The 57774-nt window shown below is 41.7% G+C and overlaps 1 protein-coding gene and 1 long non-coding RNA gene across 2 annotated transcripts; both read left to right on the forward strand.

Moving 5' to 3' along the window:
• The first annotated feature begins 11020 nt into the window (after positions 1–11020).
• LOC310890925 lies at positions 11021–14048 on the forward strand. Its single transcript, XR_014577353.1, has 3 exons — positions 11021–11562; positions 11645–11770; positions 13952–14048. It is a non-coding gene; the product is annotated as an uncharacterized lncRNA (long non-coding RNA).
• A 17486-nt stretch (positions 14049–31534) lies between these two features.
• LOC310890924 (tRNA selenocysteine 1-associated protein 1-like) lies at positions 31535–35720 on the forward strand (the record flags this gene model as incomplete). Its single annotated transcript, XM_083853243.1, has 4 exons — positions 31535–31815; positions 33998–34193; positions 34720–34765; positions 35584–35720. Exons 1-4 carry the CDS (start codon positions 31655–31657, stop codon positions 35718–35720), a joined length of 540 nt encoding a protein of 179 aa, XP_083709369.1. The 5' UTR covers positions 31535–31654.
• Positions 35721–57774: the final 22054 nt, after the last annotated feature.

A 57774-nucleotide genomic window follows, 5' to 3' on the forward strand; every position in this document is an offset into this window, starting at 1 on the left:
GGTATGTTAAGCATATGGAAGTGTAGACTTCAACTGCCATAGCTACAAACATCCCGTGGAATGAGGATGATGTCTGCTGGCACTCTCTGCATCAGCATTCAGTTTTCCCTTGCCCTTCTTACTGTTAGACTTCTCAGCTGACGCTTTACAGCGAAGAAATTGCTACAACATAATCCGTGTTCTTAAACCTAAAAAAAAAAAATCTTGGAGAAAACAACTTGCTGGTTTTCCCTCCTTGCTGGCAAGGAGAAAAATAGTCCACCAGGAACAACAAAAAAATCCTAGTAACAGCTCCTTAAGTTATACCCTCTGCTACCCTCTCTGATTGCTCTGGTCTTCCTTCATTCGTGGTAATGAAGTTTTTAAAGCTCTGGTAGAAGGATGACAGTACTCAAGTCAAAGGAGATGAGAGCCATGAGGAAAGCTTTGCTTTAAGCTAGAGCAGTCTTGCGAGTTGCTGCCTTTATGCTGTTCTTATCTTGAAGGGTACAGAGTCTTTTCCAGTCATAGGGACTCCATAACCCTATGAGTATGGAGAAATAGTTGCTAATTAACAGTGTGTATAATAAGTAAGTGAGGCTGGAAACAAAAGAATATTCCTCCAAGAAAAAAAAGGAAGCAGAAATTACTGTACTTAATAGCTGGGGAAGCTGTTAAAGCTAGTTGACACAGTTCTGGTACTGCCGTGTGTGTTTTGGGGGCAACATAAACCATAATTGCTGTGATGGCAGGTAAGAATCCAATTCTTTTTTATGGCTTAGTGTAGTCAGTGAAAGCAGTGGTCCTAAGCTGCATGCTGTTCTTAAATGTAATGCAAATTCTCTTTTGTGACTCCTCAGTACTTCCAGGTTACTTGTAGCTGATCACCAGCAACTGCTTCTGTTAGCTATTAGCTGTTGGGTTTTTGCTAGGAATACTTTCAGTCCTGAATTGAAATGATGACATCCTGAAACAGAAGAGGCTCTTGGAGTATTGTAGGAAGCACATTCTTCCTGGTTCTAGTGCAGGTGTAGACGTAGGAGGAGGCAGAAGGCAAAGAACCTCACATAGGTGGAGGGGGTGAGGTGGCATCACAGTTAGAGCTGTTGCAGTTAACTCTTCCCAAAGCATGAAAGCAACGTGGCTGGGAACAGGGATTTGTTGGGTTGCTTCTTTGTGTGAGCCAGGGAGTCTTTTGAGGGGCAGATTAATAAGAATATGACACAAGGTAGAGGTGCAATAGATGAAGCAAAGAATCTGGGTGGGAAAAGGGTTGCTTGTACGTGTCTATGGAATTGTTTCAGGGGACTGAGCTGGGGCAAATTCAAGATAATAGATGCAGCCTCCTTGAATTTGGATGGCAGTGCTGAAGCTTCAAAACCTTACAAGCTTTGATGCCACTTCAATTGTAGTGCATAGCTGTGGTACTTGAGCTCAGAAGTGCAAACTGCACAGGATTTTTTTATCTATTTTCTTCAACGTGAGCAGCAAAACATCTTCCAGGAATGTGCCTGGGTGCTACGCTGCTTTGACACGGCTTGCTTTGCATCACCAAACACAGTAGTTAGGTTGCATCGAGTACTTTGTGGAAACATTCATTGTGTTGTCACCCAGAAATGGGATGCTACAGATGTGTGTTGGCCCGGCAGTATCAGTGCTGGTTTTTGGCCTTTGAGAGGTTGGTCCATAACATGTGACCTGTGTAATGAGGGGCCCACATAGATTGGTGACTTCATTAAGTCTGATGCTGTGGTGGTGTGTGACCCAAGGCCCTGAACGTCAGAAAATCAGGCTGTGGCCACCTATTTTATGCAGACTTTGCCTATTAACAAGGTCTCTACACTGTACGTTAGAGACGTGCGCCTCCTTTTCTGGACTAGATAGCGAAAATACCAGTTTTGTAGTTCAGTGAATGAGATTGGTTGGGCTGTTTGTTCTCCAGAGCTGAAAAATGTTGGGAGTGTATTCTCTTGGAGTCCACAGAAATGAAAATGATGAGAGGAAGAGAACGTTGGTTGCAGCCCGCGTGCTGCTGTTATAAAGTAGTTCTCTGATGTCTTTTTCCCTCTGCTGAGACTTATCAGCCTATCGTCCTTTCCTGTTAGGAGCGCATACCTGGCTTGGGATGGTGTGCGCAGGGCAGATTCTTTACCGTAAGAGCGCAGTGAATGCCAGACTTCTTCCTGTACTGCCGTGTTAACCGTGAGTCACAAATTCAGGAAGCAGTGATTGCATCGGAATTGCTACAATGCTTTGCGGAGTCTTTTTACTGGGTAAACTTCACAGCTGCAGTTACAACTTCCAGCCTGTGTTAGCTGAACACATCGTACTGGTGCCCGCCATCAGTTTGACAAAGATGGGATTGCAGTAGGGACTTGCTTTTTTCCTTCTTTTTAATTAAACAAGTCTTTGAAGCAACTTTTCCAACACCGCCATACTTCACTTCTTCCAGTTATTTTCTGTTTTACTTAGCTGAAATGTTTTTTTTTCTTCCAAGCTTGAGGAAGTTTTCTACAAGAATGTCCCGTAATGATTTCATAAACTCTTTTCGTTGTACCTAGCTGCAACAGAGAGTGCTTTTATTCAAAAACCTGCTGGTTTTCTTTTCCAAGAAGCAGTGGGGTTTTTCCTATCTCTTCACTGATGGGAAAGGCTGTAGGACAGTAGCTTGAGGGGCTGCTAATGCTGTCATCAGTGAGCCGGGAAAAGGCAGGAGTCCGAAACGGGTAAAAAGTACTTAAAAGGATACCAAAAGAGTAAACGGTACTTAAGCCGTGGATGTTTCTTTTTGCAGGGATGCTCTGAACCAACCGCTTCTTTCTAGCGCTACCTCAAAGTAACTTGCAGATAGACCTCACAGGGAAGGTTGATCAAATGGTGATGATCGCTGTCATTCTGCTGGACACGCAGATACTTGCCTTTCGTTTTGGCTCATTTTTAATACCAATTAACTTCAGTGCCTCGCGTTAATAGACACCGTTTGACTGCATCGGCAAATGTTTCTGAGTCGTGTCATTAAAGGCCTGTCACCCTATGGAAATCCTTCTAAATAAGAAAAATGGCATTTAAATAAATAAATAAAGCAGCGTTTGAACTTATGAGCAAACCTAGCGTAGCTGCCTTTGACGCTGATCTGGAGGAGAAAAATCACGTTATCACGCTACTATGGTTGCCTTAATAGGTTTGGTGTACATGAGGGAGGGAAGTATTATGTGATGTTTGCCTAGCTATTACATGGCCGATGCAGGAGGGGTTTTAGTCAGTTCCCTGAGCACGTATTGTTGCAGAAGTCGGTGATTTCACTGCCCAATGTCTGTTATTAAGGGCACGATTCATGTCCCGTTATCGTTTTTATTATTTATTTATGTGTTTATTTTCTGGGGCGGCGATCTGTCACGATGCCCATCGTTCCCCTGCCGTGGGGTAGAATTTAGCGTGACGACTGCCTCCCGGACCAACGGGGCCACGAATCCGGCCTAAAACACTGCTTGTGCGTTGGTTGTCGGCGTGGGGGCTGTTGGTTGTCGGTGCGGGGGTATCGGTTGTCGGTGCGGGGCTTTTCTGACGAGCACTGTGGGCTCGGGGCGCCGTCCCACGCCCGGCGCGGTGCTGCGGCACACCAGCGGTCGGCGCCACGGCGCGGGGAGGCTCTGGAGGTGACTCCTAGCCCCGTGCTTACGGTGGCCGGGCCGGGGTTCATTATGGCGGCCGGGTCCTGAGGGCGGGAGCGGGAGGGCGGCGGGACCGGGACGGGACCGGGGCGGGGCGAGGAACGGGAGCGGCAGCGGGAGGGGGGGGCGCGCGTTCCCGTGAGGGGAGGGGGCGCGCGAGGGAGGGAGGGGGAGGGTGTGAGAAACACTCCGTAGCCAATAACTTGGGCTCAGGCGAGGAGCTCGGCGAAGCAGGAATTTATTCGCGATCGCAGTGGCGGGCGTCCCGTCCGTGCGAGGACTACCGCACACCAAATTTCCCTGGTGTATTGCCAAGCACTTCCCCGTGCAAGGGCTTACCATACACCACATTTCCCGAGACTCTTCCTTTCTCTCCCTTATCTCACGCTTCGTCCGTCTCCGGCCGCGCCCCTCGCGGAGCTGCGGAACCGCGGATCAGGACTCCACACTCGCTCCGTACAAAAGTACGTCTCAATCACACGGCACACAGAGTCTCACCCGACCCCCAAGGCAATACTTCCTATTTCTTACCTTGGTCTGTGCACAGAGTTACCGGATCAATTCTCAAAGCCGGAGTGCCTGCCTTCTTCCCTTCCCCACTCCTTCACGGATCCTGCCTCTTTCATCAGTCTCGGGCCCTCTGTCAGCTCTCCGCAGAACCGCCGCCGTCGATGCACAGGACCGCTGAAATCAGCGGGGCATGCCTTCCTGCTGCTGCGGCGGTGGGGCTCCCCAGTAGGCGACTGGCTCCCGGACGAGCCCCCAAATTGTGAGAAACACTCCGTAGCCAATAACTTGGGCTCAGGCGAGGAGCTCAGCGAAGCAGGAATTTATTCGCGATCGCAGTGGCGGGCGTCCCACGAGCAGGAGCGCCCCTGCTGGTTCCAAAACCCAGTTTATATACTTTTTGATGACGGGACCCTCCCCTGTTTCCCCACTGAGGGGGTGATCCAGGCTCACAATCTGTCTGATGCTTCCCAGACAATGCATGGCCTTCAGTTGCCGGCCTGTTAAATTTCGAATTTCTTTCGACTTTTTTACTGGTTGAAGCGGTAATGGTTCTTCACTTACCTGACTTGACTCAACACCGTGATTTTCCCCGAATTGTTCTACGGAGTCTGGTTGTCTGCATTTTACAAGGTCGCCTGCTAAGCGTTCTTATCGCTGCAAGCACACCTCGATACCCCATTCCTTACCTTTAAACAACGTAACTCTGCAAAAACAACATTTTTATTCCCACGAGGGGCAGGGCAGGCCCCGCGGCGCGTGGCGGCGGGGGGCGGGGGGGCCCCGTGACGGCACCGAACGCGGGGGGGGGGCGGTATGGCCTCGGGCGGCGCGACCGGTAGCGGCGCGACCGGCAGCGGCATGGCCGGCGGTGGCAGGGCCGGTGGCGGCGGGGCGCCGGGCGGCAGCCCAGGAGCCCGATCAGGAGGAGGAGGAGCAGGAGGAGGAGGAGGAGGAGGAGGAGCGGCCGGCGGCAAGGTGAAGAGGCGGCGCCACCGTTTGGGCGCCGCGAAGCCCCCCTGTGCCAGGAGCAAGCGGGTGAGGAGCGGCCCCCCCACAGCGGGCCCTTCCCCCTCAGCCCACCAGTTACCCCCTTACTTACCCCCTTACCTTACCCGCCCCTTTATCCCCTTAGTTACCCCCTACCCACCTCCTTACCCCCTTAGTTACCCCCTCGACCGCTTAGTTACCCCCTTAGTTACCCCCTCAACGGCTTAGTTACCCCCTTAGTTACCCCCTCAGCCCCTTCCTAACCCCCTCAGTTACCCCCTCAGCCCCTTACTTACCCCCTTACCCCTCTACCCAGCCCATTACCCCCCTCCTCCCCCTCCCCTTCACCCCCAGCCCGCTGCCCTCAGGACCCCCAGTGCCACCCCCAGGGCTTTCCCCGCTCCCTGCACCCCTCCTCAGCCCATCATCAATTCTCTGAACGTTACCTGCCAGGCTTTGCTTCTCGTTTGTGCTGTAGGGTACAGCAGGTTGATGGTGAAAGCGGTCCGTCAATTCGGGGTGTGAAAATCCCCGTGCTGGAGGGGGGACGCGCCGAGATCCCTCCCAGCAGCTCTTTGCTAAGAAATGTCAGGACGCCCAGAGAGATGCTCTGGAGATGCCCTCTGCACATGTTTGTTCAGCCAAAACCTCTCCGCTATTAAATGAGCAACGTAGCTGAGGGGATTGATTATCATATGCAAAACCAAGGGAGCGCTACGCATGGATAGCTGCTCAATTAGGTTTTTATCACTTGCAGAAATGCCAAGTCCCTTATACCACATATTGACAATCAATCTTGTCCATCTAAAGCTGGCCTGGAAGGGCAATGCAAACATTCCCCACGCTTACAGAGCAACCGTTGAAACCTCTGGCTTGAACAGTGCATTAATGTTGAAAGTGCCATAGCTTGCGTGTGCCGACACTGTGTAGCTAACTGATAAACCTTACACGTGGATTAAAAATAATCAGTGGAGATGGTTTTCTAACTTTTCCATTGTCTGTTATCTCTGCGTGTTTTCCAGTAGGTTTATTTAAAGAGTGTGCCAGAGCAAACACGTGCGTGGGGATATCTGGGGGATTCTGCACAGAGAATGGCTGCTGCACATCCAGCGCAGATCAAATTAACAGTAACTTATCGGGGAAGAGTTTTAATGATTTGATAAATAGACAAACTGATAGGTGTTACATGTGTGCATTTATTATAGCAGTTAGCTTTGTAACCAGACGAATCGTGCAAATGTTCATAACGTAAAAGGACGAGCTTTGAGCAGATAGCTTGCTTAGAGCATTTGTCAATTAATTTCAGTTTATCTTCAATATCATGTCCACTCTGCAGAAGGTTCTGTGGCTTAATGTTAATTGTCTCTCAGTGATGCAGTTGGGGAGGCACGAAAGCGACCGATGCGATTTTGTGAGGTTATACCTCTGGTTCTGATCCCTACCCCGCTGTTTTTCTCATCCTTCCCCCTACAACTTTAGTCGATAAGTCGATTCTTAGAAATACTTAAATAGATGTGTTTTGTGTGCTTGTGATCGTAATTACAGCCCACCAAACCCTCTGTCTCTTACCATTAAGCTCTGAAGGTGCCTGGGCACTGTAGACAGTATAGTTAGCAGCTTCAAAGTTCCTGGGAACTAGTCCTGGATCTAATTTACCTTTTTTTTTTCCCCCTGCCTGCAGGAGGGATGATTAGCAGGATGCCTAGCTCATGATTGTCAGCTTTCTGGATATTAATTTTTATTATTAATTTTTATTATTAATTATATTCATTTATATTAATTTATCTTTTATTTAACCGTAGTTCCTGGGGCTTTCGGTCAGGTGGGAATTCTCCGATCATACCCGATGTATGCCGCAGAGTCAGTCTTCTACAAAATACAGCAACAGCTTTAGAAGGCTCTTGCAAGAGGAGGTGCTGGTGCTATAGCTATAGCTGTGTTTCTTCCAGGACATCTTCTGGGTTAGCCTGACTGTTGAGAGCAGAACTGGTTTTTGTGCGTATAGTCACTGCAATTCAGCATTACTAAAATTGAAAATATTTAGATTCACTGATTTTAATGGGTAGTATGGTCCTGACTGTCGCAGTAGATAATTGCTGAACTTCTGGTTTAGTTGGTTTTCACGGGAGGGTGCGAAGAGGAAGAGTCCTGGAACAAGTCTGTAGGTCAGGAGCTGTTCAGGCGTAGAGTTTCCTGATAGCCTTGCAGATTGACGACCTGCTGGTGAATTTTGGCAGAGGTTTCAAAACTTTGAACCTTGCCAAGGTCACTTGGAAGTGCAGAAAGTGATAGGTAGTTGTAAATCAATCTTAGGTGAATTTTAGGTTTACCAGAAGTGTAGCGATCCTATGCCAGGGATCAACCTCGTCGTCGTCTTCTGAATATTTGCTGTATAATATCTGTCTTCAAGGTCCGTGGAAGGTGGTATCGCAGCATATGCTGTTGACTGCGTTTCTGTAATTAAACAAGTGTTTTTTCTTTCAAGCAGGGAATAATTAGCAGAATGACAGAAACGGTGAAAAATATTGTACCGGCCTGGCTGCAGAAGTATTTCAATAAGCGTGAGGAGGAGTGTGTAGACAGAAATGAATCTGCAAACCAGGAGGAGACTCCGGTAAACTATCACCACGATTATTCAGATGAAGATACCATAATCGATGAGAGATTCACGCCTGAACCAGCAGGAATTAGTAGACGAGGTATGTGAAAAATCATTTGGAATTCTGGCCATCTGTATTTATTCACAGATTTCTAGTTTTGAATCTGAATTTCAAAAGGAAATTGGAATGAGGGTTTTGACAGAATGAAAAAAACCCAAAAAAAGTCAAAACAACTGTTTGTGAAACCGTCTTAGCTTTAAACTGTATACACAGTTACGAAGCATACATCTTATGCTCTTGGAAGGCATCAGTTAACTTTAGGTACTCTATTAGCCAGGTGCTAAATGCTGAAAATAAGTCATTTGCAAGTGTGCTGGGTTGCATTTTCCATCTTTTAAAAGATATGGAATGAAAATCTGTCTAATTGCCTAAGGCAATTAAAAAAATTAATTTGTTTTGCAGTCTTCGAAACAAAAGACTAGATGCTAGAATGGCAGAGGAAAATTCCGTCTCGTGTCCCGACTTTGTTTGTTTTGTTTTGTTTTTTTTTTGTTTTGGGCTTTGATCAATTTAGTAAAGTTCCTCGTTAACTTGATGGTGAACTGGGGAACTTGTGCACGGATGTGGTTTATGAGATTATTATCCTTAAAATATTCAATAACTTTAAGGTCTACGCGGGGGGAGGGGGTGTCTTTGAAAAGGTATTTGGACCGTTGGCAACAAGGTTTGCAACTCCTTTACCTCATGAAAGATTAATTTGTCTTATATCCAGTGCCTCTCACTGTTCCTGTAGTCCTGTTGTATAAATTTGCATCTATTCTTATTTGAGTTTCTCTTAAATTAGCTGTTTTGGGGAAGTCAGCTTTTAATAAGTAAAGAAGTTTTGTCTGAGCGTGCGTAGGTAACCATAGATAATGTGGAAAGTCAGTTGCTTCTGTTGTTGGCAGAATCAAAAAATAAGGAGGAAATATCTTTGCCTCCAATCTCATCTAATTGTAAACAAGGAGATTGATGGCTTTCTGTGTAGCTGTAGCTTGGGAATGAGTTTGGAGAAAAGAATAGAGAAGGTCTTCGTGACTGAGGAACACATGTTGGCTTTCCTATGTAACTGCGTGAAAGGAGCTTTCAGTAAGAACAGCTGCACTGCAAGCTTGCTAACTCCAGGAGATCAGGAGCAGGTGGACACCCTGGAACCTTTTGCAGCTTATGTTGCTGTCCGTGGGTGTTGCTTACTATGCTTAAGAATAAGATTTTTGTTTTTAATTATTACTACATTTTGAAACCAATGTGTTTCTTCAGTTCTGAGGTATCAGTGTGCTGGAGCCTATATTGGGTGGCCTTCCGCCTGAAGAACTTTCTGTATCTCAAATGGTGCTGTCCTAAAAATCTGCTCATGGTTTAGAGAGCTAATTAGTGGTACTGCAGTGGTTATGAAGATTGAACTAACTAGTTTAAGCTTCAGTTCAAGTATCAAGAGGATAGTGGCTCAAAGTCATTTGAATTGCCCAGATTCCTGGGAGAGACAGTAGGCTTTCATCAGGCAAAATACCCATGAATAGTTCCATTCATTTAGCAAGATAGACTTCAAGGCCACCTATTCCAGGCCACTGGCATTGTTTGCAGACCCTTTGCTTCAAGAGGGAAAAATGCTCATCTGGTTACTTGGGTCAACATCCTTGTCCCTTGGGTCAAAATCCCAATAGTTAATGGGTAGGAGATGATGTTTTGCCTCTAACGTGAGCTGATATGGAAGAACTTGGGAAAAAAGTACTGCAAACGTTCATTTTCATGTTGTGTATTCAGATTAATGTAACCTTTGTTCCAATATTATGGAAGCTGCAGTGTTATCTGTAATTTACCGTGTAATCTCAAATTTTGTAAAGCTTATTGCAAGCTGTACATGGGAGAAGGAGTATATATGTTTGATTTAGTGAATGGCCAAGTCAGCGTTAGAGCATTTGAGCACGGGGTCAGAATGTGGTGTTGTAAAACCTCATAGTTAACTACTTCTGGATGCAACATTAATACTGTGTATCGCAAGCAGTGTTGTTGTTGTAGCCAGACAGTTAGATGCAACCGTATCTGGGTGAGGAAGAAGTTAAATTTGGCTTCTCTCTTTTTGCGCTTAGAACTTGGCAATAGCATGGCTGTCGATAGGAAACAGGTTTTGGCTTCTGTGAGCTTGTCTATAGCAAAGCTAATTATCTCCCTGTTCTTGTCTAGAACCATCCACAAGTAGATCAGCACTGAACTTCCCAGTTGTGTTAACAAGGCCCTCTCTTCATCGGGGCCGTCTGAATTATACCATGCTGGATTCTCCTGTCCCACCTTGTCAGCCCTCGACATCTTCTGTATTTGGCATTGGCAGTCCTAGGCTGTCCTTCATAAAAGAAATAGAAGATTCTACCTCTCAACAAGACGATGATAACATCTCAACAACCAGTGATTCCTCCTCTAGAGCATCTGATGAAGGTGATTTTTGTGTTCTCTGTTTAATTGACTTTTTTTTTAATGTGAAGTACCTTGCGTTCTTTAATATTCCACATCACCTTAGTAAATAAAATAGGTGAATGTCAACTTTGGATGCGAGAATTAAATTGAATTTTTAGTGTTTTAGAAGTATATAATCCTATCACCTTTTTAATAGAAGCGTGCTTTGGAATACGTTTATGATACCCTGATGTTAGAAAGAGTCAATGCTGAAATATACACGTTCAGCTAGGTTATATGTAAATTTTGAACTGGGACGGTAGGAAATCAGGCTGACTTGCCGTAGCTTGACAACTAGGCTGATTGTCTAGAAGGAAGAGTGACTCAGAATATCTAACAGACAGCTGGTTAAATGTGAATAAGTGCAGGTGACAAATAGGAACACGAGATGTTTTCCTGTGTTTCAGCAAGAGAAGATAAAGAAACTACTCTGTCATAAGCTATAGGCTGTTTTTTGACCTTTCTTGGTAGAAGGCTTCAGCTGTCAATACTTTCATGTCTTTTGCCAAATTCATTGAGGAAAGCACACCATTTTAAAATAAAAAATAAGCATCGTGTCGATGTAGGTTGGTACGTAGGTCTTCTCGCTGAAAGGGCGAACAGCAGGTTTGCAGCTTTTTCTAGTCCCCCATATAGACAGGGACTGACGTGTGCTCAGCAGGTTTTGCAGAGAACTTTTGTACAGCTGAGAGTAGAGTTGCTGGGCTTTAGCAATATAACCTGAGTGCACTAGAACTTTCTGGTGTGTCTTCGTAAAACATACATGGGCAGAAGATCGTTAACTCTTAGAGCAGCCTTTGGGGAATCTTCCAGGTTTAAAACCTATGCGATTATGATCTGTGCTGGCCTCCAGCCTTTTACCAACACAGAAAAAAGCTTTGTCCGTACAAATGCACTGATGTTTATGCGGTCCTCTTTTATCTTAGCCTGAAGGAAAAAAATATCTGCATTGGAAGCACAGTATTAACTTGGTAAGATTGCTGAAAACTACTTGCAGCTCTGTGAACAGTTTTCAAGTTTGTAGGTGATACTTGGTTTTCAGTCTGTACGTGAAGTTGATCTATTTAAAGAAGCTGAAGTCATGCTTATTTTTCTGTAATGAAGAACTTGAATTAGTGTGATCTTTATTGTTAAAGTTCTGTACGTACGAGAGGCATTTACATCTAGCATACGTCATTTTGGCAGATGTTGCAGTTTTAAAAAATACTTCATCGTCACTGCTCTGGCCCACAGAAGCTGAAAGAACTCATTCCCTCTCGCAGCATTCTGCAGCTAGCTCTAAGAAACCTGCATTCAGTTTATTTGTTTTTGGAGGACTGTGTCCTGTAAGTACTGCACAGTATTTCTTTTAATCAGTTTGAATGTGTACCTGTTTTTCTATCCACTTCTCATACTGTGTTTCCGTAGGTACGTGGAAGCACGTCTGTTTTTAAGCAAAACCAGCTTGGGTTTTCTCCATTTTACCCCGGAAAGACGGCCTATGCCGGTGGTGCAGCTGTAAGATCAAGGCAGCCAAAGACGGAACCTTATCAGGTATGAGAAAAGTAGTGTAGTGGGAAATAGTGATGGAAATAAAAAAAGCAGCACTGCCAAAGGAGCTTTGAGCAGGGAGCTGAATATGTGGTAACAGTTGCTCTTCTGCCCTCTTGGTCTACAAAAATAGACGTCTGAGATTGATTTCTGTTTAAATTCTTTAATGACAGTTTTTACCACAGGTAACACTTGTCAGAAAGAACAAGAATGACAGTTTGGGCTAGTTGTTGGTAGTTGGGGTTTCCTCTGTTGTTAGGTCTTTCAAAAAATTCCATTCAAGTGCCATTGTCTGCCTCTGACTACATTACGTTAAAATAACTTGATGCAAAAAAACCAATGACAGCATAACTTTGAAAACTTGTGTTTATGGTAGCAAAAGCTACAGTAGTCAAACCTGGCTAATATTTATCTGTGGATCTTCTTTTCCAAGCATGCCTACATTCATGCTATGGATATGTTGTATAAACCTGCAGTCTTTGAAAATATCTAAAATCAACTTTGCTGATCCTTTGTTCTTCTGGTACACAGAGGCATGCAGGACTAAATGCAGTCCCAAGATAAGCAGTAACATGCTTTCTGTTTTGAACGATTCATATAGTTCTTGGAGAGAGTTATTTGCCCCCAAGAGTTCTTGGAAATAGCAAATAAAAACTGCTGACAACTCTGATTAGCTAGAGCTGAATCGAAAAGGAAAGTCAAATCAGGTTTGGTAGGAATGTATTTAAATGAAAGTGACTTTTATCGATAAATCAAAAGGAATTTGAAGAAAATGAAAACGCGGGTTTGCTGGCTCTGTTCTGACAGTCCATTTGTGCAACGGAAAAAGGGCAGTACAAGTACCTCACTTACGGGAAACCTTGAAACCTTGTGGTGCAAAGCTGGGAACCCTCTTTGGTCGGCTATTTTTGTTTTTTACAATATTACTGCATTATGGTAAAAAGAGGAACCAAAATACTAGGCTTTTAAAGGAGAGAGTAGCTTGCTTCTTGCTGCTTGCTGTGAATGACAGCAAGGTACTAGAGAGTCCAGCGAAGGGCCACCAAGATGATCAAGGGACTGGGAGCACCTCTCCTCTGAGGAGAGGCAGAGACTGCTGTGCCCGTTTAGCATGGAGGAGAGGAGGTTTGGGGGGATCTTATTGGTGTATATAAATACCTGAATGGATGGTGCAAAGAGCATAGAGAGCCATTGTGTTTTCAGCGGTGCCCAGTGCCAGGTCAAGAGGCAACAGGCACAAACTGAAACGTGAGGCTCTGTCTGAGCATCAGGAAATGCTTTTGCACTGTGCGGGTGATGGAGCCCTGGCACAGGTTGCCCGGAGAGGCTGTGGAGTCTCCCTCTTTGGAGGTCTTCAAGAGCTGACTTGACATGGTCCTGGGCAGCCTGCTCGGGGTGGCCCTGCTTGAGCGGGGGGGTAGACCAGGCGATCTCTAGAGGTCACTTCCAACCTTAACCATTCTGTGGTTCTGTGAGTCTCACTTGTGTTTTTACACGCTGCGTGGTCTGCTTCCTGTCTTCACATCGTGTGATAAGCACAGTGTGGTTATTTGAGGGGTTTAACCTGGGAAGAAAAAAAGTCACACCAAAGGAAGTTTTTGACTGATATTTGAAGTTGGGTGGTGCAAATAAACAGTTTACTTTTTCAGTGTAATGTTTAGATCTGTTACAGTTTAAATCAGATCTTTATCTTTTAAGACAAAGATTTGCAGCCAACTTTAATCTTGGGGGAAGGGAGGAAGCAAGAGAGAAGTAAAACTAGTTCCTGGTTATGATTGTATACACTGATTTTAAGATGGTACACTTAGACCATCGTGAAACTCTGAGGTCTGTGTTGTTACTGAAAATGCTTTCTGTACCACAAGCCTTTTCTTGAGTTCTGTTTCCCTGATTACTGCTTCGGAGGCCTTAGCAGTCCTAGCATCATCCGTCTTGACCTTTTACAAGTACGGAGTTCTTTTATTGCTCGTGCAACAAGCACGTGCAAGATGCACTGAGGCCCAAGGTAAACTTCATTAAACTCCGAACGTATTCTCTTCTTTATGGCTTGAACTCCCAGTGACTGCATGTTTCTCTGTCATCAGAATATATTGATTGTATCATCAGTGTAGCCTTGGGACGTAAAAAACATGCCTCCTTAGCTGAGAATTGACCATTGTAACACTTAAAATGCTAATTTTTCAGGCACAAAAGAGAGCGAAAGCTAGAGAAGAAACTGTGCGGTCCCACGCTACCTTGAGTACCTCAGCGTGGTGCATCTTGGAGGCAGTGGAGAAGCTGTCAAGCCCTTTGTTGGTAAATAGCACTTCTTTTAATCTGTTTTTGCTTCATGTGTTTATAAAACTTAGTAAATGTGCCATCAAAGGATAAAGATAAAACTATTCTTCCTTACGTTGTGGCCGGTTTAATTTATTGCGCTGTTTTTTCAACAGGATGCTAAAAGAATGACATCTCTTTTGCCGCTGTGTTGTGTAAGTTGACCATGAACCCCCACATTTTTGTTGCAGGGAACCCTCTCTCTCAGGAGAAAAAAATTGCCCTCTAATATTTATGCTTTGTTTTTTCCCTCAGCCTCCGGACATAGATAAACCGGATATTACTGACTTCCAGTCCAAACGAAGAAAGGTAAGAACCAATAATGTCTTAAGCTGAGGTAGATAACTTTTTCAATGCTTTATCACTATTAGAAAAATTTTCTCAAACCTCAGTGACAACATAGACATCAAATCAAGTTAATATTGGCATGTATCCACAATAGATGATGGGCTGTGAAGATTACTCAGGTTAAGAATTATGTTATCTTTGTAAGTTGAGAGCAACAGCTCTAGAACACACCAAGTCGTTTTATCTTGTCCCCCAACTTGGGGTGAAGCTGCATATTAAAATTCCTCTTGAGGCAAGTTTTCTCTTGAAGAAATGATCACAAATAGAAAAATACTGCTTGAGTGGTCATATAGACTTTGTACAGACTTCCGTGTTCATTCGGGCACAGAAAACTAATTTTTCTGCTTTTTATCACCATTCAAAGTAAAGAGGAGGAAAATTGTTAATTTCCGACGCTATAAATCTTACGCTCCTAAATTCCTATTTGGAGGTAGCACAGAACTGGTGAGAATGCTGTGGTAAAGCATGATTTCCTTTCATTTTGTTTAAAAAATGAAAACTAGTCATCTTTTTTTGATGACTTTAGTTAGGGGTATCATTAAATTGCAAAACTGTACCAGGCACAATAGCTCTTGGTGTATTAAATGCCTAACTGGGGGAATTAATATTTTTCATTTTTACCTTTAAAACCAGCGATGAACCATCGTTGGAGTCTGATAAATTTTCCATAAAATTAAATGGGCATCTCTTTCTGCGAAAACATCTGTGTTTCCAGTATCAGTCTGAGTGTACAAATGACCACTTGTTAAGTGTATGGGCTTCTTAGGCTGGAAATCAAAGTGGACAGTAATACTGGTTGCTTATTGCTTTTAACTCTTTCAATCTCTGTATTGTTTAGCCAGCACAATCTCCATTTGGTAAAGTTCTAAAATGAATGTAGCAGCAACTGCTTAGTTTTTAGGGGGGTAGAGGTTTTTTTTTTTCTTTTTCTTTTCTGACGCTATAAATCTTAACGCTCCTAAATTCCTATTTGGAGGTAGCACAGAACTGGTGATAATGCTGTGGTAAAGCATGATTTCCTTTCATTTTCTTTAAAAAATGAAAACTAGTCATCTTTTTTTGATGACTTTAGTTAGGGGTATTCTTGGGCTTATTAAATTGCAAAACCCTTAAATGACCACTTGAAGATCAGGTGACTGAAGGAAATAACAAGATGTGCAAACTTTTCATCTTCTGTTCTAATGAGAAAAGGGACAGTGTCTCAAGAAGTTTCTGTGCTAATTCCTTGACTGGATGGATGTATAATTAAGTTTACAATCACTTCAGAGTTTACAAACATCTCAGATTTCCTGGACCATCTTTTCACCATCTGCCAAATTACAAGGGCATGGAGAAGTGAAGTATATCATAAATATTATCCAAATAACTAAAACCAAATCTGGTGTGAATTCTCAGTTATATTATAGCAATACACCTGTGATAAGGCATTAAGAAAGATCTGCCAGATTTGCAACAGAGAGCCTGAAATTGTCAGCCACTAAATGAATGTTGCACGCAGCTGTCAGTGGGTGAAAGGAGATAGATTGTCTATTCATAATACTAGAATTCATAATGGTGGCGGGAGAAGGGTAGCCCGTGATGAGAAGCAATTATTTGCTGAGGAGACGATCGTGTGTTTTCCTGCTAAAGTGAACATGCGGTTGACGGAACACTTGTGCACTCGGGCTAAACTTCTGCAGTGGGTAGCAGTGATGTGGTATTTTTCTTATTTCAAGGAACTGTACCAGGCAGAATAGCTCTTGGTGTATTGAATGCCTAACTGGGGGAATTAATATTTTTCTTTTTTACCTTTAAAACCAGCAATGAACCATCGTTCACTCGAAGTAGATTTGTGAACTTACATAAAACATGTCTTATTCAAGGTTTCAAACTGAATGTAATATTTTTTAGAAAGATGTATTTTTGTATACTTTAGAGAGAGTGTGAATCCTATTACTAAGAGCTGGGAGATACTGTGAAATTAAAGCTGCGGTGTAAACGATTTCCTGTTGGTATTGATTTGAACAATAGCATGCTTCCTAAGACTGTATTTTCTGATCCTTAAGACCGCAGGCGGAGCCATCGGTAAATCTTGTAGCCTTTAGGGTTTGTTTTCTGTCTGACAGTTCAGTTAAGTCAGTTTTGCAGAACACGCAGTGGTCTGTGTTAAAAATTAACTCTGGTCTGTGAAAATGCTTTGAAAAGGGAAGTCAAACCCACTACTTGAAGTGCATCTAATGCACATGTAAAGCATTGGATCATATTTTAATGAATGAGATTATTGTAAGATTGACAAGTTGTTTTTTTTGAGTGTGTTCTATTGTTTGTGTAACTTTGAAGGGGGAAAATGTAGGGGATGTGAAGCCCAGAAGCCTGTATAATTAGTTGCTTAACACTTCAAATGTTAAATTAATGAATTAAGCTACTAAAAAAAAAAAATCACAGTGTGGGCAGAGGAAAAGATAGGAGCATATTCTAGGAACATGGATTATTTTAATTATGGTAGCATGAATTATTTTGTCTATGAAGCTAACTGCCAAATTTTGAAACGGAATTCAGTCAGACTTTGGCTACTTATATATAGCTTTATGGATTTCGTTACTGGTTTTCTGGTGATTTCCCTCTACAAGTTGAACGGTCTTCAGAATTTTCAAATTGTATTCACTGAGTGCCAAGACCGATGGGGGGAGGTTTATAGTTCTGTAATTTGTTTTCATCAATAAATATTGGAATTAATTTGGGTGGACATAAGGATAAATTGATTGCTGTTTCCCTTTCAAAGCTGGAATCCCAGAATGCATTCCAGCCTCCACCTGTTAAGAGACTTGTGACACCAACAGTAAACCGTCAGCCGATGCGTTATACGCGGTATTCTGAACCATCACCGACTTCAACTACTCAGTCCAGCAAAATTTGCCAGAGAGGAGACACAAAGTTCCAAGTGAGTACATTTTTGAGTCCTTATGTGCCTGTTTTTTTTTTCCAGTCTTGGAATGTTTCTCAAACCAATTGTTATCCTATCTTTGCAAAAAGTACTGATAGTATGTTTGAGGCGAGCTTTAAGGCAGTGGGAACCATTGTGAAATAGATTGAGCTTTTATGGATTTAATTCTGTTTTTGGAACACTCAGTGTCTTGTGGTTGTTTTCACGATGTCATGATGTGCTATTGAGTCATCCTGTTGTCAGTGAAAGAATATTAAAAGACAGAAATGTTTTCCTTTTATATTCTCATGTACACAAAGCTGTCACTGATGAAACATGCTCGTGTTCTGTGTAAACTATTCCAGGTGAGCTATGTGCTCCAAGTGAGAGTTCTGACAATGTGCTGAGTTATCGGTTTTGATTGCTTTGGAGTAGATGGAGTCTGATAAATTTTCCATAAAATTAAATGGGCATCTCTTTCTGCGAAAACATCTGTGTTTCCAGTATCAGTCTGAGTGTACAAATGACCACTTGTTAAGTGTATGGGCTTCTTAGGCTGGAAATCAAAGTGGACAGTAATACTGGTTGCTTATTGCTTTTAACTCTTTCAATCTCTGTATTGTTTAGCCAGCACAATCTCCATTTGGTAAAGTTCTAAAATGAATGTAGCAGCAACTGCTTAGTTTTTAGGGGGGTAGAGTTTTTTTTTTTCTTGTTTGTTGATAAATGATAGAAAACAGAAAAGTATGTCCCTTTTACGGGGTTGGCAAACACAAGTTTTGATGAAAACTCTCCCCCCCACACACACAATTTTTGTCATTTTGTTTAAAATAATTACTTTCTTTGTTAGAGGATTTGACAAATTTGATTTAGTGTTCTATCAGTTTGTCCTCAATGCTGAGTGAAGCAGTGATGCTTACTTTAGCCCCAAAATTTAACTGAACTGTACCCACAATGCTGAATTAGGGAACAACGTTAAGTAGGTGAGGTGTATTCAGGGCTATAAAATTAAAAATAAATAAATAAAATAAAAACCACAAAAAAACACATGAAGTGGTTGTTGGTACTTTGTGTATTCTGTACATATTCAGCTAAGTCTTGAACTAAACTTAACTTGCAGGGGATGAGAGAGAAGACTTTGCCTGCAGAACAGCGAGCAGAACCATCTGAAAGGTATGACATCTATTAATTTAAAACTTACTTGAAGAAAGAAAGAAATCTCCTTTTTCAGTACGGTCTGCACCTGAAAGGTGGTGACAGTTCTCAGTAAAAGGAATGGGAAATCCAATGAAAATTTTGTATTTTGAGGCAGCTGCAAAGTCTGGATTGTGTTTGAAGATCAATAGAACTTTGAGAAAATTGTTGTTTTTATGAAAGGAAGGAAGACGAGCAAGAATAAAAGTACTGATACACCGCTTTTTATCCCAAGTTTATCTTCTGAGAAGGATACGAAGATGGGAAACGAAGCACGTTATAATGCTGTATCCACAGAAAGGATCTTTGCTATTGGAGGCCTTATTTTTTCCTTCTACAGGAAATATGGCTCATTTTGTAGTTTAACTAAATCTGTAGCGTTACAAATTTTGCTTTGACAGATATTTCATGGTTTATAACTCAGTTTACTTATAACAAAATAATTTGTCCCTCTTAATGTTCCCTAGGGGAAAAGCTATTAGTTTTAGCTATTTAATTGCTTGCAGTTTGAAAGCTCTGTCCTAATGGGATGATTCTTTCTGAAGCATTCTTTAGAAGGTGAAGTAGGCGAAGTGAGTTACAGTTCAGGAGGATGTTTATTGATGTGTTTTTTTCTTTATTTTTTAAGCAAAAACATGGAGGAAGATTTATGATTTATTATTCTTTTTTTTAATACTCCTTTCATGATGAAGTTAATTGTCTGCTTTGAGTTCACATGAAGACCATGTGTTCTTTAGAATCATTTGAGGCCAAATGCTAACTCATCTCTAAAATAAAAAAAATCCAGCAGAATTAATTGAATTTCTTCTTGAGGAGACTGCTTTGTGTTATACTGCTTTCTTGGTTTAGGTCAAATGAGTTATCCTCCAGATAATATTGATGGCTTTTCCTTCTGGGCAAATGGTGTTTTGGGTAATAATGCTTGAGTTAAGGGACTTTGCACTCGGTTTTTAGGGAGTCGCTCTTTTCAAAGAACAGTAGCAGGGAATTTTGTTGACTCTATGCTCATCTGCCAAGCAATTCTTAGGTGACCATGGGCATTCTTTGGCTTGCAGAAAGAACTCAACACTTTGTTTTGGCATCTAAAAGTTGGACTTCACAACAACCACCTTTTTAGGGGTGGAAGCGACTGGCTTTAAGGTTCTGGTACAGGTGCAATCAGGTGCTGGGTTTTAATTATGTTTTTTTCAAACTGTTCTAAATTGTCTTTGTTAGAACTCCTTTCTACTTCTCCATTTAGGAAGGAGATACAGAAAACTCACACTGCTTTTGATTTCGTTCACAAAGTTTATTGCAGTGCCCTACCTTTTGTTTGTAGAGTAGGTAGTGGTGGTAGTGTTTTTTGTGATGCTGGTCTCTGTTGGGTGCCATGTTCTGGAGCAGGAGCACCACACTGATCTGCTGGCAAGAGTCCCTTTGGACAGTTGAGTTGGAATACTCAGTAAATCTCTGGCCCACCAATGCTATATATCTATGCGTGTGTGTGTATATATATATATATTTTATATCCTGAGTCCAATTGTAGATTAGACTTGCTTGAAGGCTGACAACTGTCTTTGCCCCCTTGAAGCTCACAGGTGTTAACAGAAAGAGGAATATGGGCTGTTATGGGCAAGCGATAGTTGTCTGAATGAAGATCTATTTTGATGTAAGACTTTTTTCAGAATTCTAATGGATTGACAGTTTGGATTAGAGAAAAGTCTGAGCATCTGCCTTAGGGATCTGTCTTCCTCTATGCAGTTACAGTGCTAAGCAGGCTGTTGTCAAGTATTTGACAAGTTTAGACCAGTTCTCCTCCTCAGTATTGTGGGAGTTTGACCTGGTGTCTTCCAGTGCGATCTAATGCACTTTTGTACTGACTGACTGATTGGCTGCAAGATAAGCTTTGAGGTCACAGTTTTTCCAGGCATACTTCATTTTCTTGCCATAGTACTTTTGTTAGAGTTATTCCCTATTCCACTTCTGGTTTGGGTTATTTTTTCCCCATTTGCTCTTGGATTAGGATATCTTTCTGGTTTTGAGCTAGGCTTTTTTAAGTACCAGAAAAACGCCTTTGTATGCCTTACAAAAGGGATCTGTATTCATGTCTGAAAAGACTTCTGGAATGTTGGCATACCCAAACACCTCTGCTGTTCCTGCTGATGGCCACATGAAAGCCAGAGCTGCTTCTGAAGCTTAGGCCATATTACCTTGCCACACAAGTCTAAGGCGTCCCTATTCTATCAGAGCTGTTGGCAGTGTTTCCCATGTGTATGTGTGCATATGTGCACTCTTTCTGTATTTTTGTGAGCTGTTCTTTTATATCCCTGCAAAAGATACACGTGCATCGCAGAATCAGAGAACCAGTCCTATTTAAAGGAAGCACTGGAAAATAACAATCTAAATCAGCTCTTCTATTTCAGGTCTTCTGGCTTAGTCATTGTTCCCATGTGAACGGTGCACTTATGTATGTCCTTTTCATTGCTGCTGTTAATAAAGTTTTTCCTATTTAGAACATCAAGTATTTACCAGCGTTTAGCAACTTGTGAGACAGCTTTAGTTTTTTTCTGATCAGCAGGTTTCAATTCTAGGACTAATAACAGCTCTAATATCTTGAAAAAAAAATTTGGCTGGTAATTTTTTTTTCTCTTGTTTCCCCCAACTTCTGTACTGTCGTGTGCTAGCAATGTGACCAGCTACAAATTCAGTACTGCTGCGTCCAATGGTCTGTCTTCAGGAGTGAGTAGCGGAGGCGGCAAAATGAGAAGGGAAAGAGGAATACACTATTTATCAAGAGCTGTACAAGAACAGGTAAGTGACTCTTAAATTAATTGCTGTCACTGAGCTTACTGAAGTAACTAGCTAAGTGTGTCAGTTTTATTGCATCATAGTAAATTATAACAATACCGCTTTATTTTTGCATTGTTTTTGTTTTCTTGTGGGTTTCAGAGCAGGCTCCAATTGATTTCCTGTCTTTGAATACCTGAACTTTGCTTATGTAATTTTGAAATTTTTAATTCTCTTACCTTGGAGATTCTTCAAACTATAACATTTCTCGTTAGCAATTGAATGAATGAGTCCTAAGAAGAGAAGTAATGTTTTGGTGAAGGTTTGTATAGTTTTTCTACAGGAATGATACTTGAAACGAGTGCCAAGTATAAAAAGAAAAAAAAAAGCTTAATTTTTGGTTTCATATTTAAGTCGTACAGAAAGATACAGGCCAAGAGTGTGAAAAAGAGTAGTAGAAGAGAGCATTCTGCATGTCTGCTAACGATGACTCAGTTTTTGATACTCACCCAACTCATTGTGAGAGAGTTTTTTTCTCATTTTAATAGGAAAAATCTATTCCATAAAACTATGACCATGAATATTCAGATTATTTTTTCTTTTATTGGATGTTATATAAGCTGCCTGTAAGTTAATTTAAGTATTTATGTTAACATTAAGTATTTAATTAATATTAAGTTAATATTAAGTATTTAAGTTAATTTAAGTTTCAAATCATTAAATGGGACTTCTGGATGATGCAATATAAAGAAATCGTAAACACTGTTGTTTATTCCTGTAACGCAAATAAAATAATGGTCCAAATATCAAAAGTTCCATAAACTTTTCAAATCAAAACTGTGAAACAGATGTAAGCTACAGGATGCACTGAATATCAGTAGCACCAACTTACACCCCTGCCTAGTCATTTCTAAGTAGATCATGATAGTACTGTACAAATTTTGGTCAGATTTTCTATGCCATTTAAAACATAACTCATCCAATCTTAGTAATCAAATAAAGTAAGTGGCAGGGATGAAAATTGAAGTTGTTAAGAGGCTCTCTTCTGATTTTTATATTTGCATCCTGATACATGGTATAGACTGTATTTACCAGAACACAATCTTCAGTGCTGTTAGTCTGACTTTCTTTGGTGCTTTTTGTGTTTAGTTTGGTTGTTGAACCTACCTGCTTCTTTAAACATTACCTCTTTCCACGTTCCCTGCTGTAATGACTTTAGAAACTTTGGCAGCTATCCTGCCTAATTTTGCAAGAGGAACACTTTCTCACTTGTCTTGAGAGTGTACTCTTAATTGAAGCCATGCGAGGGTAGTTAGAAAGGATGATGCTTCTCCAGAGCTTTGATGACTAAAGTATAGAAAAGAAAGAAAAAAAATGTGATCTGTGCGTCTCTGTTCTGCACAGGTTTTGAGTTAACTTTCAGTGTTCTTGCTGTACAGTTGTTGAATAGAGTATAATGTGGAAGCAGGCCTGCCATAAATTAAAATGACGTGGTAGACAGAGGTGGGGAGATCGGGATTTCTTCTGGAAACTTGTTTTCTCTTAATTTGTATGGATTTTTGTTCTATTTAATTTTGTTAATAAATTGGGTGCGATGGGGTGAGAAAGTAGTATGTCTTGTATAAGAAAAATTAAAATTTGCAACTTTAGGAAGTGGAGGAACCAGTGCTACCGAACATACCCCTACCCATCAGTGCTGCATCGCTGCCTCAGTTCAATTCTAGTTTCGTTGGTAGTAGCGCTGTCTCAGCGTCACCGAGCGCTGTTTCAACAGCAGCAATGAGCACGGCAACTCCAGCAGCTGCGACGGGCATGGCAAATCTATCAGAGGTGGAGGGCATGACAGATCCATCAGAGGTGGAGGGCATGATAGATCCATCGGAGGTGGAGGACTTGACAGATCTATCAGAGGAGGAGGTGGAGGACATGATATATACAACGGCGACGTCGGGCATAACGTGTTCAACAGTGCCCTCAGGCTTGACATATCCAATAATGGCGGCGGGCATGCCATATCTGCTGATGACAAAGGACAAGGCAAAGTCAACAGCGGCAACGACAAGCGTGGCAAATTCAACGGAGGCGGCAGGCATGGCAGATGCAGCAGCGACGGCGGCGGGCAAGGTAAATCTTTATGCTATAAATAATGTTTACAATGAGTATACTGCTTTATTGCGAGTTGACTTTTTCTGTGGTGCTCATGAAACTAACAAATATTAGTTTCTACGCAGCTGAATGAATTGGGGTTGTATGCCAGTTTGGGGAAAAAGGCATAAATGTTTTGATTCTGCTTCTCTCAGTCTTAGAGCCTGCCAACTCCCATTTAACGTGATTGTATAACTGCTTCAAATGCTGTGGAAGTCTGCGGGGGAAGGGGGGTGTGGACTTTATGCCAAGTTATTTATAGTGGTTTGGGCAGGGGTAGAGTTAATTTTCTTCGTAGTAGATGATGCTGTGTTGCAGATTTGTGAGCAAAACAGTGTTGGTAAGGCACTGGTGTTTTAGCTGTTGCTGAGCAGTGCCTACACAGTGACAAGTCCTTTTCTGTTTCTCACGCTGCCCTGCCAGCGAGGAGGTCGGGGATGCACAAGAGGCTGGGAGGGCACTCAGCCAGGACAGCGGAGCCCAGAGGACCGAAGGGATATTCCACACCATTTAGCGTCGTGCTCAGCAATAAATGCTGGGGGAAAGAAGGGGAAGGAGTGGGGAGTATGTACAGGGTTATGGCATTTGTCTTTCCAGGTAGCCATTACATGCGATGAGTCATTAATGCTACCTCAAATTTAACAACTTTACTTCTTTATTTCCAGTTCTTTTCCCTGTTCCACTTGGAGGGAGTGAGCGAGTGGCTGTGTGGTGCTTAGTTGCCTGCAATGGTTAAACCACAACTTTATTTAAGTTATTAAATTAGAGGTAACGTGGTCATATAAGCCTCACATAGAATGAGCCTAGGGTGCAATAATTGGCATATTATTGCAATAAAATAAACATTAATCTGTTCCAGAGTACTTGAAATATTTTTTGTACGGTTTGAAGTAGACAGCTGCTTTAACATGTTGAGGTGTTTGCTGAAGTTCTTGGAGTATCATTGGGCTGAGTTTGCCGTTCTTCAGCTTCCTGGCTTGCTTTTCCGTGCATTTAGACCTAAGTAGCATCTCCAGCTTTTCCTCTCAGTTTCTGGAATTTGGTTTTGAAGATATTGTCCTATACCCACTTGGAAACTTCCCTGTGTTTTATTATTACTTTTATCTGCAAAATAACTCAAACATCAGGTTTTTCGACGTCACTGCGGGACTTCTGTTGGGTAGTGAATTCAGGTAGTTGTTGCTCTTAAATATAAACCTTTAATTCTTTTGAAAATACAGATACAACCAGCAAGTACTGTTAGCAGTCCTGAGTTCGCGTTTTCATCTCCAGTTGTGAAATCTACTGAGGCAGAAGTGCTACCTACGTCTTCTGTAAGTAAAATAATAAAGGAGCTTGACTTTTTTTCTTAGGCATTTAGTAGGCTGTTGCAGAACACTAAAGCAGAATCTGCCTTGATGGAGAAAAGTATGTAGGCTTCTGGCTTATAATTTGTCATTCAGCATGCGTGCTACAAATGTGAAGAGCAGCTTTCAGATTTGGTTTTGTGTGTGCATTCGATTGGAGTTCCTGTGGCTTGAGAATCTGAAAAACCTCTCTTGTTCATAGCAGATTGGGTTTACATTTAGTGTTCCCGTTGTAAAATCGGCAGAACTTTCTGGACCCAGTGGTACTCCAGTGACGCCCTTTCTTACCCTAGGTAACTGAAACTTTAGCACTTCAGATCTGAAGTGCTGATTTTCCTTTTTTTCTTTATTAAATCTTCAATCTGTCCTGTCTGCGCATGCTAGCAATTCCAGGCAGTGTTGGACTTCTGCAGTATTTTTCCAGTGACAGATCTGCTTTTATATTTTTTTTTTGTTTTGTTGCTTTTTGTTTTGCTTGTAATCATAAAGCATTGCAAAGTAAGTAGAATTTGTGAAGATTCTTATGTGAGAAGCATGAAAGCTGGAAATTCTTGTTTCTAACAAAAGTGAGTATAATCTGCTCTAACTAGGTCACATTGTGAAAGCTGTTTTTGTTTTCTTTTGTTTCAAAAGACACCACCACCTCAACCAACATCAACACACAGAAAGAGGAGGTCAAAGATTTTGCTGGTGGTCCCTTCACCACTGCCCACGTATTAAAGGAAGGAAGCGTCTTAGACGTTCTAAAAAATCCTGGAGAGATAATGAACTCCTTTTAAAAAGATGCTGCAAAAAATACGCTAGCATTTTTTATTAAAAAAAAAACCAACACACGACTTATGGTTAATAGAGTATCTGCTATAAATATGAATGTAGGAGAGCATTACATTAAGCGCTGCGTTTGTTAGGGTGCATCTGCCCCCTTCTATTCTAAGTGGTGTTTGTTGCTGGAAGTAAAACTGCAAGATGAAAAGCAGATGGGTTGCATCTCCTTTACGTGTTAGGATGTAATTGTAAATGAGGTACTAAGAGAATTAGCCAGATAATCGGTGTTTCATTTTAAGTAAATACAATTTGTGGAATTGAAAAGGAAATGTTTGTAAAACTCAACACTCCTGTCCCACCTTCAGCCCAGGTGAAGAAAGAATAGGAAAGAGCTTCAGTTCCAAATACATGGCGAAAGCTGTGAATCTTTGGGCCTTAGCTTACAATGGCTCCTGTGGATTAAAATTTAAACTGCAAACAGAAGTGGAGTGTTTTACGTTAAAAACCCTTTTCTGAATTTTGTTTTTAAGCAATTGCAATTGTTTTCAACAGTTTCATAAAGTGTGTCTGTGGAAAAGATATCTTTTAAGAAAAAGGGCTTTATTGAATTTGATCTTTTCCCAAAAGTCTTCTTCTAACTTACATACTTGTTAAGAAGGCAGCACATTTCTCTGTTGGAAAGAGCTAAGTGAGAGAAAATACATTGTGCATTTTGTTTAAGGAAAGACCTCTGAGTGAAGTGACATTCACTTTCTTTATCGGTTTAAAAGAAGCAGAATCTAAATCCACATTGTTCAAAGACTTCATTTTTGACTAAAAAAAAACCAACAAACAAACCACAAAACAACTATGTTCAAGGTAGATTTACAAGCAACTTGAGCTGCTGTTTAAGATGCATTTCCTTTAGTCTTTCTGTATTAGTAGCTTGTCTTTCCTGTTAAAATTGCCACCTTTTAAATAAGGAGTTGTCCTGTGTCCGATGCATTTTGAAAAAGATTATAGAAAATTAGACAGTTGTTCAATTGTCTTGAGTTTTTATTATTTAATTAATATTCAGCATCTGTGGGAAAATACCGCATGGATTGCTGCTCCGAGTACAAACTTCTGTACAGTTACTGGAGTAGATTTGAGTCATCTGCTACGGAAGGAGGAGCTTTAGAAATTTGATTCGATTGGGCATCGCGTCTTAATCAAATTGTATTATTTCCATTCCACGTTGGACTGTCAGATTTCAGTCAGCTACTGTCTGTTTGTACTTGTATCGACCAGTGAAAATGTTGATTTAAAGCTTGCTTGGAAACAAAGAGTTAAATGAAGCTTTAACGAAATGTTCTGTTGTGACCCAGTGCAGCAGATGAAATTTCATCCATTTAGATAAGATTTCTGGGGACTTCCTGTTGCGCTCGGTCTGAATGTCTAGTTGTAACCATTGGCACCTGAGTTGAAATTTTTGCCCTCTAGTAAAGTCACTTAGTTACATGTAGTGAGGTGCCGCGCTAACAGGAAGACTTTTTTTTCTTGCTTCCTAGACTTTGGATTGTTGAAAACACGCTCTTCTACGTCTGCACAACCTACAACAAGCACAGTGGTTTATACTAGGCCTGCAATAACAACTTTTTCTGCAGGTAAAGAGACTTCTACACAAGCATCGTACTGGCAATCTGATACATGTGACCCTTTTCTGCAAAACAAAGACATAAAGGACAAATGTGTAACTTGTCAAGCTACTAAAGCGTCAACAGTTGAGAGTATGAAACAGACAGTAAGTTCAAGTCAATGCGACACCTCAAAGCCAGCAGCGCCCCCAGCAGGGATGCTGGGCTTTGGAGACAAATTCAAAACAGTACCTGGAACGTGGGATTGTGATACATGTCTTGTCCAAAACAAACCGGAAGCTACAAAATGTATAGCATGTGAGACACCAAAACCTGGAACGGGAGTAATGCCTGCTCTGACATGACCAGTGGTCACAGACAGCTCGGTGACAGTGACATCCTCCTCGAGCAGCACTGACACAACAGCCACTCTGGGCTTTGGAGACAAATTTAAGAAGGCGAAAGGCTCTTGGGACTGTGGAATATGCCTTGTACCAAATAAGACGGAAGATAACAAATGTGTAGCCTGTCAGTCTGAGAAACCAGGTATGGTCCTTTTTTTCCTGTTGTTTCCATCCTAGCCTCTGTGAATCTTGTACAGAATAAAAGTACGTTGCATATATGGAATATTTTAAGCAACACGATTCCCAGGTACGGTTGATGGGTTAGCGGCTGTCTGCAGGATTGGTTTACAGGCACTTCAGAGGTCTCAGCCCAGGTTCCAGCCTGTCGCATAAATTGAACTGATTGTGAAATGTATTAGTACGGAGCTGGATCAATGCAGATACCCCCGGCTTTGCAGCTGGTGAGGGAAGATGGCTGAAGTGGGTGACTTAATTTAAAAACAACATAGTGATTTTTCACTGGCGAAAATGAGAACTCCATAGAAAGAGTTAAAAATGACTGCGTTTTTCTCTTTCAAAAAATAAGTAAAAAAAATTACAGAATGTGTCCAAAATGCCTCTACTCACCGTTTGTATGTAATTGAGGGGAGATGTGAAGCCAGATTTCAAGACAGTGTAGTCTTAACTAGTCTTAAGCTAAAGCAGAGAGATGCCTATGAAGGTCAGTGGTAGGCTTCAAGAAAGCGAGTGACCCGCTGGGTAACTTCTTCAGGGCAGTACTGGGTTGTTTCCCATTGTGTGTGACCGTAATTGATTTTGAGCGTGGTTGTATTGTTTTTAAAATACGATTCTAATTCTAACTTTGACTCTAAATGTCATTTAACATGCCATTACATCGAAAAACACCTGTGCAAATATATCGTGGAAGAAACAAATTAAGGTGGACTAGACCGGGCTTTTGTAATCATCCTGTGCGGTAAGACTGAAATTTCATGAGGTAAGATAATGGATTTCAGACAGAGTTGATTCTCTTGGACTTCCAACCTCTGAGCGGTCAGTCGGCATCTTTGTCTGAGGCTCTTGCCATTGCAAGGAGGAATTTTGGAAATGAGGGGTTTACTGTGACCATGGTGCAGTGAATTGCACGGTTACGTTGCACTTGTCAGGAGGAAGAGCGATGCAAGTAATACTAGGATAAAAGTTTTCTGCGTGTGCTGTGGAAGGGAAGAGCCATTCTTGTCTTTCCGGTTTTGAATTTGAAGCGTTATCTTCTGCTTCTCTCTTAAAAGGCACCTTTTTTTTAAAAGGCACCTGTCAGGCCTCTTTATGGAGGTTACACTGTGGTCAACAGCAGCAGAAGCTTGTGTGCTGAACAGAGTTGTGTGTTGTTTGGAAGCTTTGAGTTCCACTCTGGTTTTTTTGTTTGTTTGTTTGTTTCTTTGTGGGTTTTTGGTGGCTTTTATTTTTTTCAGGGGCGGGGGGGGGGGAGTTGTGGAGTAATTTTGAACATTTCTGTGGGATTTGACAAATCAAATTTAAAAGTTAATGTTCATTTTATAGTTCATGTTCAAACAGGATGGTTAACTGTCTTGTTTGTCTCACAGAGGGTCCAACACCTGTGACCAGTAGCAGTGCATCTGCATTTTCTGCTCCTTCTGGAGAATTTCTGGATTTAGACAAATTCAAGAAGCCCGAAGGAAGCTGGGATTGGGAGACCTGCTTGGTTCAAAACAAAGCAGAGGCCACGAAGTGTGTAGCCTGTGAAAGTGCAAAGCCAAGCACCAAAGCAGAGCTCAGAGGTAATACTTAATGATTAAAACGAGGATGCATATTCTGTGATTTATTTTTTGGTTTGCTCTGATTTTTTTTATTTTCTTACCTGTTAAGCACACTTATTTTTTCCTTTGAGGTGTGGCAAAATTATTCGTTTTTCCTGTAGGAATATTGCCTAGATAACATCTGTTTCCACACTTTTCCCCAAGAATAAGTTTATCCTTTTTAGAGAAAAGCTTTCATTAATGACGTGCTTGTTCTTTACATGCCCTACACGTTGTTCATTTGGAGTTCAGACTAAAAACATGATCTTTCAAAGAAGTTCGTATACTTTTTAAAGCCAGGTGGTGGGCAGAAAACACAGTTGTGAAAAGTTTTATGTAGAGAGGAAGCATGGGGTTTTCTTGTTTGTTTTACTGTTTGGTGGGTTGTTTGTTAAACAGTTTTGACTGGAAAGATCAGGACTAGAATGTAGTTCAAACCTTCACGTACTGCAGATACACCGTGGGTTACGGACTTGACATTCACTTATTTCTGCAGGTTTTGGTGCTGCGGCTGCGTCCACAAAATGCTGCCTTGCCATCATTTACATTCGGTGTTCACTCAGAGTGTTCAGGTGCAGAGTCTGCAGCTGCCTCACAGTTTATTTTGGGAAGGACAGAAGAGAAGCAGTACTTGCAAACCAGTACTTCAGGTAAACAGAGTATCTTTTGTCTTCACTTGTGCGCTTATGTCCATCAAGTAAGACCTCTGAAACCATACTAGAAAAAATCTGCGGGATTTGATATGTTCATGTACTAGAGCTTTAGAAAAAGTTTAATTCCTATATGCAGCATGTCTTCTGTCCTGGTTATTGATACGTACGCAATTAGTAGCAATCCCTTTTTTGATCTCAACACTAGGTTTAGACAAAAAATTGCGACACCTTAAGGAACCTGTCCTGCATCTCATACAAGCACAGAAGTTGTAGTGTCTCAATGCTAGCAGTACAGTTGGTGGTAAAATCTTTAGTAGGGTGAAATAGAGGCCTCACACTTTTCAGAGAAAAAAAGAGATGAGAGAGAGTATCTTATTCCCACGTACTTGCAACTATGCTGCAGAGTGTACTGCTGTTACTCTAGTGCTACAAAGGTCCAAAAATCACTGAACAGTTATTAGCCAGTTTTGTATTCCTTTAATTTGTTGAAAGACTGCAGTAGAGGATTGAAGTTTTTATTGAGGATCACTGTGTGGAAAAATTCTGATTGTTAAATGTCATTTGTATGACTTAAGAACCGCGTTTTGGAGTACAGAATTCAGTATTAATTCCAGAAGGGGTAAGGGGAAGGACATTAGCTAGTAATCCCGAACAAAAGCAGTGTATAGAGCTATACTGATTTTAATCGCAGTATTCTTACAGTTGGTCTGTTACTGAATAGATATGTTTTGGGGAGATATGGTGGCCAGGGAGGCGTGTGTGTTTGTGTGCTTCCTCTTCTAGTTAAGGTTCTGGGGTTTGGTTTAGTCAGGAAAATTCGATGAGGCACCTTGTGTAAAAGGAAATGTTAACCAGCATTTTTCAACACGGTGTAGTCCCTTAAAAGTGTCATAGATGAAAAGAGGCCATAACCGCTGGGGGAAAAAGTTAGTGGGAAACTGAGAGCAGGATCACATTCAGTAGTGAGAGAGCAGCAGCCTAGGGAAAGCTGATGAATGACTGTAACAGATAGTTCTATTTTAAGTGTAAAACAACACTCAGTACTTTATAATGGTGGTCTTACCAGAGGGTTCTTCTCCATGGCTCCTAAAAGCACGTCTTGAAGGCATTCGAGTGCAGTGAACTTAAGCTGTAAGAGTTGGGCTGGTAAGCTTGGCCTGATTTGAAGCTGTAGGCACGGGGCTATAATTTCTGAACAGGCTACAAAAGAAACTGTACCACTGTGCTTTTCAGTGCTCCGTTTAGCAAAGCCATCAAATTGTTGCAGGCAATTGATGTTGTTCTTCTAAGAGCACCTGAAAGATATTTTTGTTTGAAGAGTTCAGAGGTACCGGTTAATACTGGTTCAGATAATTACAGCCAGCTCTTGGTGTTTGTGACCAATAAAGTTTGTGGCTCCAAAAGGAGTGGGTTAGTGCTAACTGATTAACTGCTGTATATGCAGAAATATGGAATCTGATTACTTACGCAGAGAGCACTTAAAATGTATTGTTTTGCTGGCTCTCAGTGAGTTGCATCTTAATGCTACCAAGGAATAAGCTTTTTGCTTCTGGCCCAAGTTTTTTAATTTGGTGAAAGCCTTTTCTGTGCACGTGCACATGCCAGAGAGGTTGCTTAAGTAATAGAAGCTATAGTAGCTGCTATCTTCTGTTTTTTGTAGAAGACAGAAATTGAATTCATTAGCTTTGTAACTGTTATGCATACTAGAATTGGTTTTCTCCCTTTTGAAAATAGTAGAGGGTATGCCTATGTCAGATTTGGTGAGCAAGGTGATCAGATGAGGGCACTGCAAGACTGCCAGAATGCACCAGGCCTGGGGGGAAAAGGAATCCGGCTGAGCATAGGAATTTCTAAAAGGTAACCAAGGAGTTGTGCATTGATACAATTATTCTAAATAATCAGATTCTTGTAGCTCTGCCTTTGGAAAGTCTGTGGCCCTTGCTGTAGTGGCTGTACACAGGATGCAGTCTACAAAACCAGAAATGCAGAAGTCCTATGTTTTGACTCCCTGGATTCATCAACCTGCTTCAGGATGGCTGGGGGAATCCAACTGTTAAGTCTAGCCAGACAGCGCAACTTGGGCTTAGCTGCCATTGTAACCAGCCTTGTTTCTCAACAGCAGCAAAGCTGAATGCATTGGTAAATATTTTCAGGTTTGGGCCTGCATAAGGTAGAAGGGACAACAAGTGGTTTTATATGCTAGGGAGTTCTTGTTCTTAGAGCTTTCCCTCTAGTTTGAGAGAAGCACATAACTAGTTTTATAGTGGGTTGACAGGAAAGAAGTGGGGGGAAAAATGGGAACGCAGGGAGAAAGCCAAAGGCGTTATTACTAGAACAGGTTTAGAATGCTATTCTTTGCTTTTCATGAGCTTAGGGCAATGGGGAGTTTAAAGCTTAGCACTTCCTGAGAGGGTTTCTTACTCTACCGGCTCAGTTCTATCACTTATTTAAGGCAATTCAGGTCTCTGAACGGTTAAAGAATTGACACCAAATTTGATGAACTTTGATCCAGGATACTGACAAAACAGGACTTCATATAAACAATTTCAGTATGTTCATGAGGTTAGCTTGTGTGTTCTGTTAAATAGTAAAAAATGACACTTCTGTTTCTGTTTACCTAGCATAATTCTGCAAATGTTGCCTCCTTCTGCTTTAGAATGGAAATGCTCTTCTCCAAGAGAGCACTGTCCAAACTTCTTTGCCAAAATTTTTTGATTAAATTAATATTGTTTTATTTTGAAAACAAGAATAAGCCACAAACATGTTTTCTTGCTTCGGCTATCCAGAAGAACGTCAACAGTATTTTCAGATTTTCCTTCCCTACACAACTGTATGTAGGAAGAGTGCAGTTGGAAGCAGAAGACCTAAGATGATGTATCTTCTGTTTGTTTACTACAGTAACAAGACAATGGATTACCTCTTTATTAGAACTTGTGTAGCTTTGCAGTATTGAAACAAATGTAGGTATTAAAATACACATCAGTAATACGTTTCTGAATGGCTGAGTACCGTGCTCTCTTAGCATTGAAATACCCAGCCATTGGATTAGTTTGTCCCTCATGTTTGCTTAGTTTGGAAGCTATTTCAGAATGCCTTCAGCTTGTATTCTTCCCCAAAAGCATAGAACTCACTTCTCTGCATCCCCAATTCAAGTCAGAGAAACTGGGCACTGCAACCACAGGAGGTCTGCCTGTACAGAATCAGTGAAGACAAGTCTAAACAGCGGATTTTTTTGAATATGCAGCTGGGTTATCTGAATGTTCTTTATGCAGTGTACCTCAGTTTTAGTACAGATAGCACTTGTCTTGGTTCTTGTCATTAGTCTGAAGCTGCCCCTGAGAAATCTTGAAAGGGAAAGTAGTGAAAGCTAATCAGCTGGCCCTTTCTTCTTAAGAACCAGCGTATTTTGTAATTCTCCCACTAATAATAAGGCGTCATGCTGGAGAATCGCGATTGTGTTGTTAAGCAAGACTGACTTCACCTGAGCGGTATAGTTGGCAGCTGTTGAATGTTTAATGGACTTTAAACAAACAAAAAAACTGAGCAGGTGGAGGTAGACATGGCAAACTGACAGGCAGCGTCAGATGCTTTTTTGAAATGGATAATCTGACTCCATTCACTTCTTTCTGGAAATAAGATCTAGTAATTAAACAAATAAAAGATAGAAGGGTTAAGACTGCATCTTTAAAGCAGCTGTGCTTGATAAATGTCTCTGGTCTTAAATCAATCTTTAGCAAAGCACAGAGACTTAGCAGCAGCTTGCTTATGCCAACGCTAAAAATACTTGATGTGTACAGGTAACCATGTCAAGGCTCTGGAGTTAATCCATGAGAACAATTCCTTCTGGTATTGGCAAAGGTGAGGATGCTTGCTTCTATAGAAATGAGGTTTTGAGCTGTGACTTAAGCTGTCACTTAGGTGACTGTTTAGGAAAGCTTCCTTTTAAGCTTTGAAGTATGTAAGCTAACAAATTATTTAAGTTCAGAACTGGGTTTACAGTTTCTTGTTCTCTGACTGTATGCAACTCCTCATGTTTCAGACTGAAAGCAGAATTGCAGCGGTACCAGTCATACAACTATAATGATTATTACCAAGATTACCAGAACTACTACTCGCAGAGGAGTTACGATGCTTACGCTGACTACAACTACAGCTCCTATGCTCCCTATGACAGCATGCAAGCTGTTGGAGACTGCTCTTTAGGAGATTCTTTAATGGCTCCAGCTGTTTTTGAGGTAAAGATAGTGCACGCTTGCTGTAAAGAAAATATTTCACAGATAATATGTTGTACAGATTTGTGTGAATCAGCAAAAAGAATCCGAAGTTGAAAACATGCTTTCTGCTTAGTGTGAAGTTAAAAGAGCAGATTCCATTCAGAGGTGTTTGTATTTAAGTGCTTAAATAGTAAATCCATAGAATTAGTGATTTATACACCATTATTTGTTCACGCATACCAAAGAATGGTTTTGACAGCATAATTGCGTACGCTTCTTCTGTTCCTGTTCTTCTGATTTGCTTTGCTTAAAGCAAATTAAACAGTTGTTGTAAGTGGTCTTATCGTGGTCAATGTATTAGTTGTGACCTCCGGAAGTCCCTTCCAACCTGTACTGTAATATTGGCTTTCTTCTTAAAATAAATAGATAAAATGCCATCTATCCTTGTAGTTGTAGGAAGAAGGAATGGGTTGAGACTGCAGCACTTTGAATCTGTGATGCTTTCTGAAATGAGTTATGATTAAACTTAGCCTTTTCTGTCTTTCAGGAATCTTCAGTTATGACTGCAATCGGTGATGACCTAATTACTGACGGTAATAAGGGTTCTGTCATTGTCACTTGAGTTTAGCCATACTTGTGCCTTTTAACAATACAAGCCAACCTCTACTGGATGAAGAACATCTTGAAAATTCAGCTGAGGTCAAACCTCTGTGGGGTTGATCTGCATTCAGCTGGGGTTTTAAAGCTGATACAGCATACACTGACCGCATCAAGTAAAACGGGACACTGTCAATGCTTCGCAGCAGGTTTCTTGTACCTGTGCCTTCATTCCCATTTGAAAATGGTCTAAGACAGAATTTTGTTCTTTGTATTGGTTCCGCTAAACAGATTTTGTATTAGAAACTCAGTAATATGCAAAAGCTTTGTTCTCCACCCTGAGGTAAAAGCTTATGTTGCAGATTCCAAAAGGAGGATTCAGCTTGCACTTACAAATACGGTACAAAACATATTTGTGTCCTGGAAGGTTTGCAAAGTTCCTCACGTGGAGGCATTTTGTGTTAGTGTTTAGAAACTATCCTATGTAACGTGTATTGCCGTAGAAGTGAATTAAATGACTCTTGGGAGGGTTTCATGGCTGATTATCCTTAAACGTTATCTTTACTATCTTAAACATTGTCTTTGTCTTTATCTTGAAAGACAATTCTAGTCCCAGCCTTCTAATATACAAATTCCCAAAAGTTGGAGCTGTGAGGCTCAAAATTTTAGAGGACTAAATACCTCACTAAAATTAGTAGATCTAATAGCTTATTACACTTAGCTTAAAATACATTTTGTTAGCCATTTCACATGAAGTTTTTTTGTGCGCATGCCTCAGATTTGATACTTGGACTTACCAGGCTTTTATTTTCAGATCCACAGCTCTACTTGGATGTTGATGAAATGAACAGACAATTCACGGAGACAAGCGAAGAACTCTACGATTCACTCATGAATTGTCACTGGCAACCTCTGGATACGGTCACTTCTGAAATCCCCTCTGCTATTTAAGTGTCTTCTAGAGCATGACCGTTAGGACCAAAGTGCTAAAACTACATTTCTTCTACATTATTCTAGCTCATAAGTTTTAAAGCACAATGATAGGTTGGGGTTTTTTTGCTATGCTTTTGACAGTTTCTGTAATCTTTTTGTTCATCACTCCCTTCTTGGAGCATCATGAAGTCATGTAAATATTCGAGAAATGTAAAGAGGTAAATGGGGTCTTATCTTAAAGATAAGACTTGCCTGTGTAAATAAAAAATTTGTTTCTGCAAACCTGCCAGCAAGGGATTTTACTTGTACCTGTGTGCAGCACGTTCTCTTCCGGCTTATGGAATTTAACAAGGTAGTAAGGGTATTTCATCTGTCTTTATTTTTATATGGGCATTAGGACACAAGCAAAATCTAGCTTCCCCTTGTTTTCCTGGTTCCTTAGGTAAGCGACAAGCCAAGCCTTTCATGTGCTTGCTTAGACTGGAAGTATGTATGGGAGACACTCACAGGCCTTGCTATGGAAACACCTGTGCCCACTTTTTCCTGCAGGCTGCTGGCTCTAACTGTACTACTGATACATGCTAGGTCAGCTAAAATTGGCTTATAAATAGGGTATGTTAAGCATATGGAAGTGTAGACTTCAACTGCCATAGCTACAAACATCCCGTGGAATGAGGATGATGTCTGCTGGCACTCTCTGCATCAGCATTCAGTTTTCCCTTGCCCTTCTTACTGTTAGACTTCTCAGCTGACGCTTTACAGCGAAGAAATTGCTACAACATAATCCGTGTTCTTAAACCTAAAAAAAAAAAATCTTGGAGAAAACAACTTGCTGGTTTTCCCTCCTTGCTGGCAAGGAGAAAAATAGTCCACCAGGAACAACAAAAAAATCCTAGTAACAGCTCCTTAAGTTATACCCTCTGCTACCCTCTCTGATTGCTCTGGTCTTCCTTCATTCGTGGTAATGAAGTTTTTAAAGCTCTGGTAGAAGGATGACAGCACTCAAGTCAAAGGAGATGAGAGCAATGAGGAAAGCTTTGCTTTAAGCTAGAGCAGTCTTGCGAGTTGCTGCCTTTATGCTGTTCTTATCTTGAAGGGTACAGAGTCTTTTCCAGTCATAGGGACTCCATAACCCTATGAGTATGGAGAAATAGTTGCTAATTAACAGTGTGTATAATAAGTAAGTGAGGCTGGAAACAAAAGAATATTCCTCCAAGAAAAAAAAGGAAGCAGAAATTACTGTACTTAATAGCTGGGGAAGCTGTTAAAGCTAGTTGACACAGTTCTGGTACTGCCGTGTGTGTTTTGGGGGCAACATAAACCATAATTGCTGTGATGGCAGGTAAGAATCCAATTCTTTTTTATGGCTTAGTGTAGTCAGTGAAAGCAGTGGTCCTAAGCTGCATGCTGTTCTTAAATGTAATGCAAATTCTCTTTTGTGACTCCTCAGTACTTCCAGGTTACTTGTAGCTGATCACCAGCAACTGCTTCTGTTAGCTATTAGCTGTTGGGTTTTTGCTAGGAATACTTTCAGTCCTGAATTGAAATGATGACATCCTGAAACAGAAGAGGCTCTTGGAGTATTGTAGGAAGCACATTCTTCCTGGTTCTAGTGCAGGTGTACACGTAGGAGGAGACAGAAGGCAAAGAACCTCACATAGGTGGAGGGGGTGAGGTGGCATCACAGTTAGAGCTGTTGCAGTTAACTCTTCCCAAAGCATGAAAGCAACGTGGCTGGGAACAGGGATTTGTTGGGTTGCTTCTTTGTGTGAGCCAGGGAGTCTTTTGAGGGGCAGATTAATAAGAATATGACACAAGGTAGAGGTGGAATAGATGAAGCAAAGAATCTGGGTGGGAAAAGGGTTGCTTGTACGTGTCTATGGAATTGTTTCAGGGGACTGAGCTGGGGCAAATTCAAGATAATAGATGCAGCCTCCTTGAATTTGGATGGCAGTGCTGAAGCTTCAAAACCTTACAAGCTTTGATGCCACTTCAATTGCAGTGCATAGCTGTGGTACTTGAGCTCAGAAGTGCAAACTGCACAGGATTTTTTTATCTATTTTCTTCAACGTGAGCAGCAAAACATCTTCCAGGAATGTGCCTGGGTGCTACGCTGCTTTGACACGGCTTGCTTTGCATCACCAAACACAGTAGTTAGGTTGCATCGAGTACTTTGTGGAAACATTCATTGTGTTGTCACCCAGAAATGGGATGCTACAGATGTGTGTTGGCCCGGCAGTATCAGTGCTGTTTTTTGGCCTTTGAGAGGTTGGTCCATAACATGTGACCTGTGTAACGAGAGGCCCACATAGATTGGTGACTTCATTAAGTCTGATGCTGTGGTGGTGTGTGACCCAAGGCCCTGAACGTCAGAAAATCAGGCTGTGGCCACCTATTTTATGCAGACTTTGCCTATTAACAAGGTCTCTACACTGTACGTTAGAGACGTGCGCCTCCTTTTCTGGACTAGATAGCGAAAATACCAGTTTTGTAGTTCAGTGAATGAGATTGGTTGGGCTGTTTGTTCTCCAGAGCTGAAAAATGTTGGGAGTGTATTCTCTTGGAGTCCACAGAAATGAAAATGATGAGAGGAAGAGAACGTTGGTTGCAGCCCGCATGCTGCTGTTATAAAGTAGTTCTCTGATGTCTTTTTCCCTCTGCTGAGACTTATCAGCCTATCGTCCTTTCCTGTTAGGAGCGCATACCTGGCTTGGGATGGTGTGCGCAGGGCAGATTCTTTACCGTAAGAGCGCAGTGAATGCCAGACTTCTTCCTGTACTGCCGTGTTAACCGTGAGTCACAAATTCAGGAAGCAGTGATTGCATCGGAATTGCTACAATGCTTTGCGGAGTCTTTTTACTGGGTAAACTTCACAGCTGCAGTTACAACTTCCAGCCTGTGTTAGCTGAACACATCGTACTGGTGCCCGCCATCAGTTTGACAAAGATGGGATTGCAGTAGGGACTTGCTTTTTTCCTTCTTTTTAATTAAACAAGTCTTTGAAGCAACTTTTCCAACACCGCCATACTTCACTTCTTCCAGTTATTTTCTGTTTTACTTAGCTGAAATGTTTTTTTTTCTTCCAAGCTTGAGGAAGTTTTCTACAAGAATGTCCCGTAATGATTTCATAAACTCTTTTCGTTGTACCTAGCTGCAACAGAGAGTGCTTTTATTCAAAAACCTGCTGGTTTTCTTTTCCAAGAAGTAGTGGGGTTTTTCCTATCTCTTCACTGATGGGAAAGGCTGTAGGACAGTAGCTTGAGGGGCTGCTAATGCTGTCATCAGTGAGCCGGGAAAAGGCAGGAGTCCGAAACGGGTAAAAAGTACTTAAAAGGATACCAAAAGAGTAAACGGTACTTAAGCCGTGGATGTTTCTTTTTGCAGGGATGCTCTGAACCAACCGCTTCTTTCTAGCGCTACCTCAAAGTAACTTGCAGATAGACCTCACAGGGAAGGTTGATCAAATGGTGATGATCGCTGTCATTCTGCTGGACACGCAGATACTTGCCTTTCGTTTTGGCTCATTTTTAATACCAATTAACTTCAGTGCCTCGCGTTAATAGACACCGTTTGACTGCATCGGCAAATGTTTCTGAGTCGTGTCATTAAAGGCCTGTCACCCTATGGAAATCCTTCTAAATAAGAAAAATGGCATTTAAATAAATAAATAAAGCAGCGTTTGAACTTATGAGCAAACCTAGCGTAGCTGCCTTTGACGCTGATCTGGAGGAGAAAAATCACGTTATCACGCTACTATGGTTGCCTTAATAGGTTTGGTGTACATGAGGGAGGGAAGTATTATGTGATGTTTGCCTAGCTATTACATGGCCGATGCAGGAGGGGTTTTAGTCAGTTCCCTGAGCACGTATTGTTGCAGAAGTCGGTGATTTCACTGCCCAATGTCTGTTATTAAGGGCACGATTCATGTCCCGTTATCGTTTTTATTCTTTATTTATGTGTTTATTTTCTGGGGCGGCGATCTGTCACGATGCCCATCGTTCCCCTGCCGTGGGGTAGAATTTAGCGTGACGACTGCCTCCCGGACCAACGGGGCCACGAATCCGGCCTAAAACACTGCTTGTGCGTTGGTTGTCGGCGTGGGGGCTGTTGGTTGTCGGTGCGGGGGTATCGGTTGTCGGTGCGGGGCTTTTCTGACGAGCACTGTGGGCTCGGGGCGCCGTCCCACGCCCGGCGCGGTGCTGCGGCACACCAGCGGTCGGCGCCACGGCGCGGGGAGGCTCTGGAGGTGACTCCTAGCCCCGTGCTTACGGTGGCCGGGCCGGGGTTCATTATGGCGGCCGGGTCCTGAGGGCGGGAGCGGGAGGGCGGCGGGACCGGGACGGGACCGGGGCGGGGCGAGGAACGGGAGCGGCAGCGGGAGGGGGGGGCGCGCGTTCCCGTGAGGGGAGGGGGCGCGCGAGGGAGGGAGGGGGAGGGTGTGAGAAACACTCCGTAGCCAATAACTTGGGCTCAGGCGAGGAGCTCGGCGAAGCAGGAATTTATTCGCGATCGCAGTGGCGGGCGTCCCGTCCGTGCGAGGACTACCGCACACCAAATTTCCCTGGTGTATTGCCAAGCACTTCCCCGTGCAAGGGCTTACCATACACCACATTTCCCGAGACTCTTCCTTTCTCTCCCTTATCTCACGCTTCGTCCGTCTCCGGCCGCGCCCCTCGCGGAGCTGCGGAACCGCGGATCAGGACTCCACACTCGCTCCGTACAAAAGTACGTCTCAATCACACGGCACACAGAGTCTCACCCGACCCCCAAGGCAATACTTCCTATTTCTTACCTTGGTCTGTGCACAGAGTTACCGGATCAATTCTCAAAGCCGGAGTGCCTGCCTTCTTCCCTTCCCCACTCCTTCACGGATCCTGCCTCTTTCATCAGTCTCGGGCCCTCTGTCAGCTCTCCGCAGAACCGCCGCCGTCGATGCACAGGACCGCTGAAATCAGCGGGGCATGCCTTCCTGCTGCTGCGGCGGTGGGGCTCCCCAGTAGGCGACTGGCTCCCGGACGAGCCCCCAAATTGTGAGAAACACTCCGTAGCCAATAACTTGGGCTCAGGCGAGGAGCTCAGCGAAGCAGGAATTTATTCGCGATCGCAGTGGCGGGCGTCCCACGAGCAGGAGCGCCCCTGCTGGTTCCAAAACCCAGTTTATATACTTTTTGATGACGGGACCCTCCCCTGTTTCCCCACTGAGGGGGTGATCCAGGCTCACAATCTGTCTGATGCTTCCCAGACAATGCATGGCCTTCAGTTGCCGGCCTGTTAAATTTCGAATTTCTTTCGACTTTTTTACTGGTTGAAGCGGTAATGGTTCTTCACTCACCTGACTTGACTCAACACCGTGATTTTCCCCGAATTGTTCTACGGAGTCTGGTTGTCTGCATTTTACAAGGTCGCCTGCTAAGCGTTCTTATCGCTGCAAGCACACCTCGATACCCCATTCCTTACCTTTAAACAACGTAACTCTGCAAAAACAACATTTTTATTCCCACGAGGGGCAGGGCAGGCCCCGCGGCGCGTGGCGGCGGGGGGCGGGGGGGCCCCGTGACGGCACCGAACGCGGGGGGGGGGCGGTATGGCCTCGGGCGGCGCGACCGGTAGCGGCGCGACCGGCAGCGGCATGGCCGGCGGTGGCAGGGCCGGTGGCGGCGGGGCGCCGGGCGGCAGCCCAGGAGCCCGATCAGGAGGAGGAGGAGCAGGAGGAGGAGGAGGAGGAGGAGGAGCGGCCGGCGGCAAGGTGAAGAGGCGGCGCCACCGTTTGGGCGCCGCGAAGCCCCCCTGTGCCAGGAGCAAGCGGGTGAGGAGCGGCCCCCCCACAGCGGGCCCTTCCCCCTCAGCCCACCAGTTACCCCCTTACTTACCCCCTTACCTTACCCGCCCCTTTATCCCCTTAGTTACCCCCTACCCACCTCCTTACCCCCTTAGTTACCCCCTCGACCGCTTAGTTACCCCCTTAGTTACCCCCTCAACGGCTTAGTTACCCCCTTAGTTACCCCCTCAGCCCCTTCCTAACCCCCTCAGTTACCCCCTCAGCCCCTTACTTACCCCCTTACCCCTCTACCCAGCCCATTACCCCCCTCCTCCCCCTCCCCTTCACCCCCAGCCCGCTGCCCTCAGGACCCCCAGTGCCACCCCCAGGGCTTTCCCCGCTCCCTGCACCCCTCCTCAGCCCATCATCAATTCTCTGAACGTTACCTGCCAGGCTTTGCTTCTCGTTTGTGCTGTAGGGTACAGCAGGTTGACGGTGAAAGCGGTCCGTCAATTCGGGGTGTGAAAATCCCCGTGCTGGAGGGGGGACGCGCCGAGATCCCTCCCAGCAGCTCTTTGCTAAGAAATGTCAGGACGCCCAGAGAGATGCTCTGGAGATGCCCTCTGCACGTTTGTTCAGCCAAAACCTCTCCGCTATTAAATGAGCAACGTAGCTGAGGGGATTGATTATCATATGCAAAACCAAGGGAGCGCTACGCATGGATAGCTGCTCAATTAGGTTTTTATCACTTGCAGAAATGCCAAGTCCCTTATACCACATATTGACAATCAATCTTGTCCATCTAAAGCTGGCCTGGAAGGGCAATGCAAACATTCCCCACGCTTACAGAGCAACCGTTGAAACCTCTGGCTTGAACAGTGCATTAATGTTGAAAGTGCCATAGCTTGCGTGTGCCGACACTGTGTAGCTAACTGATAAACCTTACACGTGGATTGAAAATAATCAGTGGAGATGGTTTTCTAACTTTTCCATTGTCTGTTATCTCTGCGTGTTTTCCAGTAGGTTTATTTAAAGAGTGTGCCAGAGCAAACACGTGCGTGGGGATATCTGGGGGATTCTGCACAGAGAATGGCTGCTGCACATCCAGCGCAGATCAAATTAACAGTAACTTATCGGGGAAGAGTTTTAATGATTTGATAAATAGACAAACTGATAGGTGTTACATGTGTGCATTTATTATAGCAGTTAGCTTTGTAACCAGACGAATCGTGCAAATGTTCATAACGTAAAAGGACGAGCTTTGAGCAGATAGCTTGCTTAGAGCATTTGTCAATTAATTTCAGTTTATTTTCAATATCATGTCCACTCTGCAGAAGGTTCTGTGGCTTAATGTTAATTGTCTCTCAGTGATGCAGTTGGGGAGGCACGAAAGCGACTGATGCGATTTTGTGAGGTTATACCTCTGGTTCTGATCCCTACCCCGCTGTTTTTCTCATCCTTCCCCCTACAACTTTAGTCGATAAGTCGATTCTTAGAAATACTTAAATAGATGTGTTTTGTGTGCTTGTGATCGTAATTACAGCCCACCAAACCCTCTGTCTCTTACCATTAAGCTCTGAAGGTGCCTGGGCACTGTAGGCAGTATAGTTAGCAGCTTCAAAGTTCCTGGGAACTAGTCCTGGATCTAATTTACCTTTTTTTTTTCCCCCTGCCTGCAGGAGGGATGATTAGCAGGATGCCTAGCTCATGATTGTCAGCTTTCTGGATATTAATTTTTATTATTAATTTTTATTATTAATTATATTCATTTATATTAATGTATCTTTTATTTAACCGTAGTTCCTGGGGCTTTCGGTCAGGTGGGAATTCTCCGATCGTACCCGATGTATGCCGCAGAGTCAGTCTTCTACAAAATACAGCAACAGCTTTAGAAGGCTCTTGCAAGAGGAGGTGCTGGTGCTATAGCTATAGCTGTGTTTCTTGCAGGACATCTTCTGGGTTAGCCTGACTGTTGAGAGCAGAACTGGTTTTTGTGCGTATAGTCACTGCAATTCAGCATTACTAAAATTGAAAATATTTAGATTCACTGATTTTAATGGGTAGTATGGTCCTGACTGTCGCAGTAGATAATTGCTGAACTTCTGGTTTAGTTGGTTTTCACGGGAGGGTGCGAAGAGGAAGAGTCCTGGAACAAGTCTGTAGGTCAGGAGCTGTTCAGGCGTAGAGTTTCCTGATAGCCTTGCAGATTGACGACCTGCTGGTGAATTTTGGCAGAGGTTTCAAAACTTTGAACCTTGCCAAGGTCACTTGGAAGTGCAGAAAGTGATAGGTAGTTGTAAATCAATCTTAGGTGAATTTTAGGTTTACCAGAAGTGTAGCGATCCTATGCCAGGGATCAACCTCGTCGTCGTCTTCTGAATATTTGCTGTATAATATCTGTCTTCAAGGTCCGTGGAAGGTGGTATCGCAGCATATGCTGTTGACTGCGTTTCTGTAATTAAACAAGTGTTTTTTCTTTCAAGCAGGGAATAATTAGCAGAATGACAGAAACTGTGAAAAATATTGTACCGGCCTGGCTGCAGAAGTATTTCAATAAGCGTGAGGAGGAGTGTGTAGACAGAAATGAATCTGCAAACCAGGAGGAGACTCCGGTAAACTATCACCACGATTATTCAGATGAAGATACCATAATCGATGAGAGATTCACGCCTGAACCAGCAGGAATTAGTAGACGAGGTATGTGAAAAATCATTTGGAATTCTGGCCATCTGTATTTATTCACAGATTTCTAGTTTTGAATCTGAATTTCAAAAGGAAATTGGAATGAGGGTTTTGACAGAATGAAAAAAAAACAAAAAAAGTCGAAACAACTGTTTGTGAAACCGTCTTAGCTTTAAACTGTATACACAGTTACGAAGCATACATCTTATGCTCTTGGAAGGCATCAGTTAACTTTAGGTACTCTATTAGCCAGGTGCTAAATGCTGAAAATAAGTCATTTGCAAGTGTGCTGGGTTGCATTTTCCATCTTTTAAAAGATATGGAATGAAAATCTGTCTAATTGCCTAAGGCAATTAAAAAAATTAATTTGTTTTGCAGTCTTCGAAACAAAAGACTAGATGCTAGAATGGCAGAGGAAAATTCCGTCTCGTGTCCCGACTTTGTTTGTTTTGTTTTGTTTTTTTTTGTTCTGGGCTTTGATCAATTTAGTAAAGTTCCTTGTTAACTTCATGGTGAACTGGGGAACTTGTGCACGGATGTGGTTTATGAGATTATTATCCTTAAAATATTCAATAACTTTAAGGTCTACGCGGGGGGAGGGGGTGTCTTTGAAAAGGTATTTGACCGTTGGCAACGAGGTTTGCAACTCCTTTACCTCATGAAAGATTAATTTGTCTTATATCCAGTGCCTCTCACTGTTCCTGTAGTCCTGTTGTATAAATTTGCATCTATTCTTATTTGAGTTTCTCTTAAATTAGCTGTTTTGGGGAAGTCAGCTTTTAATAAGTAAAGAAGTTTTGTCTGAGCGTGCGTAGGTAACCATAGATAATGTGGAAAGTCAGTTGCTTCTGTTGTTGGCAGAATCAAAAAATAAGGAGGAAATATCTTTGCCTCCAATCTCATCTAATTGTAAACGAGGAGATTGATGGCTTTCTGTGTAGCTGTAGCTTGGGAATGAGTTTGGAGAAAAGAATAGAGAAGGTCTTCGTGACTGAGGAACACATGTTGGCTTTCCTATGTAACTGCGTGAAAGGAGCTTTCAGTAAGAACAGCTGCACTGCAAGCTTGCTAACTCCAGGAGATCAGGAGCAGGTGGACACCCTGGAACCTTTTGCAGCTTATGTTGCTGTCCGTGGGTGTCGAATACTATGCTTAAGAATAAGATTTTTTTTAGCAAGATAGACTTCAAGGCCACCTATTCCAGGCCACTGGCATTGTTTGCAGACCCTTTGCTTCAAGAGGGAAAAATGCTCATCTGGTTACTTGGGTCAACATCCTTGTCCCTTGGGTCAAAATCCCAATAGTTAATGGGTAGGAGATGATGTTTTGCCTCTAACGTGAGCTGATATGGAAGAACTTGGGAAAAAAGTACTGCAAACGTTCATTTTCATGTTGTGTATTCAGATTAATGTAACCTTTGTTCCAATATTATGGAAGCTGCAGTGTTATCTGTAATTTACCGTGTAATCTCAAATTTTGTAAAGCTTATTGCAAGCTGTACATGGGAGAAGGAGTATATATGTTTGATTTAGTGAACGGCCAAGTCAGCGTTAGAGCATTTGAGCACGGGGTCAGAATGTGGTGTTGTAAATCCTCATAGTTAACTACTTCTGGATGCAACATTAATACTGTGTATCGCAAGCAGTGTTGTTGTTGTAGCCAGACAGTTAGATGCAACCGTATCTGGGTGAGGAAGAAGTTAAATTTGGCTTCTCTCTTTTTGCGCTTAGAACTTGGCAATAGCATGGCTGTCGATAGGAAACAGGTTTTGGCTTCTGTGAGCTTGTCTATAGCAAAGCTAATTATCTCCCTGTTCTTGTCTAGAACCATCCACAAGTAGATCAGCACTGAACTTCCCAGTTGTGTTAACAAGGCCCTCTCTTCATCGGAGCCGTCTGAATTATACCATGCTGGATTCTCCTGTCCCACCTTGTCAGCCCTCGACATCTTCTATATTTGGCATTGGCAGTCCTAGGCTGTCCTTCATAAAAGAAATAGAAGATTCTACCTCTCAACAAGACGATGATAACATCTCAACAACCAGTGATTCCTCCTCTAGAGCATCTGATGAAGGTGATTTTTGTGTTCTCTGTTTAATTGACTTTTTTTTTAATGTGAAGTACCTTGCGTTCTTTAATATTCCACATCACCTTAGTAAATAAAATAGGTGAATGTCAACTTTGGATGCGAGAATTAAATTGAATTTTTAGTGTTTTAGAAGTATATAATCCTATCACCTTTTTAATAGAAGCGTGCTTTGGAATACGTTTATGATACCCTGATGTTAGAAAGAGTCAATGCTGAAATATACACGTTCAGCTAGGTTATATGTAAATTTTGAACTGGGACGGTAGGAAATCAGGCTGACTTGCCGTAACTTGACAACTAGGCTGATTGTCTAGAAGGAAGAGTGACTCAGAATATCTAACAGACAGCTGGTTAAATGTGAATAAGTGCAGGTGACAAATAGGAACACGAGATGTTTTCCTGTGTTTCAGCAAGAGAAGATAAAGAAACTACTCTGACATAAGCTATAGGCTGTTTTTTGACCTTTCTTGGTAGAAGGCTTCAGCTGTCAATACTTTCATGTCTTTTGCCAAATTCATTGAGGAAAGCACACCATTTTAAAATAAAAAATAAGCATCGTGTCGATGTAGGTTGGTACGTAGGTCTTCTCGCTGAAAGGGCGAACAGCAGGTTTGCAGCTTTTTCTAGTCCCCCATATAGACAGGGACTGACGTGTGCTCAGCAGGTTTTGCAGAGAACTTTTGTACAGCTGAGAGTAGAGTTGCTGGGCTTTAGCAATATAACCTGAGTGCACTAGAACTTTCTGGTGTGTCTTCGTAAAACATACATGGGCAGAAGATCGTTAACTCTTAGAGCAGCCTTTGGGGAATCTTCAGGTTTAAAACCTGTGCGATTATGATCTGTGCTGGCCTCCAGCCTTTTACCAACACAGAAAAAAGCTTTGTCCGTACAAATGCACTGATGTTTATGCGGTCCTCTTTTATCTTAGCATGAAGGAAAAAAATACCTGCATTGGAAGCACAGTATTAACTTGGTAAGATTGGTGAAAACTACTTGCAGCTCTGTGAACAGTTTTCAAGTTTGTAGGTGATACTTGGTTTTCAGTCTGTACGTGAAGTTGATCTATTTAAAGAAGCTGAAGTCATGCTTATTTTTCTGTATTGAAGAACTTGAATTAGTGTGATCTTTATTGTTAAAGTTCTGTACGTACGAGAGGCATTTACATCTAGCATACGTCATTTTGGCAGATGTTGCAGTTTTAAAAAATACTTCATCGTCACTGCTCTGGCCCACACAAGATGAAAGAACTCATTCCCTCTCGCAGCATTCTGCAGCTAGCTCTAAGAAACCTGCATTCAGTTTATTTGTTTTTGGAGGACTGTGTCCTGTAAGTACTGCACAGTATTTCTTTTAATCAGTTTGAATGTGTACCTGTTTTTCTATCCACTTCTCATACTGTGTTTCCGTAGGTACGTGGAAGCACGTCTGTTTTTAAGCAAAACCAGCTTGGGTTTTCTCCATTATACCCCGGAAAGACGGCTTATGCCGGTGGTGCAGCTGTAAGATCAAGGCAGCCAAAGACGGAACCTTATCAGGTATGAGAAAAGTAGTGTAGTGGGAAATAGTGATGGAAATAAAAAAAGCAGCACTGCCAAAGGAGCTTTGAGCAGGGAGCTGAATATGTGGTAACAGTTGCTCTTCTGCCCTCTTGGTCTACAAAAATAGACGAGATTGATTTCTGTTTAAATTCTTTAATGACAGTTTTTACCACAGGTAATACTTGTCAGAAAGAACAAGAATGACAGTTTGGGCTAGTTGTTGGTAGTTGGGGTTTCCTCTGTTGTTAGGTCTTTCAAAAAATTCCATTTAAGTGCCATTGTCTGCCTCTGACTACATTACGTTAAAATAACTTGATGCAAAAAAGCCAATGACAGCATAACTTTGAAAACTTGTGTTTATGGTAGCAAAAGCTACAGTAGTCAAACCTGGCTAATATTTATCTGTGGATCTTCTTTTCCAAGCATGCCTACATTCATGCTATGGATATGTTGTATAAACCTGCAGTCTTTGAAAATATCTAAAATCAACTTTGCTGATCCTTTGTTCTTCTGGTAGACAGAGGCATGCAGGACTAAATGCAGTCCCAAGATAAGCAGTAACATGCTTTCTGTTTTGAACGATTCATATAGTTCTTGGAGAGAGTTATTTGCCCCCAAGAGTTCTTGGAAATAGCAAATAAAAACTGCTGACAACTCTGATTAGCTAGAGCTGAATCGAAAAGGAAAGTCAAATCAGGTTTGGTAGGAATGTATTTAAATGAAAGTGACTTTTATCGATAAATCAAAAGGAATTTGAAGAAAATGAAAACGCGGGTTTGCTGGCTCTGTTCTGACAGTCCATTTGTGCAACGGAAAAAGGGCAGTACAAGTACCTCACTTACGGGAAACCTTGAAACCTTGTGGTGCAAAGCTGGGAACCCTCTTTGGTCGGCTATTTTTGTTTTTTACAATATTACTGCATTATGGTAAAAAGAGGAACCAAAATACTAGGCTTTTAAAGGAGAGAGTAGCTTGCTTCTTGCTGCTTGCTGTGAATGACAGCAAGGTACTAGAGAGTCCAGCGAAGGGCCACCAAGAAGATCAAGGGACTGGGAGCACCTCTCCTCTGAGGAGAGGCAGGGACTGCTGGGCCTGTTTAGCATGGAGGAGAGGAGGTTTGGGGGGATCTTATTGGTGTATATAAATACCTGAATGGATGGTGCAAAGAGCATAGAGAGCCATTGTGTTTTCAGCGGTGCCCAGTGCCAGGTCAAGAGGCAACAGGCACAAACTGAAACGTGAGGCTCTGTCTGAGCATCAGGAAATGCTTTTGCACTGTGCGGGTGACGGAGCCCTGGCACAGGTTGCCCGGAGAGGCTGTGGAGTCTCCCTCTTTGGAGGTCTTCAAGAGCTGACTTGACATGGTCCTGGGCAGCCTGCTCGGGGTGGCCCTGCTTGAGCGGGGGGGTAGACCAGGCGATCTCTAGAGGTCACTTCCAACCTTAACCATTCTGTGGTTCTGTGAGTCTCACTTGTGTTTTTACACGCTGCGTGGTCTGCTTCCTGTCTTCACATCGTGTGATAAGCACAGTGTGGTTATTTGAGGGGTTTAACCTGGGAAGAAAAAAAGTCACACCAAAGGAAGTTTTTGACTGATATTTGAAGTTGGGTGGTGCAAATAAACAGTTTACTTTTTCAGTGTAATGTTTAGATCTGTTACAGTTTAAATCAGATCTTTATCTTTTAAGACAAAGATTTGCAGCCAACTTTAATCTTGGGGGAAGGGAGGAAGCAAGAGAGAAGTAAAACTAGTTCCTGGTTATGATTGTATACACTGATTTTAAGATGGTACACTTAGACCATCGTGAAACTCTGAGGTCTGTGTTGTTACTGAAAATGCTTTCTGTACCACAAGCCTTTTCTTGAGTTCTGTTTCCCTGATTACTGCTTCGGAGGCCTTAGCAGTCCTAGCATCATCCGTCTTGACCTTTTACAAGTACGGAGTTCTTTTATTGCTCGTGCAACAAGCACGTGCAAGATGCACTGAGGCCCAAGGTAAACTTCATTAAACTCCGAACGTATTCTCTTCTTTATGGCTTGAACTCCCAGTGACTGCATGTTTCTCTGTCATCAGAATATATTGATTGTATCATCAGTGTAGCCTTGGGACGTAAAAAACATGCCTCCTTAGCTGAGAATTGACCATTGTAACACTTAAAATGCTAATTTTTCAGGCACAAAAGAGAGCGAAAGCTAGAGAAGAAACTGTGCGGTCCCACGCTACCTTGAGTACCTCAGCGTGGTGCATCTTGGAGGCAGTGGAGAAGCTGTCAAGCCCTTTGTTGGTAAATAGCACTTCTTTTAATCTGTTTTTGCTTCATGTGTTTATAAAACTTAGTAAATGTGCCATCAAAGGATAAAGATAAAACTATTCTTCCTTACGTTGTGGCCGGTTTAATTTATTGCGCTGTTTTTTCAACAGGATGCTAAAAGAATGACATCTCTTTTGCCGCTGTGTTGTGTAAGTTGACCATGAACCCCCACATTTTTGTTGCAGGGAACCCTCTCTCTCAGGAGAAAAAAATTGCCCTCTAATATTTATGCTTTGTTTTTTCCCTCAGCCTCCGGACATAGATAAACCGGATATTACTGACTTCCAGTCCAAACGAAGAAAGGTAAGAACCAATAATGTCTTAAGCTGAGGTAGATAACTTTTTCAATGCTTTATCACTATTAGAAAAATTTTCTCAAACCTCAGTGACAACATAGACATCAAATCAAGTTAATATTGGCATGTATCCACAATAGATGATGGGCTTTGAAGATTACTCAGGTTAAGAATTATGTTATCTTTGTAAGTTGAGAGCAACAGCTCTAGAACACACCAAGTCGTTTTATCTTGTCCCCCAACTTGGGGTGAAGCTGCATATTAAAATTCCTCTTGAGGCAAGTTTTCTCTTGAAGAAATGATCACAAATAGAAAAATACTGCTTGAGTGGTCATATAGACTTTGTACAGACTTCCGTGTTCATTCGGGCACAGAAAACTAATTTTTCTGCTTTTTATCACCATTCAAAGTAAAGAGGAGGAAAATTGTTAATTTCCGACGCTATAAATCTTACGCTCCTAAATTCCTATTTGGAGGTAGCACAGAACTGGTGAGAATGCTGTGGTAAAGCATGATTTCCTTTCATTTTGTTTAAAAAAATGAAAACTAGTCATCTTTTTTTGATGACTTTAGTTAGGGGTATCATTAAATTGCAAAACTGTACCAGGCACAATAGCTCTTGGTGTATTAAATGCCTAACTGGGGGAATTAATATTTTTCATTTTTACCTTTAAAACCAGCGATGAACCATCGTTGGAGTCTGATAAATTTTCCATAAAATTAAATGGGCATCTCTTTCTGCGAAAACATCTGTGTTTCCAGTATCAGTCTGAGTGTACAAATGACCACTTGTTAAGTGTATGGGCTTCTTAGGCTGGAAATCAAAGTGGACAGTAATACTGGTTGCTTATTGCTTTTAACTCTTTCAATCTCTGTATTGTTTAGCCAGCACAATCTCCATTTGGTAAAGTTCTAAAATGAATGTAGCAGCAACTGCTTAGTTTTTAGGGGGGTAGAGGTTTTTTTTTTTCTTTTTCTTTTCTGACGCTATAAATCTTAACGCTCCTAAATTCCTATTTGGAGGTAGCACAGAACTGGTGATAATGCTGTGGTAAAGCATGATTTCCTTTCATTTTCTTTAAAAAATGAAAACTAGTCATCTTTTTTTGATGACTTTAGTTAGGGGTATTCTTGGGCTTATTAAATTGCAAAACCCTTAAATGACCACTTGAAGATCAGGTGACTGAAGGAAATAACAAGATGTGCAAACTTTTCATCTTCTGTTCTAATGAGAAAAGGGACAGTGTCTCAAGAAGTTTCTGTGCTAATTCCTTGACTGGATGGATGTATAATTAAGTTTACAATCACTTCAGAGTTTACAAACATCTCAGATTTCCTGGACCATCTTTTCACCATCTGCCAAATTACAAGGGCATGGAGAAGTGAAGTATATCATAAATATTATCCAAATAACTAAAACCAAATCTGGTGTGAATTCTCAGTTATATTATAGCAATACACCTGTGATAAGGCATTAAGAAAGATCTGCCAGATTTGCAACAGAGAGCCTGAAATTGTCAGCCACTAAATGAATGTTGCACGCAGCTGTCAGTGGGTGAAAGGAGATAGATTGTCTATTCATAATACTAGAATTCATAATGGTGGCGGGAGAAGGGTAGCCCGTGATGAGAAGCAATTATTTGCTGAGGAGACGATCGTGTGTTTTCCTGCTAAAGTGAACATGCGGTTGACGGAACACTTGTGCACTCGGGCTAAACTTCTGCAGTGGGTAGCAGTGATGTGGTATTTTTCTTATTTCAAGGAACTGTACCAGGCAGAATAGCTCTTGGTGTATTGAATGCCTAACTGGGGGAATTAATATTTTTCTTTTTTACCTTTAAAACCAGCAATGAACCGTCGTTCACTCGAAGTAGATTTGTGAACTTACATAAAACATGTCTTATTCAAGGTTTCAAACTGAATGTAATATTTTTTAGAAAGATGTATTTTTGTATACTTTAGAGAGAGTGTGAATCCTATTACTAAGAGCTGGGAGATACTGTGAAATTAAAGCTGCGGTGTAAACGATTTCCTGTTGGTATTGATTTGAACAATAGCATGCTTCCTAAGACTGTATTTTCTGATCCTTAAGACCGCAGGCGGAGCCATCGGTAAATCTTGTAGCCTTTAGGGTTTGTTTTCTGTCTGACAGTTCAGTTAAGTCAGTTTTGCAGAACACGCAGTGGTCTGTGTTAAAAATTAACTCTGGTCTGTGAAAATGCTTTGAAAAGGGAAGTCAAACCCACTACTTGAAGTGCATCTAATGCACATGTAAAGCATTGGATCATATTTTAATGAATGAGATTATTGTAAGATTGACAAGTTGTTTTTTTTGAGTGTGTTCTATTGTTTGTGTAACTTTGAAGGGGGAAAATGTAGGGGATGTGAAGCCCAGAAGCCTGTATAATTAGTTGCTTAACACTTCAAATGTTAAATTAATGAATTAAGCTACTAAAAAAAAAAAATCACAGTGTGGGCAGAGGAAAAGATAGGAGCATATTCTAGGAACATGGATTATTTTAATTATGGTAGCATGAATTATTTTGTCTATGAAGCTAACTGCCAAATTTTGAAACGGAATTCAGTCAGACTTTGGCTACTTATATATAGCTTTATGGATTTCGTTACTGGTTTTCTGGTGATTTCCCTCTACAAGTTGAACGGTCTTCAGAATTTTCAAATTGTATTCACTGAGTGCCAAGACCGATGGGGGGAGGTTTATAGTTCTGTAATTTGTTTTCATCAATAAATATTGGAATTAATTTGGGTGGACATAAGGATAAATTGATTGCTGTTTCCCTTTCAAAGCTGGAATCCCAGAATGCATTCCAGCCTCCACCTGTTAAGAGACTTGTGACACCAACAGTAAACCGTCAGCCGATGCGTTATACGCGGTATTCTGAACCATCACCGACTTCAACTACTCAGTCCAGCAAAATTTGCCAGAGAGGAGACACAAAGTTCCAAGTGAGTACATTTTTGAGTCCTTATGTGCCTGTTTTTTTTTTCCAGTCTTGGAATGTTTCTCAAACCAATTGTTATCCTATCTTTGCAAAAAGTACTGATAGTATGTTTGAGGCGAGCTTTAAGGCAGTGGGAACCATTGTGAAATAGATTGAGCTTTTATGGATTTAATTCTGTTTTTGGAACACTCAGTGTCTTGTGGTTGTTTTCACGATGTCATGATGTGCTATTGAGTCATCCTGTTCTCAGTGAAAGAATATTAAAAGACAGAAATGTTTTCCTTTTATATTCTCATGTACACAAAGCTGTCACTGATGAAACATGCTCGTGTTCTGTGTAAACTATTCCAGGTGAGCTATGTGCTCCAAGTGAGAGTTCTGACAATGTGCTGAGTTATCGGTTTTGATTGCTTTGGAGTAGATGGAGTCTGATAAATTTTCCATAAAATTAAATGGGCATCTCTTTCTGCGAAAACATCTGTGTTTCCAGTATCAGTCTGAGTGTACAAATGACCACTTGTTAAGTGTATGGGCTTCTTAGGCTGGAAATCAAAGTGGACAGTAATACTGGTTGCTTATTGCTTTTAACTCTTTCAATCTCTGTATTGTTTAGCCAGCACAATCTCCATTTGGTAAAGTTCTAAAATGAATGTAGCAGCAACTGCTTAGTTTTTAGGGGGGTAGAGGTTTTTTTTTTCTTGTTTGTTGATAAATGATAGAAAACAGAAAAGTATGTCCCTTTTACGGGGTTGGCAAACACAAGTTTTGATGAAAACTCTCCCCCCCACACACAATTTTTGTCATTTTGTTTAAAGTAATTACTTTCTTTGTTAGAGGATTTGACAAATTTGATTTAGTGTTCTATCAGTTTGTCCTCAATGCTGAGTGAAGCAGTGATGCTTACTTTAGCCCCAAAATTTAACTGAACTGTACCCACAATGCTGAATTAGGGAACAACGTTAAGTAGGTGAGGTGTATTCAGTGCTATAAAATTAAAAATAAATAAATAAAATAAAAACCACAAAAAAACACATGAAGTGGTTGTTGGTACTTTGTGTATTCTGTACATATTCAGCTAAGTCTTGAACTAAACTTAACTTGCAGGGGATGAGAGAGAAGACTTTGCCTGCAGAACAGCGAGCAGAACCATCTGAAAGGTATGACATCTATTAATTTAAAACTTACTTGAAGGAAGAAAGAAATCTCCTTTTTCAGTACGGTCTGCACCTGAAAGGTGGTGACAGTTCTCAGTAAAAGGAATGGGAAATCCAATGAGAATTTTGTATTTTGAGGGAGCTGCAAAGTCTGGATTGTGTTTGAAGATCAATATAACTTTGAGAAAATTGTTGTTTTTATGAAAGGAAGGAAGATGAGCAAGAATAAAAGTACTGATACACCACTTTTTATCCCAAGTTTATCTTCTGAGTAGGATACGAAGATGGGAAACGAGGCACGTTATAATGCTGTATCCACAGAAAGGATCTTTGCTATTGGAGGCCTAATTTTTTCCTTCTACAGGAAATATGGCTCATTTTGTAGTTTAACTAAATCTGTAGCGTTACAAATTTTGCTTTGACAGATATTTCATGGTTTATAACTCAGTTTACTTATAACAAAATAATTTGTCCCTCCTAATGTTCCCTAGGGGAAAAGCTATTAGTTTTAGCTATTTAATTGCTTGCAGTTTGAAAGCTCTGTCCTAATGGGATGATTCTTTCTGAAGCATTCTTTAGAAGGTGAAGTAGGGGAAGTGAGTTACAGTTCAGGAGGATGTTTATTGATGTGTTTTTTTCTTTATTTTTTAAGCAAAAACATGGAGGAAGATTTATGATTTATTATTCTTTTTTTTAATACTCCTTTCATGATGAAGTTAATTGTCTGCTTTGAGTTCACATGAAGACCATGTGTTCTTTAGGATCATTTGAGGCCAAATGCTAACTCATCTCTAAAATAAAAAAAATCCAGCAGAATTAATTGAATTTCTTCTTGAGGAGACTGCTTTGTGTTACACTGCTTTCTTGGATTAGGTCAAATGAGTTATCCTCCAGATAATATTGATGGCTTTTCCTTCTGGGCAAATGGTGTTTTGGGTAATAATGCTTGAGTTAAGAGACTTTGCACTCGGTTTTTAGGGGGTCGCTCTTTTCAAAGAACAGTAGCAGGGAATTTTGTTGACTCTATGCTCATCTGCCAAGCAATTCTTATGTGACCATGGGCATTCTTTGGCTTGCAGAAAGAACTCAACACTTTGTTTTGGCATCTAAAAGTTGGACTTCACAACAACCACCTTTTTAGGGGTGGAAGCGACTGGCTTTAAGGTTCTGGTACAGGTGCAATCAGGTGCTGGGTTTTAATTATGTTTTTTTCAAACTGTTCTAAATTGTCTCTGTTAGAACTCCTTTCTACTTCTCCATTTAGGAAGGAGATACAGCAAACTCATACTGCTTTTGATTTCGTTCACAAAGTTTATTGCAGTGCCCTACCTTTTGTTTGTAGAGTAGGTAGTGGTGGTAGTGTTTTTTGTGATGCTGGTCTCTGTTGGGTGCCATGTTCTGGAGCAGGAGCACCACACTGATCTGCTGGCAAGAGTCCCTTTGGACAGTTGAGTTGGAATACTCAGTAAATCTCTGGCCCACCAATGCTATATATCTATGTGTGTGTGTGTGTGTGTATATATTTTAAACCTGAGTCCAACTGTAGATTAGACTTGCTTGAAGGCTGACAATTGTCTTTGCCCCCTTGAAGCTCACAGGTGTTAACAGAAAGAGGAATATGGGCTGTTATGGGCAAGCGATAGTTGTCTGAATGAAGATCTATTTTGATGTAAGACTTTTTTCAGAATTCTAATGGATTGACAGTTCGGATTAGAGAAAAGTCTGAGCATATGCCTTAGGGATCTGTCTTCCTCTATGCAGTTACAGTGCTAAGCAGGCTGTTGTCAAGTATTTGACAAGTTTAGACCAGTTCTCCTCCTCAGTATTGTGGGAGTTTGACCTGGTGTCTTCCAGTGCGATCTAATGCACTTCTGTACTGACTGACTGATTGGCTGCAAGATAAGCTTTGATGTCACGGTTTTTCCAGGCATACTTCATTTTCTTGCCATAGTACTTTTGTTAGAGTTATTCCCTATTCCACTTCTGGTTTGGGTTATTTTTTCCCCATTTGCTCTTGGATTAGGATATCTTTCTGGTTTTGAGCTAGGCTTTTTTAAGTACCAGAAAAACGCCTTTGTATGCCTTACAAAAGGGATCTGTATTCATGTCTGAAAAGACTTCTGGAATGTTGGCATACCCAAACACCTCTGCTGTTCCTGCTGATGGCCACATGAAAGCCAGAGCTGCTTCTGAAGCTTAGGCCATATTACCTTGCCACACAAGTCTAAGGCGTCCCTATTCTATCAGAGCTGTTGGCAGTGTTTCCCATGTGTATGTGTGCATATGTGCACTCTTTCTGTATTTTTGTGAGCTGTTCTTTTATATCCCTGCAAAAGATACACGTGCATTGCAGAATCAGAGAACCAGTCCTATTTAAAGGAAGCACTGGAAAATAACAATCTAAATCAGCTCTTCTATTTCAGGTCTTCTGGCTTAGTCATTGTTCCCGTGTGAACGGTGCACTTATGTATGTCCTTTTCATTGCTGCTGTTAATAAAGTTTTTCCTATTTAGAACATCAAGTATTTACCAGCGTTTAGCAACTTGTGAGACAGCTTTAGTTTTTTTCTGATCAGCAGGTTTCAATTCTAGGACTAATAACAGCTCTAATATCTTGAAAAAAAAATTTGGCTGGTAATTTTTTTTTCTCTTGTTTCCCCCAACTTCTGTACTGTCGTGTGCTAGCAATGTGACCAGCTACAAATTCAGTACTGCTGCGTCCAATGGTCTGTCTTCAGGAGTGAGTAGCGGAGGTGGCAAAATGAGAAGGGAAAGAGGAATACACTATTTATCAAGAGCTGTACAAGAACAGGTAAGTGACTCTTAAATTAATTGCTGTCACTGAGCTTACTGAAGTAACTAGCTAAGTGTGTCAGTTTTATTGCATCATAGTAAATTATAACAATACCGCTTTATTTTTGCATTGTTTTTGTTTTCTTGTGGGTTTCAGAGCAGGCTCCAATTGATTTCCTGTGTTTGAATACCTTGAATACCTTTGCTTATGTAATTTTGAAATTTTTAATTCTGTTACCTTGGAGATTCTTCAAACTATAACATTTCTCGTTAGCAATTGAATGAATGAGTCCTAAGAAGAGAAGTAATGTTTTGGTGAAGGTTTGTATAGTTTTTCTACAGGAATGATACTTGAAACGAGTGCCAAGTATAAAAAGAAAAAAAAAAGCTTAATTTTTGGTTTCATATTTAAGTCGTACAGAAAGATACAGGCCAAGAGTGTGAAAAAGAGTAGTAGAAGACAGCATTCTGCATGTCTGCTAACGATGA

The sequence above is a fragment of the Anser anser genome, assembly GCF_964211835.1.
Source record: "Anser anser genome assembly, contig: HAP1_SCAFFOLD_101, whole genome shotgun sequence".
NCBI classification, from domain to species: Eukaryota; Metazoa; Chordata; class Aves; order Anseriformes; family Anatidae; genus Anser; species Anser anser.